The sequence below is a fragment of the Peromyscus maniculatus genome, chromosome 11, assembly GCF_049852395.1.
Source record: "Peromyscus maniculatus bairdii isolate BWxNUB_F1_BW_parent chromosome 11, HU_Pman_BW_mat_3.1, whole genome shotgun sequence".
Taxonomy (NCBI): Eukaryota; Metazoa; Chordata; class Mammalia; order Rodentia; family Cricetidae; genus Peromyscus; species Peromyscus maniculatus.
The window spans coordinates 14,342,561-14,414,649 of NC_134862.1; the positions used below are offsets into that span (position 1 = coordinate 14,342,561).

A 72,089-nucleotide genomic window follows, 5' to 3' on the forward strand; every position below is an offset into this window, starting at 1 on the left:
TTTGCCCTTTGTGCCATAACTGTGGCCTAGTGTGTGTCACCACTATGCTCTAATGTGCCATCATGATGACCTGTTATACTATCTCTGTGTCCTTTTGGGTCAACACTGTTCACTAGTTTTCTACCACTAAAGCCTATTGTGCTATCACTACTCTCTATTGAGTCTTGACAGTTGCCTTCTGTGTTATAGTTCATACTGTGCTATCTCTATGGCCTATTGTATTGCATATAGGCCCTGTTGTTCTAACTCTGTGCCCTAATGTGCCATAATATTTTCCTTTTGTGCTATGGCTATGCCCTATCATACCATCACCATGGCTTCTGTGATATCACTATGAAACATTGTGCTATAATTTGGCCATATTTTTCCTTATGTGTTGCCCCATATGCTGTCAATGAGCTCCACTGAGTAATAACAGTAACCTACTGTGCAATTGCAGTCCTTCTTGTATCATTAGTGTATCCTGTTGTGTTCTTATGTACAGTGTCATCACCATGTCTAATTGTCTCATAAAAATTGTGCCTTGTTTTGCCATCATATGTCTATTGTGCCATCACTATATCTTATTGTGCCCTCACAGTGTACTATTGTGCCATCACAGTGTCTTTTATGCCACCATCATGCTCTATTGAGCCATTATAGTTATGTATTGTGACTTTATAGTGTCATATCTTACCATCACATTATCCTATTTTGTTATATCTTTGTCCAATTGTGCTATCACTATGCCTTGTTGTGCCATCATTATAGCATATTGTGCCATCACAGTGCCAAATTATGTCATAACATTGTATCATTTTGCAGTTACTAGACACTATTATAACATGACAATGCCCTACTGTGTCATCACTGTGCTCTACTTGCCATGCATGTTCCTTATAAAGTTGTCGTAGTTACCTACTGAACAATCACTGTGCCCTTTTATGCCATTATTGTACCTGACATGACTGTCCTACTGTGTCATCAGTGTGCCCTACTCACATCACAGTTCCACCCATGTCATCACAGTGTAATCTTGAGCCTAGGTTGTGTTTTATTGTGCCATCTCTGTCATCACAGAACCCTATTGTGCCATCACATTAGGCTAGTGTGACATCATTGTGCCTTATTGAATAATTATAGTGCTATATCTTGTCATTTTTATGTTTTATTGTGTCATCACCATTTGGTATTTCACCACCACTGTGTCCTAATGTGCCACCACAGTGTCCTATTATGGTAGCACAGTATCGCAATGTGCTATCACATACCCTATTGTTAAATTACTATATCCGATTGTGTTATCACTGTGTCCTATTTGCTCTCACAAGTTCTTATTCTTCCATCAGGTTTATATTCTTTCATTGTTCTGATCTTTTGTTCTATCACTGTTTTCCATTCTTCTGTCATTCCATAATATTATGCTACCACCGTATCCTATTGAGACATCACAGTGACACACTCTGTCATTAAAGTGTTCTGTGGTTTGTTCCCATCGGCCTGTTGCTATCATTGTGCCCTATTATCCCATTACTGAATCCTACTATGCAACCCCAGTGCCATATTGAGTCATCACAGTTGCCTATTGTGCCACAAAGTCATTTTTGCCATCACATTGGTCTGCTGTGCTATCACAGTGTCCTAGTGTGTCATCATTTTTGCCCTATAAAGTAAACACTACACCCTATTTTGCAATCACTGAGTTACTACAATACACTAAGGAGTCATCATTGTCCCATATTGTGCCATATTCTGTACTTCCTATTGTGCCTTTGTTGTGTCCTACTGAGACCTCTCAGCTCACTAATGTGCAACCACTGCCATATTGTGTTATTACAGTGCTTTATTGTAAGTCACTGTCTTATTGTGCAATCATTGTGTTCTATTTTTTGCTCACAGTATCCTACAATGTCATCAGATTCACTGCTATGCTGTAACTATGTATGGTTGCACCATCACTGTGTCCAATTAAGTTTTCACTTTACCCTGTTGAGTCATGACATTGGCCCATTGCATAATAACTTTGGCTCATTGCACCATCATAATTGTGCCTTAGCCATCTCTATATACTCTATTATGCTATCACAGTGTCCTATTGTGACAACACAATGGCCTGTTTTGCTATCACTATGCCCTACTAACTCATCTCTCTTATGTAAGTCATCATAGTGTCCTGTGGTGTCATCAAGTTCATTCTTGTGTCATAACTTTATCCTGCCCTAAGTAAGCCATCAACTGAGCCCTATTATGTCATGAAGTTGGCCTATTGTGCCATCATTATGCACTAAGTCATTGTTGTGCTTACTGTGCTATCACTATGTCCTGTTGTGCCACTGTTATGCCTTTTGTATCCTACCGTGCCATCATTGTATCTTATTGACTCATAACATGTCTCTGTTTTGCTATTACCATGGCCTATTGTACTTTACCTGTGTCCTATTGAGTGAGTTATCACAGTGCCTTATTGTGTCATTATAGTCACATGTTGTGACAATTTTAATCTTTATTGTGCTATTTCTGTGTCCAATTGTGCCAATACAGTGTCCTCATGTAGCATCCAAGTTTCCTATTGTGTAATCAATCTGGTCTATTATGCTGTCATAGTTCCTAATAAAATCATTCCAGTGCCAATTTTTATTATATTTTTTTTAAATTTTATTTTACAATACCATTCAGTTCTACATATCAGCCACAGGTTCCCATATTCTCCCCCCTCCCACCCCCTCCCCTTTCCCCCAGCCTACCCCCCATTCCCACCTCCTCCAGGGCAAAGCCTCCCCCAGGGACTGCAATCAACCTGATAGGCTCAGTCCAGGCAGGTCCAGTCCCTTCCTCCCAGACTGAGCCAAGTGTCCCTGCATAAGCTCCAGGTTTCAAACAGCCAACTCATGCAATTAGCACAGGACTCGGTACCACTGCCTAGTTGCCTCCCACACTGATCAAGCCAATCAACTGCCTCACATATTCAGAGGGCCTGATCCAGTTGGGGGGCCCTCTGCCTTTGGTTCATAGTTCATGTGTTTCCATTCATTTGGCTATTTTTTTTTTCAATAATTGAGTAAAACCGAAATTTATTATAAGCCACAGTCTTCTTAGGGAACTCCATGCTATATATATAGCCTCTATGGTTCTATAGGTTGTGGTCTGATTGTTCTTTATTTTATATCTAGAATCCACTTATGAGTGAGTACATACCATGACTGTCTTTCTGGGTTTGGGTTACCTCACTCAGGATGATTTTTTCTAGTTCCATCCATTTGCCTGCAAATTTCATGCTTTCATTGTTTTTCTCTGCTGAGTAGTACTCCATTGTGTATATGTACCATATTTTTTCCATCCATTCTTCCATTGATGGGCATCTAGGTTGTTTCCAGGTTCTGGATATTACAAATAGTGCTGCTATGAACATTGCTGAGCATGTATCTTTATGGTATGAATCAGCATTCCTTGGGTATATGCCCAAGAGTGGGATGGCTGGGTCTTGAGGTAGTTCGATTCCTAATTTTCTAAGAAAATGCCATACTGATTTCCACAGTGGTTGTACAAGTTTACATTCCCACCAACAGTGGAGGAGTGTTCCCTTTGCTCCACATCCTCTCCAACATCGTCTGTCATTGGTGTTTTTGATCGTAGCCATTCTGACAGGTATAAGGTGGTATCTCAGAGTCATTTTGATTGCATTTATCTGATGATTAAGGATGTTGAGCATTTCTTTAAATGTCATTCAGGCATCTGTGATTCTTGTTTTGTGAATTCTCTGTTTAGCTCTTTAGCCCATTTTTTAATTGTACTGTTCAGTATTTTGATGTCTAGTTTCTTGAGTTCTTTATATATTGTGTAGATCAATCCTCTGTCAGATGTGGGGTTGGTGAAGATCTTTTCCCATTCTGTTGGCTGTCTTTTTGTCTTATTGACTGTGTCTTTTGCCCTGCAAAAGCTTCTCAATTTCAAGAGGTCCCATTTATTAATTGTTGTGCTCAGGGTCTGTGCTGTTGGTGTATTATTTAGGAAATTGTCTCCGGTGCCAATGTGTTCAAGAGTGCTTCCTACTTTCTTTTCTATTAAGTTTAGTGTAACTGGATTTATGTTCAGGTCTTTGATCCACTTGGACTTGAGTTTTGTGCATGGTGACAGATATGGATCTATTTGTAATCTTTTACATATTGACATCCAGTTATGCCAGCACCATTTGTTGAAGATACTTTCTTTTTTCCATTGTATAGTTTTGGCTCCTTTGTCAAAAACCAGGTGTTCATATGTGCATGGATTAATGTCAGGGCCTTCAATTCAATTCCATTGGTCCGTGGGTCTGTTTTTGTACCAGTACCAAGCTGTTTTTATTAATATAGCTCTATAGTAGAGTTTGAGGTCAGTGATGGTGATGCCTTCAAAGGTTGCTTTATTGTATAGGATTCTTTTAGCTATCCTGGGTCTTTTGTTTTTCCATATGAAGTTGAGTATTTTTCTTTCCAAGTCTGTGAAGAATTGTGTTGGGATTTTGATGGGAATTGCATTGAATTTGTAGATTGCTTTTGGTAAGATTGCCATTTTTACTGTTAATCCTACCAATCCATGAGCATGGTAGATCTTTCCATTTTCTGATATCTTCTTCAATTTCTTTCTTTAGAGATTTAAAGTTCTTATCAAAAAGGTCCTTCACTTGTTTAGTTAGTGTTATTCCAAGGTATTTTATATTATTTGTGGCTATTGTAAAGGGTGATGTTTCTCTGACTTCTTTCTCAGCCTTTTATCATTTGTGTATAGGAGGGCTACTGATTTTTTTGAATTGATCATGTATCCTGCCACTTTACTGAAGGAGTTTATCAGCTGTAGGTGTTCCCTGGTAGAGTTTTTGGGGTCACTTATGTATACTATCATATCATCTGCAAATAGTGAAAGTTTGACTTCTTCCTTGCCAATTTGTATCCCTTTGATATCCTTATGTTGTCTTATTGCTCTAGCTAGAACTTCTAGTACTATATTGAATAAATATGGGGAGAGTGGACAGCCTTGTCTTGTTCCTGAAATTAGTGGTATCACTTTGAGTTTCTCTCCATTTAATTTGATGTTTGCTGTTGGCTTGCTATAAATTGCTTTTATTATGTTTAGAAATGTTCCTTGTATTCCTGATCTTTCTAAGACCTTTATCATGAAGGGGTGTTGGATTTTGTCAAAGGCTTTTTTAGCATCTAAGGAGATGATCATGTGGTTTTTTTCTTTCAGTTTGTTTATATGGTGTATTACATTGACAGATTTTCATATGTTGAACCATCCTTGCATTCCTGGGATAAATCCTACTTGGTCATCATGGATGATTGTTTTGATGTATTCTTGGATTCGGTTTGCCAATATTTTTTTGAGTATTTTTGCATCAATGTTCATGAGGGAGATTGGTCTGTAGTTCTCTTTCTTTGTTGCATCTTTGTGTAGTTTGGGTATCAGGGTAATTGTAGCCTCATAAAAAGAGTTTGGTAGTGTTCCTTCTGTTTCTATTATGTGGAACACTTTGAAGAGTATTGGTATTAGTTCTTCTTTAAAAGTCTGGTAGAATTCTGCACTGAAACCATCTGGTCCTGGGCTTTTTTTGGTTGGGAGACTTTTGATGACTGTTTCTATTTCTTTAGGGGTTATTGGTCTATTTAAATGGTTTATCTGGTCTTGATTTAATTTTGGTATGTGGTATTTATCCAGAAAATTGTCCATTTCTTCCTGGCTTTACATTTTTGTGGAATACAGGTTTTTGAAGTATGATCTGATGATTCTCTGGATTTCCTTGTTGTCTGTTGTTATGTCTCCCTTTTCATTTCTGATTTTGTGAATTTGGGTGCTCTCTCTTTGCCTTTTGGTTAATTTGGCTAGGGGTTTGTCTATCTCGTTGATTTTGTCAAAGAACCAACTCTTTGTTTCATTGATTTTTTTGTATTGTTCTCTTGTTTTCTATTTCGTTGATTTCAGCTCGCAATTTGATTATTTCCTGGCATCTATTTCTCCTGGGTGAGTTTGCTTCTATTTGTTCTAGAGCTTTCAGATGTGCTGTTAATTCATTGGTATGGGATTGCTCCATCTTTTTTATGTGTGCATTTAGAGCTCTGAATTTTTCTCTTAGCACTGCTTTCATTGTGTCCCATAAGTTTGGGTATGTTGTACTTTCATTTTCATTGAATTCTAGGAACTCTTTAATTTCTTTCTTTAGTTCTTCCTTGACCCATTGATGTTTCAGGTGGGCATTATTCAGTTTCCAAGAGTTTGTGGGTTTTCTATAATTTTTGTTGTTGAGGTCTAACTTTAAGGCATGGTGGTCTGATAAGATACAGGAGGTTATTCCAATTTTTTTGTATCTGTTGAGATTTGTTTTGTGTCCAGCAGATGGATGGGTCCTGTTTTCTTATCCATTCTGTTAGCCTGTGTCTTTTTATAGGTGAGTTGAGACCATTGATATTGATAGATATTAATGACCAGTGATTGTTAATTCCTGTTATTTTTTGTGGTTGTGTTGTGTTGTCCTTCTGTGGTGTATGTTGGTGTGGGATTATCTATTGCTTGATTTTTCATGGATATGTTTAGCTTCTTTGGGTTGGATTTTCCATTCTAGTGCTTTCTGTAGGGCTGGGTTTGTAGACAGGTATTGATTAAATCTGGTTTTATCCTGGAATATTTTGTTTATTCTGCCTATGGTGATTGAGAGTTTTGCTGGGTATAATAGTCTGGGTTGGCATCCGTGGTCTCTTAGTGTCTGCATGAGATTTGTCCATGATCTTCTAGCTTTCATAGTCTCTATTGAGTAGTCTGGTGTTATTCTGATGGGTTTGCCTTTATATGTTACTTGGTCTTTTTCCTTTGCGGCTCTTAATATTTTTTTGTTGTTCTGTGTGTTTACTGTTTTGATTATTATGTGGCGAGGGTTTTTTTTTTTTTTTTTTTTTTTTTGATCCAGCCTATTTGGTGTTCTGTGAGCTTCTTGTATCTTCATAGGTATTTCTTTCTTTAGGTTAGGAAAGTTTTCTTCTATGATTTTGTTGAATATTTTCTGTGCCTTTGAGTTGGTATTCTTCTCCTTCTTCTACCCCTATTATTCTTAGGTTTGTTCTTTTCATGGTGTCCCAAATTTTCTAGACGTTTTGTGTTACGACTTTTTTGTCTTTAGTGTTTTCTTTGACCGACGAATCTATTTTCTCTATTGTATCTTCAGTGTCAGAGATTCTCTGTTCCATCCCTTGCAATCGGTTGGTTATGCTTGTTTCTGTAGTTCCTGTTTGTTTAGTCAGGATTTCTATTTCCAGCATTCCCTCAGCATGTGTCTTCTTTATTGTCTCAAATTCATTTTTCAGATCTTGGAATGTTTCTTTCATCTGTTTAATTGCTTTTTCTTGGCTTTCTTTGATTTCTTCCCATTTTTTGTTCGTTTTTTCTTCCATTTCTTTAAGGGAGTTTTTTATTTCCTCTTTAATGGAGTTTTTCATTTCCTCTTTAAGGGAAGTTTTTATTTCCTCTTTAAGGGAGTTTTTCATTTCCTCTTTAAGGAAAGTTTTTATTTCCTCTTTGAGGGAATGTTTTATTTCTTCTTTAAGGGCCTCTATCATCTTCTTAAAGTCATTTTTAGGGTTGATTTCTTCTTTTTCTTCTGTCTTGGTATGTTCAGGTCTTGCAGGTGTAGAATCACTAAGTTCTGATGTTGCCATATAGGTCTTTATGTTGTTGCCTATATTTTTGCACTGGTGTCTACTCATCTCTTCCTCTGTGCAGTGCAGGTGGTGTCTGTGTCTGAGAGTGCCTCTCTTGTTCTAATTTTTAGTCTTGGTTTAGTAGGAGTTCTTGGTTAAATTGGTGCTATTGGGCTATTTCTTTAGGGGCAGCTGATCTCAGTCAGTGAAGTATATACTTATGATTCTGGTAATCTGGTTTGGTGGCTGGGCAGTGCCTTCTTCTGTGTTCCCAGGTCACGATTTGTTCATTCGTCAACTCCTCAGCTGATCTTGTTTCTTCAGACTTCAAACTGTAGGCATCTGAATCCTCTCCCAGATGGGTTTCAGCTGAGCAGGGTAGTCTCACCAACACCTCCAAGTTGTTGGGTTTCACAGAATCAGCAGCTGGGCCCTGGGTTGTCCTCAGATGGAGTGTTCAGATTCGTTCTGGTTCCATCCCACAGAGATAGCTTCTTCCCTGGGTGTTGGGGTTAGAGGCATCCCTGTTCCAAGCTGCGTCTGCTTGTCTCCATCGCCAGGCCTGTCTACCTCTGTGGTCCACTGCTGGGCCTGTATGTCCCTGTCAGCTGCTGCTTGGTCTGTCTGCCTCTGTGGGCCACTGCCAGTCCTGTTTGTCTCTGTCAGCTGATGCCAGGCCTGTATGTCTCTGCTGGCTGCTGCTGCAGGCCTACCTACCTCTGCTTGTCACTGCCGCTGGCCTGTCTACCTCTACAGGCCGCCATCGGGCCTGTATGTCTCTGCTGGCTGCCACCGGGCCTGTATGTCCCTGTCGGCCACCGCTGCCGGGGACATACATACCTCTGTCGGCCGCTGCTGGGCCTGTATGTCTCTGTTGGCTGCTGCCGGGCCTGAATGTCCCTGTTGGCTGCCACCGCTGGGCCTGTCAACCTCTGCAGGCTGCCGCTGGGCCTGTATATCTCTGCTGGCTGCCACTGGGCCTGAATGTCCCTGTTGGCCGCCACCGCCAGGCCCGTCTACCTCTGCGGGCTGCCACCACAAGCCTACCTGCGTCTGCTTGTCTCCACCGCCGGCCCTGTCTACCTCTGGGGGCTGCCGCTGGGTCTGTATTATTATAAATTTTATGCTGATATCCTTGTGGGCCTAATCTGCCATCACTGTGACCTATTACACCTTCACTGTACCCTATTGAGTCTTCACTGTGTCTACTGTTCCATCACTGTGGCCTAATGTGTCACCACAGTGGCATACTATGTTATTATTGTCACCCTGCACCATCCTATTGACATATAGTGCCTTCTGTGTTCCCAATATCACACAGACATCTGTGCCATCTCTCTGCCCAATTGTGCCAACATAGTTTCCTAGTTGGGCAAGACAGTTTCATATTGTGCTATCATTGTGGCCTATTGTGCTATTTGTGTGACCTATTTGGGTCCTTACTGTGTTGAATCATTCCGACTCCTTATTTTTTCATTGTACTGCTCTACTGTGGTACCCATGGGTCTACTGGTCCAACACTGTGCCTTCATTTTGTCCTATAGTGCCATCCCTATGGTCTATTAAATATCATTGTTCCACTATAACTCTAACAGTGGACTTTTTTTTATAATCACACATCTTATTGCACTATTACAGTGTCCTCTTATACCATATCCACACTATTATGCCATTACTGTGTCCTAATGTAGTATTATTGTCTATTATTGACTTATTACAGAATCCTATTATGCCATCACAATGGCATCTTGTACCAGCAGTGTGTTCTATGGTGCAATAACGTGATTTTTTGAATAATCACAGTGCCTTATTGTCTTAGTTTCACATTTGCTATGATGAAACATCATGACCAAAAGCAAGTTGAGAAGTGAGAGGTTTATCTGGTTTACATTTTTCATATCAGAGTCCATCATTGAAGAAAGTCAGGACAATAACCCAAACAGGGTAGGAATCTGGAGACAGGAGCTGACACAGAGGCCAAGGAGAGGTGCTGTTTACTTGGTTGCTCATTCTGGCTTGCTCAGTCTGCTTTCTTATAGAACCCACGACTACCAGCTTAGGGATGGTGCCATCCACAATGGGTTGGAGCCTCTCCCATCAATCACTCATTAAGAAAACACCCTAGAAGATTGCATAACGTTGGATCTTATGGACATATTTTCTTAATTGAGGTTCTCTCTTCTCAGATGACATTAGTTTATATCAAGTTGACATAAAACTATCTAGCACACCTACCATGGCATCACATTATCGTATTTTGTTGTCACTGAGGAATATTGTGCCACCGCTGTGCCATATTTTGCCAACATTATCCTATCCTGTTTATCACAGTGTCCTATTTTGCCATCACTGTGCTCTATTGGTTCAGAACAATTCCCCCTATGCCATCACTGTGGCCTATTGTTCCATCACAAATTTATCTTGCACCTTCAGTATCCTATTGTGCCATCCCTATGTCATATTGTCTTGTGATTTTTCTCATACTGAATCATCAAAGTGACATCTTACATCATCACAAAAGCATCTTATGCTTTCACTGTGTCCTATTGTGTCACCATCATGTCTTATTTTGTCATCACAGTGCCCTATTGAGCCTTATCTAGTCATCACAGTGCTCTGTTGTCTCATCACAGTGTCATATTTTGCCATTACTTTGCAATATTGTACCATCACTGTGCCATATTGTGCCATCATTTTTCTCTATTGAGTCATCACAGTTTCCTCTTGTGCCCTTACTGTGCCACACTGTACTGTGATTTTTCTCATATTGTGCCATCACAGTGACCTGTTATGTCATCACAAAAACATTTTATTCCTTCAGTGTGTCGTATTGTGCCACCATTTTGTCTTACTGTATCACCACAATGCCCTATTATTGTGCATTTACCTTAGCCTTTGGGGTCATCTCTGTGTTCTATGAAATATCACAATGCCTTCTTATCACAGTATCCTATGGATGCTGTAGAATCACTCTGCTCACTCTGCTATGTTATCATTGTGCACTTATTTTCACTGTGACCTCTTGGACCATCACAGCAGCCTACTGTGCCCCCACAATGTCATATTGTACTAATGCAATTCTAGCACTGTGGCCAGTTGTGAAATCATGGTATCCTAGTTTGTGATCACCTGACCATATATCCTGCTTCCTGTTGTGCCATCTCTATTTCCTTTTCTGATGTCATTATGACCTATTAATTCATCACAGTCCTTGGCCCACCACTGTCTGCCACTGAGTTATCCCAGTACCCTATTGTGTCATCATAGTGACTTATTATACCATTACTGTAAACTATTGTGACATCGCACTGCCCTGTTGTACTATCAGTGAGTCCATTTGTGCCTCACATATCCTTTGTTACACCACTTTGCCTTATTGTGTCAGCACAGTTCTCCATCATCATTTCACAGTGTCTTATTGTGCCATCACTTGGCCTATTGTGATATCACTTTGCCATACTGGGTCATTCCAATGCCGAGTGACCTACTATGCCACCACAAATCCACAGAGTACCTCCACTGTGGCCCACTGTCCTATATATGTGCCCTAATGGGTCCTTACTGTGTCCTATTGTGTTATTATTGTGTCATAGTGACTCCTTCCAGCACCCTATTGTTTCATTATATAGTGTTCTATCATGCCATTCCTTGGGCCTATTTGGCCACCACTTTGAACAATTGTACCATCAATGTGTTCTATTGTGTTATCACTTTGGCCTATTGAGTGATCCCTGATTTCACTATTTCCTTAATAGTGGTTTCTTGTACAATTACAGTATCTTCTTGTGTCATCACTATGCACTATTGTGGGATCACAGTGTCCTGTTGTGCTATCACATAGTATATTGAGCTATCACTATGTGTTTTTATTCCATCACTGTGGTTCAATCACTATGTCCTATTGAGTCCCTACATCTCCCTATTGTGTAATTTTAGTGACCTACTGTGCTATTACAGTTCATTCTTGGGCTGTCATTTTGTCCTATTGTGCCATCACTGTGCCCTATCGTACCATCACAATGTTCTCTTGTGACATTATTTTGTCATATTTTGCCATATCTGTGTCCTATTCATCTTCACAGTGCCCTCCTTTGGCACCACAACCACCTACTATGTCATTCATGTGCTGTGTTGAGCCATCACAATGTTCTATGATGTCATGACAGTATTGTGAGGTGCCATTACTCTCCCTTATTGTACCATCAGTCTGCTGCATTGTGCCATCACAGTTCCTATTATATGATTACAGTATACTCTTGAGTCATCACAGTGTCCTATTATATGATTACTGTATACTCTTGAGTCATCACACTGCCCTATTGAGTCATCACAGTGCCTCACTTAGTCATAAACTTGACATTTTCGACTACTGTGCCTTATTGAGTCATTGTCGTATGCTGATGAGTCATAATATTGCCCCATTGCACCATCACTATGGCCTACGATGTCATTGCTGTGCTCTCTTTCAAAATCTCAGTTTCCTATTATGTCACCACTGTGTTCTATTGTGCCCTCAAAATTCCCTATGGTGCTATCATCACTGTGTTTTTATTTTCAGCATCTTAATGCCCTATTATGCCATCACCATGTTCTTTTGTGCCCTCACAGTTCCACAACATGCCATCCCTTTGTTCTGTTCTGCCATCCATCAGTGTGCCCTCTTGTACCATTTCAGGAACCTATCTGTCACAGACATAAAAATGGTCATAATCTGAAGTGTGATGCAGTAAAATAGCTGTATGTGAGAGACAGAATAAATTTAAAGTGGGAAGAAGGTAGAGAAGAAAAGAGGGACTTAGAGGAAAAGAGAAAAACAAGAGAGGTAGAGTTAGGCAATCTCAGGAGCACCTATCAATTTTCTGGAAAAAAAGAGTCTTGAAAGCTCAGCATGCAGAAGGCCACTGACAGTAGGGCAACAATAGGTCTGTAAGGGGGTAAGCCTAGAAGAGAGCTTCAGTATTACTTTAGTTTCCAAAGATAGATTTATTACCTATTGGGCCATCCAGGAAACCATTCAGAATACAGTATTGAATATCCTAGGGGAGGTCACAGTTCATGAGATAGTTTGTTCCAATGAAGTATTATTAAAATATAAATATTACTTTAGAAGTCCGGAATATGTCTGCTCCCTAACCACTACAGGTTATTTTGGGGAAGCAGCGTTCCAGGGCAATCCTTGCAGTCTTTTATTGCAAGAATGGAACTAAACTCAGGTCAAATATCAGACCCCTAAAGGGAAATAACCTAGGCCATTTACCTGATACGATCTGCACCTGACAGCTCACTGCTCTTCGGGGAAACCCAGTGCAGCTACTTCCTTAACATTCGCAGTTCAGCTCTTCTGGTGGAGCCACACTCTCTGCAGCTGCTCCTCTCTCACCTTCCCCAGTGGTTCTGTGAGATGAGTACTTTACTGGAAGCTGTGAATGACTTATGGACTTCTAAGACTCAGAAGGGAACTGTGTATAATATGTCTCCATGTTTTCACCAAGATCTTGGCAATGAATTGGAAGCATAACAGATCACAAAATGCATCAATGTGAAAATCAGTCCATAGTTCAAAATCTTGCTATGTCATTTGCAGTTAATCAATGAAGCACATTTCATAATCCTCTGAATTTGTTGTCTAAGACACAGTAAAAATAATATATATCTCAGAAAGATGTTGTAACTCCACAATGGCACTGAATTAAAGTTTCTTGTTTGGAGACGGGATATAGATACTTGATAAAGTTTAATAACAACAGCGACATACAGAGCACTTCCTAAGTGTCAGACACTGACCTTTAGACATGACATAAGAGATTGCAGACTTTCAAAATCACTTACTCTTCACAAAAATCAAATGATAAATTGTTATTTTCCCTTCATAAATGAGGAAACTGAGTTCAGACAGATAAAATGACTTGCTCTCTCAGTGTCTACAAGAAGCACTGAGAGGGAAATAAAACCCAACAAACTGGCCTCTAGATCTTTGCCTTTAGGCATTATAATATGCTGCTCTTATCCATGTGTCTTGCAATAGTAATCAGTGATAGTTGATGTGATGCTTAAAAGAGTTCAAATTACCCCAAGAGTCAGACAAGCCAAAAGTATCTATTATCTGCATTTTTGCACATGCTTTTAAGTTCCTCTAGTCAATACAAGATTACTAAACATAAGTAAAAAAATTATTTTTCTCAGGTGTTTTCTGTCTAATGTCAAACCTAAAGGTATGAAATCTAAAAAGAAAACCCACTTTTTAGTAAAGTGAAAGTTCAGTTCAAATTTCCTATGTAGAAGTTGTGCCAGGTAGGACTCCTGGGTGTTTGTGAGGGTTTGAACAGACATTTAGAATAGGTTGCTTCCTGTTGTCTAACAGCCAAGCAGAGCTTACCTACCTAAGCACCTGCCCATGTTGACTCCAACAAAGCAGTTTAATGACTAAGACATCACTCAGGTTTCCATACCACATTCTCTTAACCCTTCAGCAAGAACCTCCTTAAATGTCACCATGACTCCACTGAGTCCTCAGAGTGTTCCCCCAGCTTCTGCCCACTAACTCCTAAGTATAAAGCACATACTGCAGACGTGGGTTCTAATTAAGATAGCAGTCCTTTTCTGGTATCATTCTCTTCTACTCCCAGATAACTAATGGCCACACATGTCATTGTGCATAATAGATACTTTTCTTTGCCTTGTGAGGTTGTATGTCTGGGGTATAAGGAGGCCCCAGCAGAAAAGTCCTTAATTGTTTCCTCAGCAGGAAGGCGGTTACTGAAAGCCTTAATTGGCTGTGTATTTAAGAAATGTTATATACATGGCCAGGTGCCAGTTAGAGCTATCATGTCATCTGAACTTCCCAGGGTGACTTCTTTACCAGCTATCTCAATGTAACTGTACTTACAAAGTGGCTGCCTTTACCTGTAGTGGCTGTCCAAGTTAATCAGGAGGAGGCTGTATGACCATTTGCCAACTTCCCTATAGAAGACACAATATTGTTCCTCCCCTGTTTTTTGCTTTAAAGAAGTCAGAAGCCACTAAGATTTTAAGAAGCAAAGCAGCTTCTATGCCTTGGGCTTGTCAAGTAATTGAAGGACATGTTTGACTTTATTATTTAAATTTATTTGCTTTTATTTATTAATGTATATGAGTATGCCTACATGAATATGTGTGCATCACATGTGGGTAGGAGCCTAGATGATAACCTTAGAGACCCTGGAACTGGGGTTACAGGTGGTTGTGAACTGTCTGATCTGGAGCAGGATACCACATGCCAGTCCACTGCAAGACCAATATGTGCTCCTAAGCTCTGAGATGTCTCTCCAACCCCAGGATCATGCTTTAAATTGCCATAAGTCTTTGCTGTCTGTTGCTCTGACAAAACACTGGCCATATCCAACTTGGGGAGGAAACACCTCATTTGGTGTACATATCTGGATCACAGGTAGTCATTGTGGGAAGCCAAGGCAAAGACCTGGAGACTGAGACTGAAACAGAGAAGGTGGAGGGTACTGTTTGCTGATCTTCTCCCCTATTGTTTCCTCAGCCTGTTTTCTCACACCACCTAGGTCCACCTGCCCAGGGTCAGTACCACCCACAGTGGAAGTGAGGCCTTTGCACATCAATCATTAATGAAGAAAGTTCCCCACAGAGTTACCTACGGGACAATCCAATGGAGTCATTTTGTCAATTGAGGTTCTCTCTTCCCAGATGATCCTAGCTTATATCAAATTTAAAAAAACAGAAACAAAAACAAAAATCAATCGGACCAGATTGAATAAAGAAAACTGTCAACCTTGGGCTAATTTGTGAATGTTTTTTTGTCATCATCAGTATCATATAGGTTCAAAGTGTGGTGCTAACAAATAAATATTTAAATTAGAGAATATTGTCTTATAAAAAAATCATAATTTGTTAGACACAAGTACCTTTGGAGAATTTGGAAAGAAGAAAGTAAATGGATTCAGTGAAAAATAAAGGGAAAGATATTATATATTTATTATTAATGAAAGGAACACAGAGCAAATCAACAAATCTGAAGATTTTCTTTAAAAAATTAGCAAACTGATTGGCCACTAACAGTTTTGATAAAATAAAGTGACAGAGTGAGTCTACAGCTGTTACTAGAACTAGTGGTTTAGAAACTGGGTCCAGACAGATCCTCACAACCTAGGTACTGTCACCATCTCAACAGGCCAATTAAAGAAACAAGGAATAGTGAATAGAGAAAGAGATTCAATGGGACCACAGTGGAAAGGTAGACAGATGGGTCCAGTGATTCCCAAATCCATCTTTGTGTCCAAAAATGTGGTTTTAAGTTTAAATGAGATCAAGAGGTGTGTACAGTCTAGCAGTCCTGGTCAAGGTGTAGTCCTGCTCATCACCAACTGATCATTTTCTTATTTCCAGCTCTTCTACAAGGTGGTCTGACAGGTTGTCAACACTATGTGAAATCTCTTCCTGGGAGACAAACTCCTTCTAGCTGGCACTGGGGCCACAGCCTTTGCCTTCTCAAAGCATTAGACTGCAGGGGAAATTTCATTTGGGGGCGAATCAGTTTTTCAATAGTCTTACAGCCAAAAGAAGGAACAGGCATGCCTCTTTAGAATATCTTCACTGTTTCCTGGATGATTATAGAGAGAGGGTTTGTGACAGAGTTGAAAATAAAGGATGGCAGGATATGACAATAAAGATAATAAATTTAAACCCTCAAAGATAACTTTAGATATTTCACTTGCTCTTGCAGTTTCTTGTGCACTTTCTTTTTGAACAATGGCCTTCACTGACAAAGCCACCTTGGCCAAAGTCATGTCCCCTTCTTAAAAGGTACATCTAGCCGGGCGGTGGTGGTGCATGCCTTTAATCCCAGCACTCGGGAGGCAGAGCCAGGTGGATCTCTGTGAGTTTGAGGCCAGCCTGGGCTACCAAATGAGCTCCAGGAAAGGCGCAAAGCTATGCAGAGAAACCCTGTCTCGAAAAACCAAAAAAAAAAAAAGAAGGTACATCTAATAGCAGGTTGATGCAGAGTAAACACATTTGTCTCCTTTGTCCAGAATGAGAAATTTCTGAAGAATTCTCTGTCTCAGTGTCCAAAGGGTTGACTTTTCAAGATCTTTGCTATGGCTATTGTATTTTGGTTTCCGCTTCTGCTCAGGTCTATGTACTTTGATCTTTGAACTTGAAATCTGTCTTCAGCTCATTTTCCACACTCCTCTTGAGGCTGGTACCTAGGAAACTCAACCTATGACATAGACCTAGAGGTTCAGCATTCTGCTTAAATTTCTCTTATGCTTTCTGACAAGAGGTATTTTGAAAAAAGGAGTTACATATGATAGACAATTCCAATTTTTTTTGATTCCTCATGACTCTGTAGTATTGGAATTATTGTACACCAGAGGAGATGTGAAGAAGAACTGGTATGGGATGGGTAGTTGTTATAACACTGTCATGTGTGGCTGTTTCACCTAGAAGTTATTGATGGGATCTTTTTTTCTCATCACCTGCAAACCATCATCCTTTCCAACTTAAGATAAAACAGAATCTCTTTGTGGTGGTAGCAATGTAAGTGCTGATGTTAAAAGTTGGAGAGCTGGATAAAAAGATGATAGAGATGAATTGGAAGACAGATTTTCTACTGGTATCTATCTCTTTATTATCTGTATACCTATTTATCATCTATTATTTATATCTAATATCTATGTATATATATATATCACTTATTTTAATCTACTGTCTACCCAACCATCTATTGTCTATCTAGCATCTATCTTCTATCATTTATTATCTCTCTCTATAATCTGCCTATCTCTATTTATCCAACCAACTATATATAGTCTCTATCTCTAGCACATATCTCGACCATCATCTTATTATCTTTCTTTGTATCATATATCTACCAGTCTTGAATGACTCATTGAGAAGATGACTATGTATGCAAATGATATACATAAATAATAGCAACTGGCATGCAGATTGAACACTGTCAGGAATAGGAGGGATTCTTTTTCAGTGTTTACATATATCTGTGATGTAAAGCACCCCAAACTAGTGTTATTGTAACCCTGTTGAGCTTTAGTAGAGTAGGAGATCTTTATATCACTGTGGGCTTTGTGTTTAAGGGGATAATGGAAATGTTGCTATTTTCTGGCCATTTGCTTCTTGAGTCTGAGGTGAGCATTTTTTGGTAATCTTCATTTCCCTGCCATTGATATCACTCCTGATCCACACGTGCACAAGTAAAGGACTAAAAGCAATGAATCTACCAGATCACTTACTGGAAGTTCTAAAGGCCTTTTCTCTTTATAAATTGAGTACTTCTTATTTAATACAGTGATGGGAAACTGACTGACACACATTTGAATCCATGGGGATAGTTATTGATCAACTGTGCTTGGACCATACACTATCCAAATGGATGACAGTGTGGAAAGGAAAGTATAATATGATTGTTCAGGCATGAAGGGCTGTACTTCTTAAAGCTAGAAGGAGGGGTCATTAGCACAGTAAGTTAGTCTAGGACCAATGGTTGGTAGGAAGCAAATACAAGTGCTTTTCAGAAGTCTACATGGAAGAAATAGAAATGAAATGTTTCTCTCCCACTTTGTGCCTTCCAGTTTCCCCTCAGTGTTGCTGATGACTGTGCAGACTTCATTGATTTTCCTGGTGGAACAGTGGGATCTTTACCCTTGATCCTTGTCCTCCAGGACGCTCTTGGGGTACTGCTTCTGTGATTGTTTTTATGTAAATCAATACAGGGGAAATTATATGTAGAGATACCATTGTGATCCCTTTTGGAAAGCACATTGTATTAGCTACTTGTTCTGATGCTGAGGTAAAATATCAGTCAAAAGCAAGCAATTTAATAAAGGAAGAGTTTGTTTCAGCTGATATTTCATGAGTACTCAGTCCATTGTCGCAGAGAAGTCAGGGTGTTGGGACTATGAGGCAACTAGTCACATTTCATCTGCAGTCAGGAAACACAGATAAATAAATGCCAGTATTTAGCTAATTTTCACCTTTTCAATTAAGACCAGGACTTCAGGCTATCGAGTGGTACCATTAATATTTATGATAGGCCTTCTCACCTCAGTGAATCATATCTAGAAATGTCCTCATAGACGTGTCCAGAGTTTGCTCCCATGGTGATTCTAGATCTTGTCAAACTGGTAATATTAACCACCGTGCACATGTTCATTTTTGCCCTTGTGTAAGAACAACCTTCTGATGGCCAGGGTGAGATGTTGTCTCCCATCCTTGTCTGATGGCTTCTTGGCAAGAAGACTGAGAAGTGGACAAGCAATAGCTCCTACATGGGTTCAGTGGGATTCTTTATGGCAACCTGGTAGATTTATATTCCCTAGTAGATAAGCATCGGAATCTTCAAATCTGGAGCCAAGATATGCAGGTACCAGATCTGTAGGTTCATCAAGGGACTCAGAGACTTCAAACCTGTGGTCTAGAACCCAAAGATGTCATAATAGGAGACCTAGGTTCATAAAGGGAGCTCAGAATGACAGTGTGGAGTCCCTTTTCCACTCCCTGGTTCCATCCATATCTATACCATGACTCCTTTTTTTTTAGCTGTCTCTACAAATCCCATCTCTGTGGTCTTATCATAGACAACTCATTGATTATAATATTGTGGGAACCTAAGCAAGGACTCAGTTAATTTTAGCCTGACTCTTTCACTCAAATCATAGGAAAAGAAATGCAATGGCTAGTAGTTTAGACTTTGTGAAGTTCTTGCTTTCAGCACACCTGAGAGGATTCATTTTACAAGTTGGCTATGTCCATGGCTATGCCCACAATCATGCAGCCATTTATATCGCATAAGATATGCTGTGCAGGTATTTCATGAGCATGACTAAGGCCTATATTCAGCTAACTTTAGGGGAATAGTGCTAAATCATAAGGTGGTCTGACTGAAATCAGATGAGGGTCTTAAGAACAGATCTGAGTTTTTTTTTTTTTTTCTGAAGGAGAAAGAGAAGAACAACAAATATTTCCAATTGAGGAGAGAAGCTTTGAGTCTTTCCAAAGAATTTGCTTCTGGCAGCCTGCCTCAGGATTGCAGGCTTGCACTACATCCTCCACAGTTGTATAAGTTCATGGTAATAAACCGTGCCCATATTAACACATGCACAAATACATTCACCTATATGAATATGAGTGTGTCCTATTTGGAAACGCACATAAATACAATGGTGTATATGTGAATATCTTATTGGTCTGCTTTTCTTGACCATAATGGACCTTGTTGGAATTTAGTAGCTTTTAATTGTTTCATCCTCTGGCCTTGTCTGAGCGGATCTAATAAGGTAGGAAATTCAATCTCCTGTTGAGTTCTTTTACCATCATTGTTAAAGCTTGAGCTACAGACTCAGCTTTACTCCTGTATTATACCAACTGAGATTCTCCCTTGCTCGCTCTCTCTCTTTCTCTCTCTCTCTCTCTGTACCAAATTGTTCTCAAATTTATATTATATCTCAAATTTATATTATATTATATTATATTATATTATATCTCAAATTTATATTATATTATATTATATCTTCTTTAGCCTCTAAAGTGTTGGCATCACACATGTATACCACCATATCTAGCCAAAAATCTCTTTACATGTCTTAAAGAAGATTCTCTAGCTTTTGTCTTTGATATTAACCACCTTCAACATCTTCTCATGCATCTACAACTTGCACCCTCTTCACAACAGGATCCATCTAGTGCTGAAGTTCTCATACCTGCTGATATTCACATACTAAGAGTCATCTGATATGTTACATGCTTTCTCTTTCTCTGTGCTACCCCAGTCAATAGCTGCGATGTGTTGTAACAATTATCCTGTCACTGTGTGCCAATGGCTATACACGCTCTTCTCCTATCCATGTACAGGGTTCTCATTGTCTACCAGTCTGCAGGATGTAAACCAAATTCAGCTCTGAACTACTTTTGAAATTTTTTCTTCTGCTACTACCTGGCATAGGGCATGCTCCCTGAGAAGCAGACAGTGAGGTAGATCAGTGGGAGATAGCTTTCAGCATCTGCAGCTGTGGTTGAAGCCATTCAGTGGGTGGACAGAGATGCAGCAACATTAAATGCCTCAGTTGTTCACATGTGGAATATGAAGCAGAGTTAGCCCTTGAGAATTCTTGGAGATGAAGCAAATGGGCCCAGCACATTGCTGTGCCTGTAAACCCAAGGGATGGACAAAACATAGCATAAGAAACCCTCTTCTGATGAGGTTAATTTTCTGAGAGTAACCCTGGCTGTTAACACTACCATCTGTCCTAAGTCTCCTTGGAAGTACGTCATTATATTAACTCCAGACTAGCACCAAAGCTTATTGCTATGGAAGTGATTTCTTGAGGTTAAAGTCAGTGTACCATCACAAGGGTACTAAGTAAAGTGTACCATCATAAGGGTACTAAGTAAAGTGTACCATCACAAGGGTAAAAAGTAAAGTGTACAATCACAAGGGTAACAAGTAAAGTGTACAATCACAAGGGTAACAAGTAAAGTGTACAATCACAAGGATAACAAGTAAAGTGTATAATCACAAGGGTAATAAGTAAAGTGTGCAATCACAAGGGTAACAAGTAAAGTGTACCATCACAAGGGTAACAAGTAAAGTGTCCAATCACAAGGGTAACAAGTAAAGTGTACCATCACAAGAGCAGGCTGCATGCAGCAAAAACATGTTTTTCCATAGTGGTATATGAGTAAATAACAATAGCCAGTTATAATGAATAATCTGAAGTAAAATCACTCCTATCCACCACACCTGGGAGGGACATGAAAGCCTAGTCCAAGAACAATTCCATGTTTTTGAAGAAACTCAGATAATAAGACTTTTGTTTTGGTTTCTTAGAGTTTTCTCACAAGAACTCAGAAATCTTGTCACACAGCTCCATTCTTGGACCATCTTCCAACACAGGGACGGGGGTTCTGGATGAAGATCAGGCTGACTTCAAGAGCTCCAGTGTTGCACGAATATTAAAGGGTCTTATTAATAAAAACAAACCTGGAGCCAGGTATTGGGGTGAATGCTGGAAGATCAGAGAAGCAGAACAAGCCAAAGCCACCTCACCTTGCCATCATCCAAATGAATCTCAGCTGAACTGCTGCTCAAAATTCTAAAAGCTTAACTGAGCCCTAGTGCCTGGGCCTCATACCTTATATACCTTTGTGCTTCCTGCCATCACTCCCTGGGATTAAAGGCTCACTTCCTGGGATTAAAGGTGTGTGTCACCATGCCTGGCAGTGTGGCTTTGAACTCACAGAGATCCAGATGGAACTCTGCCTCCAGAATGCTAGGATTAAAGGTGTGTATGCCACCATTTTCTGGTCTCTATATCTTGTAGCTGTTCTGTTCTCTGACCCCAGATAAGTTTATTAGGGTGAACAATATATTGGGCAACACAATATCACCACACTCCAGGTTCAGTGAGAGAATCAGTCTCAAAAAATAAGATAGAGATCAGCTAAAAAGAAAACTAACATGGACCTCTGGCCTCCACATATATGAACACACACACACACACACACACACACACACACACACACACACACACTGTTTCGTTCCTTTCTTGTTACTGTGATTAAAATATCTGATTAAAACAACTTAAGGGGAAGAGTTCATTTGTCTTGAAGTTGCAGAGGGAGATAATCTATCATGGCAGACAAGATGGCAGCATGTAGGGCAGGCATGGTGGCTGGAGCAGAAGGCCGCCTGTCAACTTGCATCTACATACAGGAAGCAGAGAATGAAGGGGGAGGAAGGCAAGGAAAATGTCTAGTGAGGTTCCAAAACCTTCCCAAACAGTGGCACCAGCTGGAACAAAGTGTTCAAACACATGAAGCTATGGGGAACTATATAACACACATGCTTACACATACATGTGCACAAGAGTGCACACACAGTTCATGAGAATATAATACCCTTAAACTTGAAGCTGACTGGTGTTCTAAAGTAGTGGTAGTTACAAAGAAACATAACCTTTCTTCATGGAAATATGTTTTCTAAAGAAATCCAAAGATCACCATGATTGTGTCTCCAGAAAATGAGCCCCCAATGTGGTAGATATTTGGGTATATCAAATGACCAAGACACTGTTTCCCTGTAAAGTAGAGAGATGATATCATTCTTGGCAGGACTGTATGCACATGCTATATGTCAAGAATATCCTAAGCTGGGCAGTGGAGGTGCACGCCTTTAATCCCAGCACTCGGGAGGCAGAGCCAGGCGTATCTCTGTGAGTTCGAGGCCAGCCTGGGCTACCAAGTGAGTTCCAGGGAAGGCACAAAGCTACACAGAGAAACCCTGTCTCAAAAAAAACCAAAAAAAAAAAAAGAATATCCTATATGTTTTTCCTCCTAAACTCAAGAATTTGGCACTCGTACTATTTTCCACTTTTCAACCTGTATTTTTTAGATGGTGAAATTGATCATTTATTCTATTCACAGACTGAAGAAGTTTTTCAACAAGCACAGAGGTTCAAGTCCATTTGTCTTAAGGATGAAAGGTACTCATGATATGAAATCATCATGTAGCTTCTGCTACTGACTTTGGGCTATGGCTCACCAGGGAGTGTTGAGCATAATTGTAATTATGTATGAATACTCATAACTTGTGATGTGAAATCCAACACCCAAGAAGGGGATATACTGGTTATGTGCCTCACTGCTTAAAAAAATATTAGGCAAAGGTCACACAAGGAAGGGTTTATTTTAGCTGAGGTTTAAGGGTGCACTCCATAATGGTCTGCATTCAGAGCATCTGGTCACATTGAATCCACAGTGAATAAGCAGAGGTGAGAGTTGGTACTCAGACTTTCTCATTTTTATTCAGTCCAGAACTCCAGGTATTGGGATAATGCTGCACATATTTAGGATGAGTCTTTGTACCTCAGCAAACCTAATCTAGATAATTGCTAAGAAATATGGCTTGAGATTTATTTCTGTGGTGATTCTAAATCCCATCAAACTGACAAGGCAGATTAGCATAACAAATTGTATGTGGATTTGGGGGTCATCAAAAATGACTCAGGCTGTTTTTATGTATTTAATTTTTTAGTCATTCTTCCTATTATATATTATCTTCCCTCCAAGAAGCTCTGTTTTTGTACCCCACCATCAGTGAGTTCTTCAAACCCCTTTGTAGCTTTTCAGATATAGGATTCAATTATAAGTCAAATCTAGACAATCATGCTAACTGGCTTCTTGTGTCAAGGTTAATATCATAGTTAGCATTAACTGTCACCTTGCCATAGCCTAGAGCCATCTGAGAATGGAGTCTAAGTTGAAGGATTGACCAGGTCAGACTGGCCTGAAGGCATATCTGTGAAGGATTGTCTTGATCTGTAATTGATGTGGAAGGGCTCAGCCTGCTGTAGGTAGCACCATCCCTTGGGCAGGTGGTTCTGGGCTCTGTGAGAAGCCTAGCTAAGTGTTAATCTGAGAGCAAACTGATAGGCAGTGTTCCTTCACTGTGTCAGCCTCAGAGTTCCTGCCCTGACTTCCCTCAGTGATGGATTGTGACCTGGAAGTCTTTGCCAAATAAACCCTTCCCTCTTCCAACTTGCTTTTGGAGACTGGAACAGTTTATGTTCTAAACAACAAATCAATGCTCTTCCCTGGAATTGTTGTTTGAGCTCTGGATGGCAGGCATGATTTTTACTGAAGTTGGCAAAGCTGAACTGGGATGACATGAATGTAGGGATATGGGTGGTCTTCCTACTTGTGTCATGGATGGGACTACATGCCACAGAGGGGAGACCAGCAAAGGGAGCTGAAGTTAGAGCTAGAGCAAAAGCACTGGCTGCCATTTGGACAGCAGTTACATTCCACTTGAAATCACTCCTAAGTCCAGGTGTTTTAGTCCCATGAACAGTTAGTTCAAGCTACCTTTAAACTGTTTGTGTATGTTTTAAAATTAATAAAGGAACTGAAAAGACCATCAATAGGTCTTTGTTCGTGTGTGCATGTGCATGTGTGCACCCATATGCACGTGTGTGTGTGTGTGTGTGTGTGTGTGTGTGTGTGTGTGTGTGTGTATGTGTGTATGCATGTATACAGAGACAAGAAGTTGATGTCAGGTGTCTTTCTCAATTATTCACCACTTATTGTTTGATACAGAGTCTCTCAACTGAACCTAGAGCTCACCAATTTGGCTACATCAGCTGGTCAGTAAAGTCTAAGAACCATCAGATCAAGACAATCCTCCACAGATATGCCTTCAGGCCAGTCTGACCTGGTCAATCCTTCAACTTAGACTCCCTTCTCCAATAGCTCTAGGCCATGGCAAGGTGACAGTTAACACTGATTGTGGTATTAACCTTGACACAAGAAGCCACTAAGAATCCTAGTGCCTGCCTCTCCAGCACTGGGATTGCAAGTGCATGCCAGCACACCTGGATTTCTTGTGTTGTTGTTGTTGTTTGTTTGTTTAATACAGGTTCTGGGGGTACACTCAGGCCCTTATGCTTGAGCAAAAGGCACATTACTAACTGAGCCATCACCCAGCCCTAGTAGATATTCCTACTCCTGCCAATAACGTTTTATCAATGGTCGTTTTGCCCAGTTCTTCTTGACACACCCCTACAAAAGGTGATCCCTAGTTCTTGAAGTCCTTTCTGACTTGATGTGTGTTGATGTCCCTCTACTCTCTCCTTTCTGGACATACAAGAATGAGAACAACCATAAGTTAACTATACATTCACAGGCAAGTCACTTTGCTTCAAATATAATTTGTGTGTGCATGTGTATGTATGTATATGTGTGTGTGTGTCTGTGTTTTTGTGTATCTGAATCTGGGGGGTCAAGTATGTGTATATTTGCATGCACTTGCATATGCATGTGGATTCATGCAAGCCATGGCCCATGAAAGGACAATTTGCAGTAGTCTGTCCCTCCATTTTCCATACGGTGCCTGGAGGTTGAATTCAGGTTGTCAGACTTGTTGGCAAGCACCTTTATCTGCTGAGTCATCCTGCCAGCCACCGTTTTACTTTATTATATTTTTATTTCCCCATCCACAAAATGAAAATTGGATACAATGTTACCCGTAAAACACACCCCTCAACTGGAAAATCTTGTGATTTTATAAGAAGAGGGAATGGTGAGGAGAAACTGCAGTCAGAAGTTGCACAGACGTTAGCACATGCTTGATTCAAAGGCAAATGCGTTCAGGTGAGATAATTTTTAATTTCCCCCTTTTTTCTTGGGTAAAGTCATGATGCTCCACAGTAAGTGAGGTTTTATTTTCCAGAAAGGAGACCTTTTTCTTAAGAAGCATTCAGTAATCCCCTGTTATTGTCGCCTGGATTCAATGACTGGGAAGCACTCCCTGCTTTCCCGCACTTCGCATTCTGACGTGCCCTCTTCTCTCAGTGGAACCAATTGTCTTAAAGCCATGGCAAGGCCATAGTTATCCTCGTCCCATCGCCGAAAAGTATAATCATAAAAGTGTTAAGTACATATATTTTTTTTCCTGTCTTTCAACCAAGCAAGCACACCTCATCAGCGCTCAATGATGAAGTGATGATTTGGTCTCTGTTGTGAAAGTCTTAATGGAAAAATTAGACATACAACACACTCTTCAGAAGCAAAACATTTGATCCCATTTTTTTCATCCAACACTGAAATACTCTGTAGCTTTATTATTTTCTTCCTTTCTCTTTTCTACTGAGGACTCTGAGACAGCACATTAGAAAAGGAAGGGCATTATTGTTCAGATACTCTGACTAAAACCACCAAATACTTTAATTTGCACAAAAGTTTTATTCTATATCGAAAATATTTTTTGTTTCTTTCTTTATTCCAAGTTAAATTAAAACTGACTCCAAGCTATTTGTCGAGAAACTAATTCCTTCCATGTTGGAGAAGTCTCACCCTCTTAGGACTCACTTCACAATTCCTAAAGGCTACCATGTGTGCAGCTTCCAGCTCAGGTCTTCTCATCTTCTGCCCACAGTGGTCAGCAGGAGGAGATCTGTCTAAATTAGATGTTTCTTTCTTTTTTTTTTTTAAAGAATTATTTATTTGTTATGTATATAGAAGAGGGTTCGAGATCTCATTACAGATGGTTGTGATCCACCATGTGGGTGCTGGGAATTGAACTCAGGACCTTTGGATGAGCAGTCAGTGCTCTTAACCTCTGAGCCACCTCTCCAGCCCTAGATGTTTCTTGAGATGAACAACACTGTTATTTCTGCATCAAACTCGCACAGTACAATTATCAGTAAAGTTGGGAGACACACAGGCTCATGTAGCCCTGCTGTATGAATGCTTGCCACTTCTCTGAGGTGTAGAATTGGGAGAAGAACAATTGGCCTTCTCACATGTGGGGTCCGCTGTTCCATTGAGCAGTTTTTAAAGTCTTGATATCAATGATCTGTATCTATGTATTGATCTACGTATTTTTATATGTATATATTATACATGCTTTTATATATATGTATATCCACGTATTTATATGTCTATAAGTTTATCAGTCTACACAGTTATCTAAATATATATATATATATATCTTTATCACCTATATATCTATCCATATCTATCTAGCTGTCTATCATCTATCTACTCTCTAATTATATCCATCTATGTATCTATCGATCATCTATCTTCTATCTATGTATCTATCATTTTCTTATCTGTCTGTCTATCATCTATCTATGTATCTATCTATCTATCTATCTATCTATATCTACCTATCAACCTATCATCTATCTATTTTCTATCATCCATCTATCTATATCTGTCTATCCATCTATTATCTATCTATCTATCATCTATTTTCCCCCCATTTATCATTTTTATTTCTGTCTTTCACATCTCTCTCATCTCCATTTATCTATGTAACTTTGTCCACACCTAAGCTTTTAAGATTTCCTTCTCTAGAATTTGAGAGCAAAGAGCAGGAATGAATGAGTTAGAAAATTTCAGACTTGAGTCAGAATGTAAAAATCAGTGACATCTTCACACAAAGGCCTGTCCATTCTATGGGGGAAAAACCTGTGACCTAATATCATCTCATACTATTTAATGCAGTATAGCAGGCAAGGAACAAAGACCTCCACAGACTTCAGACTCTCACACCTCCTTTGTTTATTTGTGAACTCGGGGCTAATTGCTTACTTATATTTTTTATGCATGTGTCCTTACTTGCAAACAAATGATGTATTAGCAACTATTAGTTGCTATGAAGGGCTAAATGAGTTATCATCTGGAGGGGCTAAGAAAGTTGCCAGCTGTCAGTCATGCTCTGTAGTAATGCTTCATATGTATTAGTCATACTCTAAACCTACCTTCAGAACTCAGCTCTTTGTCTTATGGAGAATCGAGCAACAAGGTCATCAGAATAAGAGGTTCCGATCTTGACTCTGTCAACTGTTGTACCATGAAGGAAGTCATATAACCTTTCAGCTTTGGTGTCTTCATCTGAGGAACAGGAGGTTGGATTGCAGGTGTTATAAGGAACAATGTTTTTGAATTCCTTAGGAAATTCTTAGAAGATCTTAATCTTGAGCGACAGTGTAGGGTCTACTTCCTTCTCTCATTTCATGCAGTCTGATTCTATTGTCACACTCTTGCCAAAGGGAACCTTGTTTCTTCATTGTTCTGAATCTCTGATGGCTCATTTTCCTTATCTCAAGATATATGAGTTATTTCTCTAGTTGCCAAGACAAAATACCCAACAAAATAAACTTAATAAATGATGGAGCTTAATTTTGGCCCACAGTCTGAGGGTACAGTCCATCTTGGTGGAGAAGTCGTGGCAGCAGGTGAGTGAAATGTCTGATCACAAGTATCCACAGTCAAGAAGCAGAGAGGCAAATGCTGCAGGGCAGTTGACTTTCTTCTTTTTATTTAGTCTGGGTCCTCAGTCCATGGGATGAAACCACTCTCAGTTAGCGTGGAAATTCCCACTTTAGGGAGCACAGTCTAGAAACTGAATGTTTGTTTTCCTGGTGATTCTAAATCTCTTCGAGTTAATAATCAAGATCAACCACCCCACAACACTAGAAACAAGGTGGACATACGACTATGTACAAAACCTTGTTGAATTTAGTTAACTCAGAAGCTGGTCTAGATTACCCTTCAAATAGCTTCCCCTATCATTAGAAGAAGTACACCATCTGTAGTCCAGATCTGGCTACAGGACTCAGCCCCCAGCTACATCCATTTTTCATGAAATGAAGCCTCCCTAGGACATAGTACTTGCCATGATGCTCTGTTTCTAGCCAAGTAGTGAGGCTGTTTGAATAGAAGCAGATGCACTATTCTTGGCCTAGAGGAATCATTAGAAAGCCTCCAGGTTGCCTGGGAGGATGCATCTGGTGGCATTGTTGGGCCAAATTTAACACATGGGCCCGTTAACAATATTAATGACTGTCCTCAAATGGGCTCAGCCAAATGTCATTTCTATTCAGAGGTCTTCCCACTCACTCTGTGTGGCCAGGCTGAGTGGGACAAGTGAGTGATGTGCTCTTGATAGACAAATGTAGATGCTGTGATGACACATAAGGGGCTCAGCTCTCATCCAAGGTGGTTGAAATCTATCCATATATGTATTTATCATATATTTATTTATCATTTATCCATCTGTCATCTACCCATATATATGCTTCTATCAAACTACATGATAGGTTATGTATCTATCAACATATTTTTGTATCATCTATTTATCTATCATCTATCTATCTATCTATCTATCTGTCTATCTTTTATGCATTGTCTATCAATCATCTCTTATTAGTCGATCTATAAATCACCTATATATCATTTATCAATCTATCATCTGTCATCTACCTGCCTATCATCTATCTGTCTATCAGTTTTAAGCCAGTGCTCAGCTGTCAAAGACTTATAGACTGTGTGCTGTGTGTCCTGCCTTGGTCTAGCCACTTTCTGGACCACCATAGAGGAGAATGGCTTAATTGGGATCACAGGTTTAACAACATTATTTAACATAGAGTTAATAAAGAGTGTATTGAGTAGCTATTTCTTCTAGTTAAAACAGGAGGGAGCCACCTGGGAAAACTCTGGAAGCCAAGGGAACTTCAGAAGTTGAGGGAGTTCAGAGAGCTACAGGAGTCACAAGATTCCCTGCCACATTTGGGGCTCACTGGGTAGAGCTGCCTACGTGTTATTAAGGGAATTCCAGGGATGCAGCTTCAGTCAGTTGCTCTCGTGCTGAGGTGGGCTTTCTGCAGATGCTGTGCCTTTCTACCTGTGCTCTTGTTAGTAACTCCAATAAACTCATTGGTTCACTAAATAGACTATGTCTATATTAATAGTATAGAATTATAGAATTAAATAGAATTTATATAGACTATGTATATTAATAGAATAGACAAGCATTTGTTCATATTTCCCCAGGAAAAGTCACACCAGAGTAAATATGTTCTTAACATTGACCTGTCAGCAGAATAGCCTGATCACCAGAAATAGTTGCATGACATTTCCCAGATGAGGGCACGTTGCAAAAGCTAAGGCCTTTTCTGATTTGATGCCTTTATGTTCACAGTCCATAATTACAAACATCCATAAGCATCTTGCTGTATCCAGAGGCTCTTGGAATCCACTTTTTGGTTCAGTACTTTTCAGAATGTCTAAAACTCCAATTTAAGTATAAAAATTCTGTTTTCCAAATGTGTTACTGTTTGGAGTTGTGGTGTTATTTCTTCTCCATTTGACATGACAGCTGACTATGTGTCTAACATTGACAAATGATATTTTATTAGAAGTATATTGTGCGATCTCTAGATGGAAGCTTGAAATCCAGTGTTTGATTCCCTATGAGTCCTTCTATTCCACAAGCTAAGTTCCATTAACCTAAAGGACTGCTCCTGGCTGATCCGTGATGGCATTTGTGTGAGGGAGAAATGTATGTTTCATGGAGAAACTTATTGAATCTTAGGGGATGCTTGTCACAGAAGCATAAACTGACCCACTCTGCCTGAATTTGGAAATGTAATACAAATATTAGATATGATAAGGACCAGTGTAATGAGGGAGAAAAAGAATGGATACTAACCACTGTGTTTGAGAGAGTCTCAGAATTCACATTCACAAAGACTCTGTAATTCCCTCTTCTGTATATCTTTAAAATTACGCCCTGTCAGATTGCAAATTGATCTCTTCCAGGTGCTCATTAGGTAGCCTCACCGGCTGCACTTGTGATCTGTGTCTTTCTAGTCCAGTGACTTCCTGCTAAAGTCATAGACAATGCGACTCAACCTTTCCCCACCCTCAGCTCTCAATGTAAAGATGTGGAAGGGAGCAATTAAAATTTTCCTTCATGAATCGTATTTAAATCATTCACCTGTTTTTAATTATTATTGATAAAATGACAAATTCCATATACAATTATTTTATTGTCTTATCATGTGTATGATGTGCTTTGGGATAATGCTTTTGTACATTGATTTAATAAAATGCTGATTGGCCATTAACCAGGCAGGAAGTATAGGTGGGATAAGCAGACAAGGAGAATTCTGGGGAGAGGAAGGCTGAGTCAGGAGATTCCAGACTGCCATCCAGGGAGTAGCATGTAACAACACACAGGTAAAGCCATGGAACATGTCGCAACATGGAGATTAACAGAAATAGGCTGAGTTTAAATGTAAGAACTAGTCAGTGGTAGGCCTGCTCAGCTAATGGCCATGTAGTTTTAATTAATATAAGCTTCTGAGTGATTATTTTATAAGCAGCTGTGGGGGCCGTGGTGCTGGGCAGGACCAGAGAAAACCTCAGCTACAATGATGTGTATGTATGTGTGTCAGTGCAGGTGTATTCATGCCACGTCGTGAGTGTGGAGGTCAGAAGACAACCTTGGATGTGACCCTCACTTCCACCTTGTTTGAAAGGACCTTCTTGGTGTTTGCTTTTGCATGTACCAGGTTAGCTGGATTTCGAGTTTCCTGTGACAGGAACTTTCCTGTCTTTGCTGCATATCATGCTGCAAGAACATACTTCCATGTTGAGCTTTTATGTCCATACTGGGAATTTTCATTCAGGTCCCTTTGCTTGATCGGCAAACACTATATCCACTGGGTCATCTGCCCAGACTCTATATGTAATTGTTTTAAACACAGCTATTTACATCTGATCATTCTCATAGTGTCACAGGAAGAACAGGGGCATATTTAGGCTTCCTGTGATTTGATTTAAGTGTGAGACATTTGTGATTAGTCTTATTTCTGTTCCCTGACTTGGATATTTGCAAACTTTGCCATGTAAGTGCCCTGGGAAGTGAAGTTAGACATGTAGGATTCAAATAGGGAATAAATCACCCTAGGAAACTTCAGCACAAACAGATTAGAAAGAGCCCACATCAAATCTTCAAGAGCCTGAGGATTCACTCCTGCAGTTGCAAGACATAAAATGAGAATATAAGAGGGGATAGAAAGGATATGGGCATTCAAAGATTAAAGCAGAGCTCAAGACCTGGGTAAAGAGAAGTCAGAGTGTGGTACAAAGAAAAAAGGGCTTGACTCTGTGTCAGGTGAGAATGAGGATGCCCACCTGTGCCCACAGACTTCCTTTTCCTGATGGAGGATGAAGACTGTCTACATCCATCCAACTTCACCATTTGTCCCAGGAATTTCAAAAAGAGAGCGATGTACCCTAGTAAACGACACTCTTGCTGTTCAGGCAATTTATGTAAACCACTATGCAGGCCCATGGTGGTAAAGTTGGATTGTAAAATTTTCCTCATCAGCTCATGTTGTTGAGCCTTAGGGACCCAGCTGGTGGTACTGTTTCAGAAAGCTGGTGAACCTTTAAGAGGTGGCACCTCGCTGGAAAAGATGAGTCACTGGGAGTGGAGCATTTGGTTAGGTTATGTAGCCCAACCCCATCCTTGTTAATATACACCTTCCTGACTACAGATATAATGTGAACAGCTGCCTCAGGCCCCTGCTGCTTGGTTCTTTCTGCTGGGCTATAGCCCCTATGAAACTCTGAGCTAGAATAAACTCTTCCTTCTCTGAGTTTCTTCTGGTCAGGGGTTTGATCATAACAAGAAGGAATCCCTAGGGTCTGAACCCCAACTTTGTGTACATATCCTCTCAATTTTCTATGTCGTACCACTATTCTTGTCTGGTTTCTATTGTTAGGACAAATCACACAAAAGAGGAAAGAGTTTTTTGGCTTCCTCTTCATGTTACTGTCCATCAACACAACAAAGTTAAGGCAGTACCTCAGGCAGCTACTCACATCATATCTACATTCAAGAGCAGAGAGACGGGAATGCATCAATGCCACCACTTGCTTGCTTGCAGAGAATTTTCTTCACTCTTCCTCATCCCACGACCAGCTGCTCATGCAATAGTGCTGCCCAACGTGGGCTGGGTCTTCCTTCATCAATTACCAATCAAGATAATCTCCTCACAGATATACCTACATTTTGCCCTGGTAATTCTAGGTTGTGTAAAGTTGACAGGTAAAATAAAACCTCACACCTACTAAGTGTGAAGTTGATAGTACCCTTTATCCCCTTTACACTTGGAGATATATATTATATATGGATTGTATATCATTCAAATCATGTATCACCCCTTTCTTACTTAGAAATGGAAAAATTTATTTTACTAAATATTTGCCTCAAACTGACAAAATTATTCTAAACAGCAAATTTATTTTCTTTTTTTATATTTATCTGTGCTTGCTAATTAACTAGTCCAGTAGCAAGTGCACAGAGATTCTGATTGTGTTGATGATGCATTTGAACAAATTACAAGAAAACAAATGTGTATGTTTGGGCCAAGTTTGCCAAGTTTCAAATCTAGTCTGCATTGTGTAAGTTTCCCAGGGGAGGTTGAAACAGCTCTGTGAACAGTGTCATGTGACTAGTGGGAACTCTACAGTATTGTGTGCTGAGGCATTTGCTTAAGTGTCAGTTTCCAGATTCATCCATGTTGAAGACATTTTGCCTCACATGACAATCCCATTGTCGCAAAATATAAAAATGAGTTGGGGAAATCTGGATTTTATTGTTGTTAAAGCATTGGCTGTAACACAATTGTTTGCAAATGAAGATTCTGCTTTTCTGGACTTTGTCCATTCTCAAATTAATTAGCCCTGTATGATAACCGTAGCTGGCACATCTTGTATTCTAACAGACGGTAAGGACACATTTCTGCTAACACCCACGTTGGGATGGTATCTGCAGATCACATCCTTTTCCAAGAGGCTGGGCACCAGTTTGGACATTCTGCCATACAAACACATGAAGGAAGAAAATAAACCTCCCTCCCAACTTAGCTCACAACAAAAATTGGAAGCTGAGAATCCACTTTGGAGATAGGATTTACTTCATAATGCCTCACAATAGCTCTATGAATTAGACCTTATAGATGAATCTCTATGAGTTCCAGGCCAGCCAGGCTATATATGTAAGACTTTATACACATACCCACAAAAAGAAGGAGGAGGAGGAAGAGGAGGAGGAGGAGGAGGAGGAGGAGGAGGAGAAAGATGTGGAAATGGACAAACAAATTGATAGGTTTGGGGCTAGGGGCAGTTGAGGTCATGTTCACCTGCAGTAGCCTCTACTGTCGTTGCTATAAAGGAGACACCAGGCCTCCCACCAAAAGCCTGACTGTGACTCTTTTGCTATTATTGAAACTCTCTAATGGATTAATTCAGGGGTCTGAATTCCAGGAGAATGATAAAGCACCCTAATTCCAGTTCCCCAAGGAAGTTTACAAGCCCAGCCTTCTGGTGGCACAGTCCCTATGCATATAATACCAAATGTGCCGCTTCTACCCACTTTCTCCCATCTTCTAACTCACATAAAACAAAATTATTTATTCTCTTCTTCAAAATGCAAATATTCCAATCCTCTACCCAGCGCCTGAGACTTAGGGATAGCCTGATCACCAACGGGCACTATAAATTTCAAGCAGGTAGGGTAAAACCCCACCTTTCCCTGAGACCTATAAGAAAGTACCCAATATTCTGCCTCATGAGCTCTTTCTTAGAGATCTGATCATGCTGTCTGTCTCTAGTTCTGGGGCCTGAATTCTTCTCAGAGTCCTCCTCCTAATGTTGTTTTTCTATAGTATTAATAATTATTCTATTAACTCACTTACCAAAAAGGAATTCTCCCCTGAAATCCCTCTCAAGCTCCAAACAGAGATCTTTAGCAAATGGTCTTTGCTTTATTTTATATGATACAAAGGATGATTCCTTTCAAATTAAGAGCTGTATGTCAAGAAAATAATGGAAGTCTCTGAACAAACTGATGACATGAGCACCCCATGGTTGGTTAAGTTGGTTTTTTTTTAATGTAGATATGGGGGAGAGAACAGCCAGAGACATTTGGAAGAATACAGAGCACAGAGAGAAAGTTGACTGAACATGGCCAGCTGACTGAACTGGGTCATGAGAAGAGAGATGGAGAGGAAGAGTGAGGGATGAAGACAAAGAGAAAGGGAGGGCAGACAAGAAAGAGAAGACTGAGAAAGAGCAGAGCTGAAATAGCAGGATTATAAGGAGAATGTGAAGATGGGGGGGAGGGAAGCTCCTGAGCTGGACAAAGTTTAAACTACGGGGGAGGGGAGAAGAGCTGAGGAGAAGAGCCAGCATGGATTCTGAAATGTGTAACAGGCACCTGTGATACTGAGGGAGCCTGGAGGCCAGCATGTGCTTTGCTATGATAACAGGCACCACAGACAACCATTGGCCCCTTCTGACAGTGATAAGGGAAATGGCTCTTTTGGTAGAGGGGCACTAGCTTCACAAATTCCAGAGGATTTCTGACTTTTTTCTAACTGCCATACCTTGGGGAAATGGAGTTTCTTTGGACCTGACAACTTCTACAAGAAAGACCGGTATATTGACTTCTACACAACTCCTTGTAAACACAAGAACAAAGATGAACTGCACCTTTAACCTCTTGGTTCCTGAAGTCACCAATGAACATGTCATGTTCTCCTCAGGACTGCTTGTTATCTGGTCTTTGACCAGGCCTTCTCTCAGGTCTTTGTGCACTGCAAATTTGCCATCTGCTGTCACACTGTGGAATGTTCTTTCCTTCCTTCCTTCCTTCCTTCCTTCCTTCCTTCCTTCCTTCCTTCCTTCCTTCCTTCCTTCCTTCCTCCTTCCCTCCCTCCCTCCCTCCCTCCCTCCCTCCCTCCCTTCCTTTCTTCTTTTGAATGTGCACATGGATACAGTGTAGGCTAGTGTTCATGAAGATATATCGCATGTGTGTGCATATGGAGGCCAGAGGTAGATATCTAAACCTTCCTCCATCATTCTTCACCATTTGTTTTGACATAGGCATCTCACTGAAGCTAGCTCTCATAGACTGGGCTAGGCCAGCCAGCCACTCAGCTCTAGGATCTGCCTGTTCCAACCCTTCATCCTTACTAGAGTGCTTCCACATCTGGCTTTTTAACATCATTTCTGTTGACTTGAACTCAGGTTCTCATGCTGTGCAGCTGTGCTTTGCCCACTGAACCACCTCCCCAGGCTCATCTCTTTCTATGGCACCCTTCCACAAGAAACACTTCTCTCTCTTTCTCCCTCCCAATTTCACCATTGTACAATTACTGGTTTTATTCACATTTACAATCCAGCTACCTCTGCATACAGTACAAGATTAATATGCCCCTTTTATGTATATTAGAGCAGTTGTCCTCTGATAAAATAAAAGTAAAGAAAGAGGAAATTAATTAGCCTTACAAGTGAGTTTGTTATGAAGAAGAAAACAGAAAGATTCTGGTGTTTTGTAAGTGAAGTTGGCTTCTACCTGAATCAGGTGCACCAGGCAGTCGGGGAGGTTGTTTAATATGGACGTATTCAAGTTTCCCAATACATCACCATACATTTCATTCCCAAACTTCACTCCCATCCCAAGTTAATTTGCAAAATGAAAAGATGCATGTTTCCTCTGTGGATGAGTGGATCTGTTTAATTGGCAAGTTGTCATGATTTTTTGTAATGATGTTTTTTTAACTATGTGGAAAAAAAGACAAATGGTAAATTATAGGAACATCATTTGTCATTGTGTAATGATGGCCTCTGAATTCTGAGTGCTGTGCACAATAATGCATCTGTTATTCTCTGTGACAAATAGGATGATCAAACCGGCTAATAGATTATATTGTTTTGTTTTCTCACTGACAGGCTTATTTATCCCTTCTTCTGTGTTTAGGAAACCCACTCCTACTCATCAGCCTTGACTGGTACCCAAGGCAGAGGTAGGACAGGGTACAAGTCAAACCTTGCTCTAAAACAGGACAACTGCAGTTGTAATTAGAACATGGGGTGTCTTTGCCAAAAATTGAAGCTGCTCATGAGGTAGCAGCAACTCCTCACTGGAAATGTTTCATTTCTCCTTGTCATCCCAGAGAGAAGATGGCTTTTGCAGGAGGGTACCATGAGAGTGGGATTCAAACAAGGCTGTTGAACAGTCTACAGACACACTCTCTTTCATCTGGGTTAATGTAGATGTAACAGTCTTATTAAATAAGAAACACAGAGCCAAATGCAGAGGTAAAAGACCAAGAGGTCAGAGTAGTAGCAAAGAGCTGATACTAAAAACCCTTTCTTACCCTTCACTGCCACTCAGTCCTTCCCCTCACAAAGAGGCCTACTTCCTGTGTATCTGTCTTTTTATTAACTTTCTGTTCTGCCTTCTCATTGGTTGTAAACCCAACCACATAACCTCCTCGTCACTGCCTGTCTATACAGACCTCCAGGTCTTCTATGGTTGGTATTGAGATTAAAGGCATGTGTCTCCATACTGGCTGTATCCTTGAACACACAGAGATCTGCCTGTCATGTGATTGAGATTAAAGGTGTGTGCCACCACCGCCTGGCTCATGCTATGGCTTGCTACTAGCTCTGACCCCCAGGCAACTTTATTTATTAAAATACAAATAAAATCACATTTCAGTACAAATAAAATATCACCATAGGTTAATGTAATTATTTGAGCCAATTGAGGGTTTTTGAGTATGTGTGTGTGTGTGTGTGTGTGTGTGTGTGTGTACTACATTGACAGGCCTTATTTATTTACGAAAGTATAAAACTGAGTAAAAGACTAGATGGTCTCAGATCGTCAACTCACCTGTTTCTGATTACAATGAAGGACACTTGAATTTACTATGTCCTGAATGTACTTTTAAAAAAGGGAGCTGGGAGGATAGCTCACAGGGTAAAGTGCTTGGTACTTAAGCATAAGGATCTGATTTCAGATCCCCAAGTACCCATGTAGACACTGGGAATCACAACACAAGTCTTTAACTCAGGGCTGGGTCGGACAGAACCAAGTGGATCCCTGGAACTTGCTGCTGGCCACTCTAGCCAAAGGAGTGAGCTCAAGCTTCAGTGAGAGAGAGGGGAGACTGATAGAGAGGAAGATGCTCAACTCTGACCTCTGGCTTTGATTTTAAGTATCTGCACATAACACACACACACACACACACACACATACACACACACACACACACACACACCTGCATACACTATCCATATATACATACACCGGAACACCCCCCCACACACAACTTCCATATACCACACAAACACCTGCATACACTGCATACACAAAACCTGCATATACTACCCATACACACACATCTGCATACACCATATGCATACCTTCATACATCACACATATACACACACATGCATATACCACACACACACACACACACACACACACACACACACACACACATTCAGACACAATGTACACACATGTGCATACACACACACCTGCATACACCACACACATACACACACACACACACACACACACACCTGAATACACCCCCCCACAATTTCCATATTCCACACACACACCTGCATACACTACATACACACACCTGCATACACTACCCATATACACACACATCTGCATATGCAATACACACCTTCATACATCACACATACACACACCTGCATATACCACACACACACACACCTGCAGACACCACACACACACCTGTAGAAACAACATACACACACACACACACACACACACACACACACACACCTGCAGACACCACACACACACACACCTGCAGACACCACACACACACACACCTGCAGACACCACACACACACACCTGCAGACACCACACACACACCTGTAGAAACAACACAAACACACACACACACTCTCTCTCTCTCTCTCTCTCTCTCTCTCTCTCACACACACACACACACACAAATAAATAAATGTAATAAAAACAACTTTTAAAAAGAATGTTCTGGATCCTGCCCCAGACTTCCCTTCTGGACCAGAGAGAGAGAGAGAGAGAGAGAGAGAGAGAGAGAGAGAGAGACAGAGAGAGCTCCCATCCTGCCCTGGACTTCCCTTCTGGACCAGAGAGGGCTCCCATTCTGCCCCGGACTTCCCTGCTGGACAAGAGCTCCAATCCTGCCCTGGACTTCCCTTCTGGACCAGAGAGAGCTCCCATCCTGCCCTGGACTTCCCTTCTGGACCAGAGAGGGCTCTCATTCTGCCCTGGACATCCCTTCTGGACAAGAGCTCCCATCCTGCCCTGACTTCCCTTCTGGACAAGAATGCCCACCCGGCCCCAGACTTCTTGTCTGGACAAGAGCTCCCATTCTGCCCCAGACTTCCCGTCTAGATAAGAGCTTCCATCCTGAGCCAGAGTTCAAATTTGGAGAAGAGAGCTCCCATTTGGACAAGAGAGAAGACTTCCTGAATCTGTCAGCTTCCTGAATCAGTGCACTGATAAGACCAAGAACAAACCACAAGGAGATGGGCAGATGTCAAGGCAGAAGCACATACAACAAAATGTAGAGCAATACAGCATCACCAGAACCTAGCCCATCTCCAACATCTAGACCTGAACATCAAAAATTGGAAGAAGCAGAAGAAAACATCTTTATGAATAACATCATGAAGGAGGTAGAGGCTTGTGTAGAGGAAAAGACAAAAAAATGGGAAGAACACTATAAACAACTAGAGGAAAGGGCAAACAAATTAGAAGAAAGCAATAAAATCCTGGAAGAAAACAATAAAGTACTAAAAGAAGATCATGAAAAAGCAATGAAACAAATAAAGGAAACAGTCCAAGACCTGAAAGGGGAAAAAGAAAAAATGGAGAAGACACAAACAGAGGGAATGCTGGAAATAGAAAACATGAGTAAACGATCGGGAACTTCAGATGCAAGTATAACCAACAGAATGCAAGAGATGGAAGAGAGGATCTCTGGTGTTGAAGATACAGTAGAAGAAATAGATTCATCAGTCAAAGAAAACACTAAAGCCAACATAGTCATGAACAAAAATGTCCAATAAATTTGGGACACCATGAAAAGACCAAACCTACAAATAATAGGGATAGAAGAAGGAGAATACCAACTCAAAGGCACAGAAAATATATTCGACAAAATCATAGAAGAAAACTTTCCCAACTTAAAGAAGGAAATGCCTATGAAGATACAAGAAGCCTATAGAACACCAAACAGACTAGTCCCCTCAAAAAAGTTCCCTCACTACATAATAATTAAACAACTAAACGTACAGAATAAAGAAAGAATATTAATAGCAGCAAAGGAAAAAGACCAAGTGACCTATAAATGCAAACCCATCAGAATAACACCCAATTTCTCAATGGAGACTTTGAAAGCCTGAAGGACCTAGACAGATGTAATGCAGACACTAAGAGACCATGGATGTCAGCCCAGACTAATACACCCAGCAAAACTTCAATCATCGTAGACAGAATGAACAAGACATTCCAAGACAAAGACAGATTTAAACAATACTTATCCACAAACCCAGCCCTACAGAAAGCACTAGAAGGAAAACTCCAACCTAAGGAAGTCAGATTGACCCTCGAAAACACAGGCAATAGATAAAGCCACAGCAGTAAACCCCAAAGAAGAGAAGTACACACACACTACCACCAAAAAATAAAAGGGATGAACAATCACTGGTCATTAATATCCCTTAATATCAATGGACTTAATTCACCTATAAAAAGACATAGGCTTACAGAATGGATACGAAAGTAGAACCCATCGTTCCGCTGCATAAAGGAAACACATGTCAAATTCAAAGACAGACACTACCTAAGAATAAAAGGCTGGGAAAAGACTTTCCAATCAAATGGTCTTAAGAAACAAGTGGGGGTAGCCATCCTGATATCCAACAAAATAGTCTTCAAACTAAAATCAATCAAAAGAGATCAAGAAGGGCATTACATACTCATCACAGAAATGATCCACCAAGATGAAGTTTCAATTCTGAACATTTATGCGCCAAACACAAGGGCACCCACATATGTAAAAGAAACATTACTAAAGTTTAAACCACATATAAAACCTCACACATTAATAGTGGGAGATCTCAAGACCCCACTTTCACCATTGGACAGATCTCCCAAATCGAAACTTAACAGAGAAATAAATGACTTAACTGATGTCATGACCCAAATGGACCTAATAAATATCTACAAAACATTCCATCCTAACAAAAAAGAATATACCTTCTTCTCAGCACTCCATGGAACTTTCCCTAAAATCAACCACATACTTGACCACAAAGCAAATCTCAACAGATACAAAACAATTGGAATAACCTCCTGTGTTCTATCAGACCACCATGGTTTAGTTAGATTTCAACAACAACAAAAATTACAGAAAACCTACAATCTCATGGAAACTGAATAATGCTCAAGTGAATCAGCAATGGGTTAAGGAAGAAATAAAGAAAGAAATTAAAGACTTCCTAGAGATCAACGAAAATGAAGACACCACATATCCAAACTTATGGGACACTATGAAAGCAGTGCTAAGAGGGAAATTCATAGCACTAAATGCCCACATAAAGAAGTTGGAGAAGTCTCACACTAGTGACTTAACAGTACACCTGAAAGCTCTAGAACAAGAAGAAGTAAAGTCTCCCAGGAAGAATAGATGCCAGGAAATTATCAAAGTGAGAGGTGAAATTAATAAAATAGAAACTAAGAGAACAATACAAAAAAATTAATGAAACAAAGAGTTGGTTCATTGAGAAAAATCAACAAGATAGACAAGCCCTTTTCCAAACTAACCAAAAGACAGAGAGAGAGCATCCAAATCAACAAATTCAGAAATGAAAAGGGGGATATGACAACAGACATTGAGGAAATCCAGAGAATTATCAGGTCATATTTCAAAAACCTCAACTCCACAAAACTGGAAAACCTAAAAGAAATGGACAATTTTCTGGATAGATACCACATACCTAAGTTAAATCAAGACCAGATAAACTATTTAAATAGTCCAATAACCCCTAAGGAAATAGAAACTGTCATTAAAAGTCTCCCAACCAAAAAAAAAAAAAAACCCTCGGGACCAGATGGTTTCAGGGCAGAATTCTACCAGATCTTCAAAGAAGAGTTAACACCAATACTCTCTAAATTGTTCCACACAATAGAAACAGAAGGAACATTACCAAACTCCTTCTATGAGGCTACAATTACCCTGATTCCTAAACCAAACAAGGATACAACAAAGAAAGAGAACTACAGACCGATCTCCCTCATGAACATTGATGCAAAAATACTCAATAAAATACTGGCAAACAGACTCCAAAAACACATCAGAACAATTATCCACCATGATCAAGTAGGCTTCATCCCAGAGATGCAAGGGTGGTTCAACATACAGAAGTCTGTCAATGTAATACACCATATAAACAAACTCAAAGAAAAAAACCGCATGATCATCTCACTAGATACAGAAAAGGCATTTGACAAAATCCAACACCCCTTCATGATAAGGGTCTTGGAGCGATCAGGAATCCAGGGAATATACTTAAAAATAATAAAGGCAATTTACAGCAAGCCAACAGCCAACATCAAATTAAATGGAGAGAAACTCAAAGCAATTCCACTAAAATCAGGAATGAGGCAAGGCTGTCTGCTCTCCCCATACTTATTCAATATAGTACTTGAAGTTCTAGCCAGAGTAATAAGACAACATAAGGAGATTAAGGTGATACAAATTGGAACGGAAGAAGTCAAGCTTTCCCTATTTGCAGATAACATGATAGTATACTTGAGTGACCCCAAAGATTCAACCAAGGAACTGATAAAGCTTATAAACACCTCCCTCCTATATACAATGGACAAAGAAGCTAAGAAGAAAATCAGAGATACATCACCCTTTACAATAGCTGCAAATGACTTAAAATACCTTGGGGTAACAATAACCAAGCAAGTGAAGGAACTATATGACAAGAACTTTAAGTCCCTGAAAATAGAAATTGAATAATATGTCAGAAAATGGAAAGATCTCCCATGCTCATGGATAGGCAGGATTAACATAGTAAAAATGGCAATTTTACCAAAAGCAATCTACAGATTCAATGCAATCCCCATCAAAATACCAACACAATTCTTCACAGACCTGGAAAGAATAATATTCAACTTCATATGGAAAAACAAAAAACCCAGGACAGCCAAAAGAATCCTCTACAATACAACCACCTCTGGAGGCATCATGATCCCTGACTTCAAGCTCTACTATAGAGCTACAGTAATAAAAACAGCTTGGTACTGGCATAAAAACCAACATGTGGACCAATGGAATCGAATTGAAGACCCTGACATTAACCCTCACACCTATGAACATATAATTTTTGACAAAGAAGCCAAAAGTGTACAATGGAAAAAAGAAAGCATCTTCAACAAATGGTTCTGCCATAACTGGATATCAACATGTAGATGGCTGCAAATAGATCCAAATCTGTCACCATTCACAAAACTTAAGTCCAAGTGGATCAAGGACCTCAACATAAATCCAGCTTCTCTGAACCTGCTAGAAGAGAAAGTAGGAAGTAGTCTTGCACGCTGAAGACACTTTATGCTGGAGAGGATGTGGAACTAGGGGAACTCTCCTCCACTGCTGGTGGGAATGCAAGCTTGTACAACCACTTTGGAAATCAATATAGCGCTTTCTTAGAAAATTGGGAATCAATCTCCCCCAAGTTCCAGCTATACCACTCTTGGGCATATACCCAAGAAATGCTCAATCATACCACAAGAACACTTGCTCAGCTATGTTCATATCAGCATTGTTTGTAATAGCTAAAACCTGGAAACATCCTAGATGCCCTTCAACTGAAGAATGGATAAATAAATTGTGGCACATATACACAATGGAATACTACTCAGCAGAGAAAAACAATGACATCATGAGGTTTGCAGGCAAATGGATGGATCTAGAAAAAATCATCCTGAGTGAGGTAACCCAGACTCAGAAAGACAAATATGGTATGTACTCACTCATAGGAGAATACTAGAGGTGGAACAAGCATGACTGGACTGCTGCTCACATCACCTCAGAGGCTAGCTGGAAAACATGACCTCAAGAAAAACACGAGGATCACCCAATGATGGAGAAATGGCTGAGATCTACATGAACAACCTGGATATGAGTGGGAGTAATGAAGGGCGAGGATCGAGGGAAAGAGAGCCTGTGGTAGTGGGAAATCCCAGCTGGATCAAGAACACAGAGGGAGAACAAGGAATAGGAGACAATGGTAGATGAAGACCACATGAGAAAACAAAGAAACAAAGTGCTAGAGAGGCCCACAGAAATCCATAAAGATACCCCCACAAAAGACTGCTGGCAATGGTTGAGAGACAGCCGGGACTGACCTACTCTAGTGATAGGATGACCAAACACCCTAATAGTCGTGCCAGAAACCCCATCCAACGACTGAGGAATCTGGATGCAGAGATCCATGGCTAGGCCCCAGGTGGAGCTCCGGGAGCCTAATTAGCAAGAAAGAGGAAGGTTTATATGAGCAAGAATTGTAGAAACCAAGGTTGGATAAAGCACAGGGACAAATAGCCAAATAAATGGAAACACATGAACTATGAACCAAAGGCTGAGGGGCCCCCAACTGGATCAGGCCCTCTGAATAGGTGAGACAGTTGATTGGCTTGATCTGTTTGAGAGGCATCTAGGCAGTGGTACCCGGTCCTGTGCTCATTGCATGAGTTGGCTGTTTGAAACCTGGGACTTATGCAGGGACACTTGGCTCAGTCTGGGAGGAGGGGACTGGACCTGCCTGGACTGAGTCTACCAGGTTGATCTCCTCGATGGAGGCTTTGCCCTGGAGGAGGTGGGAATGGGGGGTAGGCTGGGGAAAAGGGAGGGGGGTAGGAGGGGGGAGAACAAGGGAATCCGTGGCTGATATGTAGAACTGAATGGTATTGTAAAATAAAATAAAAGGGGGAAAAAAGAATGTTCTTCTGGAACAGATGAGAAATATCAATAACCAGCCCCAGTAAAAGCTCTGTTTGACCCTTTCTCTACACTCTTCATTGTTTCTTCTCCTTTTCAGGAAATCTGGCATGATAGGAAGCATCTCCTTTAGTGATCTGACACTCACTAAAGTATTCTGACCTTATACATGAAAACCTCCTGGGATTTAACACAAGGACAGCTCCATTCAAGAAGAGAACGCCTTTGTTCCTGCAAGCAGCCCATCTAAGGACTGGCCCTGGAAGAGGGATCGCATGTCTGAGACTCAAACTTAGTTGTGAGAAGTTCAAGGAGGGAAAGTAGACTGACAAATTTACTTTTAGGTTCAAAATGATATTAGACATTTGCCATGGAGAGTTTCCATCTGATGAACTGGCTTGGTGTGTGGATAGCTATTCTTCAATGTCAGCTTGATTTAATATGGAATCAATGAAGCAATGTGGGGCTGTGGGGGCATTTTCAGGGAGGACTGACTATCTCTTTCCCATACCTTGGAATGATTTACTTTCACAGACATAATTATATTTAAGGTATTCAATTTGCATTTTCAGAGAGATAAAGGGTTAGAGAATTAAGTGACTAGATAAACTAATAGATTACTAATGAACTTGAAGCTTAGTAGAAAGGTAATGAAGAATTTATTCTGTGTAAGACCCTATTCAGGATAGGCGCCCAGTGTGGGGCATGTACTCAGCCCATGATCATGAGCAGAACCGTCTCTGAAGTCTCCCTCCTTCTGGATACCAGAAAATACAGAGTGGAGCCACTGTCAGAGCACCTAGTCTCAGGGGAAGGTTGTTTTTAAGTCTGTCTTGCTGTATTTATACCCATGTGTCAAAGGAAAACTGATATAACCTGTGGATTATTTCAGTCATATGCTTCAGTTAAAACATAGCCTCCAGGAAGAAGTCTGGATGCTAAGATCTATCAAAGTGTCAGCACACTGGCCACACCTTTCCATTTGTCTGCAACATGACAAATGCACCTCTGAGATCAGAAGACTTGTTTGGAATAGATGGGTCAGGCATGAAATACTCACAGGATTGTTCTTTCTTTGAACTGTGCAACTAGGACTGCACAAAGAAAAGTTATTTTAATATGTGAGAGTAGTAACTTGCCCAGCAAGACCAAGATAAATATATGGTGTATGAAAAGACCTTTGTCTAGGTAGAAGTTGCTGTGATAGGATGTGAAAAGGAGCTGCTGTGTGCATTCAGGGACGCCAAGATGGATCAAAGACTTGACAATGAGGGACAGACATTGGGAGATGATAGGACTGTCAGGTGATGATCAAAAGGAGTAACAGATGTGGAGTGGAGCTGGCCTGAGATTATGAGACAAGGTATGTGCTGTGAATGGGGGAGCCAGAGAAATGGAGTTGCCCAAACCCTTTTTAGCCCAGTAGATCATGAGTGAGTCCTGGACATTGTGCTACAGGATTTGATTCACCATTGGAATTTTGTTTCGCTTTGATCCAACTGTAACTGTACCATGGCTTTTCCCTTTTGGAACAAGAGAGTGTGTAATTTATTTTGGATTTTTAGGAGCCCACATTTAAGAGATCTTTGGATATTTTAAAGAGATTAAAATTTTAGCATATTTTAACTATTTTTTGAAAGAAAGCTTGTACTTTAAAAATTAGTCTGTTTTGTATTATACTTTTAACATGAGATCTTGGGGATAAACCAGAAAGGACAGTTAGGATTTAATCATAATGTGTCCATGTGTCAAATTGACAGGGGGTCAGTGGTACTGGTTAAGTTTTGTCAACTTGACACAAATTATAATCATGTGTGAAGATGAAATCTCAGTTGAAGAATAGCTTCCATCAGATTGACATGTGGGCTTGTCTATGGGACACTTTCTTGATTAACAATTTAGGTGGGGAGACTCAGCCTATTGTGGGCAGTGCCCACCCTGGGCAGATGGTCCCAGACTGTATAAGTAGGCTCAGGTTCTCAGGAACTCCCTAGCTCTTATATATTACCCACAATTCCTTTTTCTTTCCCTCTCCTATAGCATGGCAAGATATCCGGAGGAAAGAAGTCCAAGGGGAAGAAGGTGACCCTTAACTCCCCCATCCTGAAGAAACAGGAGGCCAAAAACGTGGTGAATTATCTCTTTGTTTGTAAAAAGTCCTCACAAGTTTAGCATTGGATGGGACATCAGCCCAAAAAGAACCTCACTTGCTTTGTCAAATGATCCCACCCTATAAGGCTGCAGTGGCAATGAATCATCCTCTGTAAGTGGCTCCAAGTACCTGCTGCCATTAACCAATTCCTCCAGGCCCTGGAATAACAAACAGCTACCCAGATGCCTAAGCTTGGCCACAAGTACGGGCCAGAGATGAAGATAAGAAGCAAAGGCTGCTGGTCCATGCTGAGAAGAGGGCTGGTGGCAAAGGGGGCATCCTCAGTAAGAGACCACCTAACCTTGGAGCGGGAGTCAAGATGGTCACTACTCTAGTCGAGAACAAGAAAGCTCAGCCAGCGGAAATCACCCATACAGAAGACCCCATTGAGCAAGTGGTCTTGCTCTCTGCCATGTGTCTCAAGCTGGGATTGCCCCCCTGCATCATCAAGGGAAGGCCAGGCTGGTCCAGAGTAAGACATGCACCACTCTTGTCTTCGGAAGACAAAGGTGCTCTGGCTAAGCTGGTGGAAGCAATCAGGACCAACTACAATGACAGAATCAATGAGATCTGCTGCCACTGGAGAGGCAATGTCCTGGGTCAAAAATCTTAGGCTCGAATTGACAACCATGAAAAGGCAAAAGGCAAAGAACTGGGTCAAAGCACACTGCTAAGTTTTCTGTACAGCAATGTAATTTTAAAGACATAATTTAAAATTTAAAATTACAGGAAGGAAGGAAGGAAGGAAGGGAGGGAGGGAGGGAGGGAGGGAGGGAGGGAGGGAGGGAGGGAGGAAGGAAGGAAGGAAGGAAGGAAGGAAGGAAGGAAGGAAGGAAGGAAGGAAGGAAGGAAGGAAGGAAGGAAAGCTGAGGAGTAAGCCTGTAAACAGCTTTTCTCCATGGTCCTGCCTCTGATCTTTCTTGAATTCTTGCCCTATCTTCCTTCAATGCTGGGTTCTTATTGGAACGTACAAACCAAATCAATCTTCTCCCCTGGTTGTTTTGGTTGGTGTTTTATCACAACAATAGACAGTGAATGAAGTGTGAGGATTCTCTCTGGCCATGAGCCGCAATGCTCAGGTCATTCATGTCCCTCTTCCTTCCTGTCTTCTTCCTCCCTGCAGTTTTGAGGTATCTTATCATTCCCTCGGTGCTCTTCCAAGCTCTTCCTCTCTTCGGAATCAACTTGATTATCCTTGGTAACTTGAATGAGAAGTGTTTCCCACAGGCTCGGGTAGTTGATCACTTGGTCCCTGGTTGGTAGCACTGTTTGGGAGGTTGTGGAATCTTTAGAAGGTGGAGCCCTCCTGCAGGAGGAAGTTAGTCATTAATGGCAGGATTTGAGAGCTTTTAGACTCTTCTCACTTGCACTTTGCTCTCTGCTTTGTGTTTGCAGTTGAAATTGCGATCTTTCAGCTGCCTGTTCCAGCCACTGTGCTGGCTGTTTGAGCCTGTGTCTCTGCCGTGATGGACTCTTAGTCCTCTGGAACAGTAAGCCCAAATCAAGTTTCTGTAAATTACTTTTGGACATGGTGTTTTATCACAAAATAATAATTAAGAGTAACAAATAGATCCTTTAACAGCTAACACAGAGGCGAGGTCTAGCTTGTCTTCTTACCCGGAAGTGCTCTTGTCTTTTTAATAACACTTTTTCTATCTACCCTCTATTGCTTTCTTCACTTCTGATTGGAAGCTAGTGCTTCTTTTTAAAGATCTATTTTATTTTTTAGTTACACATATGTATGTGTAAAAGGGTAAGTGCCTAAGAGTGCGGTTCCTGAAGGGTCAAGAAGAGGGCATCCACTCTGCTGGAACAGGAGTTGCAGGAGGTTGTGAGCCCCCTAAAGTGTGGGGGAATGAACCCCGGTCCTCTGCAAGAGCAGGACTTGTTCTAAACTGTGGGGCTGTCTCTCCAGCTCTGGATTCCTTTCTGCATGTCAATTTTAGTAGCTAATATTTCTTGATCTTATATGTTGACCAATGTTTAAAGGCTTCTTGGTGTACAGTCTGTTTATTTCTAAAATACTTTACAAATATTTTTAATCATTGAATTATGATCTATAAGGTTTTTTAATTATTGTTTTATCTCTGTGTGTCTCCATGTCTTCACATATCTGTCTCTTTGTCTTTCTCTTTTAGTGTCTTCTGAGTTGGTAATCTTTCTCTCCCTCTCTCTTCCTCCCTCCCTCTCCTCGGCTTTCTGTCTCTTTCCCCCTCTCTCACTGCCCCTCCCTCTTTTTCCACTCTTACTGTTGCTGGTGTCTTTTGAGCTGTGGATTTAGCCCTGTCTCTCACAGGTATTGTAGCCATGCTGTTTTATTCTCTAATTTAAGGATTTGTGATATCTTTCTTAATTTATTTTCTAATTTCTTTAAATCCTTGTTTGAGGTTTATCAAGTTCCTTGAGACAAACACCTCTTCACCTAGTCATCCCCATGCTTTCTGACGAACATATTTAGCACTGCTGTTCCCCCTCAGTGTACATTCTGACATTGTAAATCCAACTGCTATTATTATATCCAACTTTGTACATTTTCTTGATTCCACCATTAACTCTGGGCTTAAGTGGCAGCATGCTTTCACATTTTATAAACTTGAGAATATTTTAAGCTACCTTGAATTATTTTTAAATTAGGGATACTATAAATTATTTTCAAATTTTATCAATTTGGGAATATTTGTAGTTCTGCTATAGGTTAATTTCAAATTTCATTAGCTTGTGGCCAGAGATAAAACTTATTTTGCTAAAAGTATATTGAAACAACCTCTGTGGTGTAGTACACTGTTTCATATACTTTTGGCAAAAAATATGACTTTTTAAAATTGAAAATAGATTCTTTTTCACATAATATTCTGATTACAGTTTCCCCTCCTCAACTCCTCCCAGATTCTCCCCACCTTCCCACCTACCCAGATCTACACTCTTACTTGCTTTCTTTCATTAGAAAACAAACAGCGATTAATAATAATAGTTATTATAATAACAGCAAACAAACATGGATAGGAGAAAACAAATGAACAAAAATAGAAACGCCAAAGAAAAAGCACAGGAAACAGAGAATTATATACATAAATCCCATAAACACTCAGAAAACATAATCTGTAAAAAAAGAAATCAGAAAACATAATATACAAGCAAAAGACCCATGGGGGAAAAACAAACAAACAAACAAAACAAAGCATTATGAGGTATCCTCCCTCCTCCCACTGCCACCAAATAAAAACCTCCAAAGTGTACTATTGACTTGGTTTTGTGTTGGCCATCTACTGCTGAGTATGGGGCCTGCGATAAAACTTAGTTTGTATACCTAGTGAGATTCCACTGGAGAAAACTAATTTTTCCTTTGTGGACAGTTATCAGTTGGTAGTAGTTGGAGACGACTTCTAGGTTAGGAATGGGGACTTGTATCCACTTCCCTTCTCAATGCTGGGACCCCATCTGGCTTAGGCCTGTGTAGACCCTGTGCATGCTGTTGCCATCTCTGTGAGTTCATATGTACATCAGCTCTGTTATGTCTAGAAGGCCTTGTTTCCTTGGTATCTCCCATCCTTAGTAGGTCTCCCAATCTCTCCGTCTCCTATTCTGCATTCTCCTGAGCCCTAAGGGGAGGGGTTTGAAGGAAACACTCCATTTAGGACTGAGTGCTGCAAGGTCCCTAATTCTCTGTCCTTGTCTAGTAGTGGGTCTCTGTATTTGTTTCAATGTACTTCAGGCTCCTAGTGACACTGTGCTGCGACCTGCGCAGCTGGAGCATGAAATCTGGCAAGGGACGCCAAGGTTAAACAGCACCCTAGACACCCAGTTTCAGTTCATCAGGGAAGCAGCTCTCTTTATTCGTACCAACATGGGCTTATATACCCCTCCAACAGCAGGGGTCAAGGAATGGTTACTCTGTATCTGGAGACAAGCCGGACACTGTTTTCCAAACAGGAAAAACCACAGGGGAACTGATCCCAGCACCCTCAGGAACGCAACTGCACATTTTCACACAAACAACTTAACTGGGACAGGACAAAAAAAAAGGCATTTAAAATTAAGGCAGCAAACTTAGTGCTGCTGACAATTCTGCTATACTTGTAGACCAGAGTCTTCCTCAGCCATCATCAGAAAAATAGAAGGTGGTTTTGTTTTTTTGTTTGTTTGTTTGTTTTTTCTTTTTTTGTTTTTTGTTTTTTTGTTGTTGTTGTTGTTTTTCGAGACAAGGTTTCTACGTGTAGTTTTAGTACCTCTGCTGGATCTTGTTTTGTAGACCAGGTTGGCCTCTAACTCACAGAGATCTGCCTGGTTCTGCCTCCAGAGTGTTGGATTAACAGCATGCACCACTGCAGCACAGCAGAAAAAATAGCGTTTTAATAAATAGTACAAAAGCTATAAAGATATTCACTAGATAGTACTTGCGGAGCTACTTAAATCATGTATTCTGGCATAATGTTGAAGTCAAGATATTTTGTGGTGTGTGTATATATGAATGTGTGGAAATTCCCATTGTTTCTGTGAATTACATATTGTCTCAATCACATTGTCCTTGGATACATTACAGAATTTAGGTCTACATAATCACATAGCACATAGTCTATGTTATTATGTCTGCTTGCTGTTGATTTTTCCTCAGTCAATATTATTTCTCTGTTATACTTCCTTTTCATTTTCCAGTGTTGAGGACGGAATGTAGGGTCTCATACATCAGGAACATGATTTACCACTGACATTTGTCTCAACCCCACCGAGTTTCATTAAAAAACTCTTTTTTCATAATAAGTATTAGATGGTATTATTTTAATATTTGTGTTCACATTTTCTCCATTTCTCTGCTTTGGAATTATAATATTAATTCTGATATGTTAAAGTATAAGACTATATCTACCTTTTAATCAGTTAATTCATTTAATATTATATCAAATAAAAATACACTTTTTCTGACATTTCTTACATACTTGATAATCACATTTTATTTTTTTACTTCATTTCCTTTCTAGTCATTATTTTATAATTATTATTAGATTTTTATTTTTCTTATAGAAAAGTATTTTGTTCCTTGCAAGTTTCATATATGCAATGTATTTTGATCATATCCTTCTTGCATTATTCCCTCTACCTCCTGTTCCTCCTCCTACACATTTTCCTCTCCAATTCATCTTGTTTTATTATGTTTTTTCATCCGTAGTTGTAGTTGTTACAGTCCACTGAGTCCCATTAGTACTGCCCAGATGTGCAAGGTATGGGGCCCAAAGCAGAGTGGCATTCCCTCCTCCAGCAGTCATCAAGAGTCAAAAGGTCCTCACCTAGGATGAGGCCCTGGTAGCCTCCCCCTTTGTATGTTCTATTTTTTAACTGACTTGATCTTGAGCAGTTCTTGTGCAGGTAACCACAGCTGCTGGGAGTTTGTGTGCAACAGCCATGTAATATCCAGAAGACAGCATCTCACAAAACATCACAGAATTCCTCCCTAGGCGTTCGCTTTTATGTTCTTTCTGTCTGTCTTTTGTGATATTCCCAGAGTCTTGAGGTAGGGGGAAGACTGACATATGCCACTGGTTTGGAAGTTATGTGATTGACTGTTTTTTAATAGTAATACATAGTTCTTAAGCCCAAATCTATGTATATTTTCAATTAGTAAAAATTATTAATAACTTAAATACTTTTTTCTCAACAGTAAAGCCATTGTTTTTTATCATTGTTCATCACTCGCACTCATAGTACCAATTTCTGTTCTCTTTGCTTTCCATTGTTGTGATAAACACATGACCAAAAGCAACTTAGAAAAAAAGGGTTCGTTTAAGTGGACAGATAATAGTTCATCACCACAGTAAGCGAGAGCAATAGCTCAGGGCAGGAATCTGGAGTCAGAAACTGAACCCATGGCCATGAGGGAAAGCTGCTCACTGGCTTGATTGCCCTGGCTTGCTAGGCTATCTATAGCGTATGCCCACTTGCCTAGGCATTGCAATGTCCACAGTGGATCAATTTTTCCTACATCAGCCTGCAATTAAGAAAAGGCACACTAGGCAGCCAGTAGGCTCATCTGATGGAGGCAGTTCCTTGAGGTTCCTTCTTCCCAGAAGAATCAAGTGGACAAAAAAGGTTGGCCACTGTCCTCCATCTTTTACATATCTTATCCATTAGGATGAATTGAGCTCCTACTGTTATGGGAATTCATGATAAGTTGCTTTTTACTATCAAAAACATGTTTTAAATTATATTTCATTGGTTATAAAACATTTTTATAAAACATTTCTATTCATGAAATTACTGTTCATCTGAATAACAATGTTGTGGGGCTCATAATTTTAAAAACATTTTAGATTGATTTATTCATTGCTATGGTTGTGAGTATTTTGTTTGTGTGAATGTTGCTGTGCCCTTTGAGTGTCTGGTGCCTGCAGAAGTCATAGACATCAGATACCCACAAATGGAGTTACAAATGGTTTGGAGCTGCACCATGTGGGTGCTGGGAACCAATTCTTCTGCAAGAACAAATTGCAAAGAAAACTCTCTGACATGTGCAGCTGCCTGGCAGAAGCAAAGACCAGCCAAACTGCCTAGAAAGCTCTCAGTCCACCCTGACTGTATACAAGAGGCTTAGACAACAGAGCCCCCAGAAGAAGGTACCCTCTGACCTTTTTGTGTGAGCTGTCACCCATGCTGGGGTGGCCTTTGGTGGCTTTCACCCTTTACTGATCTTGAAAGTAAATGCTCACCTATATTCCTGTCAATAACCCCAACAAAACTCTTTGGTTCACTGAGTTACACTTTGTTATGTTGTAAGTTTCTTATCTGGGGTGAGTAGACATTTGTTTACATCTCCCCAGGAAAAGTGTCACACAACAACATCTCAACTTATTATTACCAGTATTAGTATTGTATTTTGAAAATATAAGAAAACTCAGTTTCATCTTAAAGATGAAAAGGAGGTTAACAGTATCTGTAAGCAAAGTTTTAGTTATAGCATGCACATGGCCTGATTTCATTCTTCATTGACAAACTTATGTTCAGACATTGTAGTAGAATAGTGGTTTTAAGCTTCACATTTCATCATCTGGAGTGATTTGGAAATATTTTTGTTCCACAAATACTCAAAGAAATCTTAGCATTGTAGGTTCCATGCCTACACAATGTTTCCAGATTTATTCTGAGCATTGTAGGTTACATGCCTACATAGATCAATCAGTGTGGCCAGGGATAGACACACATTCATTGGTTCTCAAGGGCTATGTGCGAATTATGCAAGTTTCAATAGAAATCACAAGAACTGGGGATTTGTGATATGTTAGGATGTGGCCAGTCAGTACTCAAATGTTCTTTTGAAAATGTTATCTTTCATGTCTAAAATTTTCCCACTGTTTTTAATCAGAACAATTGTTTCTCCATGTTTACAGGTGCTTTGTTTGTATTTCTTACCATTATTTATTTACTAATTAGTTTGTGTGGGTTCATGCACATGCATGTAGAAATACATATGCTACGACATGAATGGGAACATCAGAGGATAACTTTTGGATGTTGAAGTGTGGGTTCTGGGGTTTGAGTTTAGGAAATAGGCTTTTGTGCAAGCTCCTTTACACACTGAGAAGTCTCACAGCCCCTTATGTGCACTTCGGTTATGTTTCTTTCTTGAATTACTATGCGGATAACCCAGGACTTTGCACAGACACCACAAATGTAGCTCCTGAGCTACAGCCAATACTGAAACTTCTGAAGTATAATAATAGTTCAGAATGTGTAGTTCTGACTGCCTAGAACTTGTAATGTAGACCAGGCTGGCCTCAAATTCAGAAATCTGTCTTCCTCTGCCTCCTGAGTACTGTGGTTGAAGACATGCACCAAACAGGCCCAGTCAATAATACTTGCTTTAAATTCTCCCTCAGACTGCTGTACTGTACTCAGGAGATGGAGATAGCAGGGTCAGAAGTTCAAAATCATCTTGGGCTAAATAGTGAGCTTGAGACCAGCCTGGGCTATGAATCTTGTCTCAAAATAGGTGAAACAAAAAGATGAAACCAACAAAATCATTGGAGTGGTATGTGTAGCTTTGAAATTGGGACCTAGAGGCAGGGGTTTGAGTAATTCCGTTAAACAAGCTTACAATAGCCAGATGCATTCTAGCTTGGATGAATAACTGTGTTAGAAACTATGTTAAGGTTTAAGATAGGCATCTTGTGAGAGATTTATAAACTATCAGTCATTTTATTGAAAATATGAAATACCTAAAAAAATTAGAGTACCAATAAATCATAGGAAAACAGTGGTAGAAAAAATATATAACTTAAGCAATTTCAATGCTCAGGAAGGTTCCACATACTTTTCACATGTATTTATAAATTCATGTTCATTAAAAACAAAACAAACAAACAAACAAACAGGAAAAAAATGTTTCAAAGAATAGAAAGTAAAAAAAAATCATAGTTACATTATTCACATGAAAATACTATTGTGTTTATATTCATAAATATAGAAAAGAACTGGCCAGTGGTGGTGCAGTCCTTTAATCCCAGCACTTGGGAGGCAGAGGCAGGTGGATCTCTGTGAGTTTGAGGCCAGCCTGGTCTACAAATCGAGTTCCAAGAAAAGCACAAACTTACACAGAGAAACCCTGTCTTGAAAAAACCAAATAAATAAATAAATATAGAAAAGAAACGTAAATGAGGCATTTACAAACTGGAGAACAAGTTGCTCTAAGAAATAGTTTCAAAACTTTAGACATGAATAATAACATCTTCAAAAGAACAAGTGAGTAGCAGTTGGACACCTCCCAGCATGCTATATCCAAATTTCTGGGGGCCTATGACTTCCACTGGGGCATGTATAATCTTGGAGGACTAATGAATATTTGTCATTTATCATGCATATATCCACTATTATCTGTCTATTCATCCATCTACCCATACTTACGTGTGTCTACTCATTATCTATCACATCTATCTATCATCTATCTATCTATCTATCTATCTATCTATCTATCTATCTATCATCAACTATCTATCATCTATTTATGTATCTATAATTTATCTATCTATCTATTTATCTATCTATCTATCTATCTATCACCTATCTATCTATCTATTTATCTATCTATCATCTACCATCTGTCATACCTAATATCTTGGTTATTTATTTGATACTGTGATAAAACCACATGAACTTACAGGAAAGTTCATTTTAATTTATGTTTCCATAAACATAAATGTCCATAATGGTAGAGGAGGCATGGCAGCAAGTGGCTGGAGCAGGATGCTGAGAGATCACGAATCCTCACAAACCACAAGAAGTAAACTGGAAGTGAAGCGAGGCTATAAACTTTCCAAGCCTGCCCCAGTCCTATACTTCCTCTAACAAGGCTCTCCTTCTTAAAGGTTTCATAATCTCGCAAACATCACCACCAACTGTACACCAAGTGTTAAAATATGTTAGCCCGTAAGGGACATTTGTCATTCAAACCAATACACCTAATCTGTTCCAAACCATTCCACATGTTCAGAAAGGTAGAAGTGAAGGACTAGGATTTAATTTACAATTCAAATGAACAGATGCAGATATAAATGCAAGAGGGAGTTTGCAGAAGTTTAAATCTTTTATATTCCTAGAGAGGATTAACCAGTCCCTCCCACTGTACTTGCTAATTCTTTTTTCCCCTTCTATTCAAAAATATCCAAAATCTCTTAACTGATTTGTTAGTGAGACCTGAGCCCACATGAACTAATTTGGAAGCAAATACGATCTGAGCAGATGTGAAGCTATTTATTGACTCTAACACAGTATTGTGAATATTCATATACTCCCTCAAGAAACATCATTGTGTTTGAGTTTTTGATGCAGTCTTACACTAAGAACTTGACACTTCACACACTCATTACCTTTTCTTACAACTGGGAAGTCCTGGCCAGAGAAGATGGATGAGTTGGCAAAGTGCTGGCTGAACAAACATGAGGACCTAAGATGAGGCACACTGTAAAGCGGGGTGTGGCGTGCACCTGCAATGCCAGCACTGGGAGGGAGAGGTAGGCACATCTTTGGGACCCCCTGGACAGCCAATCTAAACAAATTGGTGAGCTCCCAAGACAGTGAGAAGGTGGGGTGAGGAGATGGCCCAGTGGGTAAGTGTTCCTGCTGAGTGGACATGAGGACCTGAGGTAAAATTCCTAGCACCCACTTAAAAATAGAAGTGACTCCATCCCTAACTGTATCACAGAGCTGGGCAGGGAGGGTAGAGACAGGAAGATCACTGAGGCTTGCTGGCTGCCAGGCTAATTCCAGGTTCAGTGAGAGATCCTGCCTGAAGGACAGGAAACCAGAAATAGTTGGACAGGACAATCAATGTTCTCCTCTACCCTCAGCACACAGACTTAGTCATAGACATCACACACACACACACACACACACACACACACACACACACACACACGTACATGTACCACATATACACAGATGTACAGTGCATACTCACACATTTGCGTTGATATAATATTGAGAACAATTGAAGACATCTAAAACATATGCACACATTTGCATGTGCACTGGCATGTGGACTCCCTCTCTCTGTCTTGCTCTGCCTCTCTCTGTCTCTGTCTCCGTCTCTGTCTCTCTGTCTCTGTCTGTCTGTCTGTCTGTCTGTCTCTCTCTCTCTCTCTCTCACACACACACACACACACACACACACACACAGTTCTGAGTTCCAAAATCAACCAAACTTAAAGGTTCAAATCTAAGGCTATGGCCTACACTAGTCTGTTTTGACCCCATTTCCGGCCAACAGGCTTTCAGGACAAGAACCTGTACCTGCTAAGCCATCCTGCAGGTTCCTCATTTTGTGTTGTCTTTCTTCTTAGTTCTTAGTTCTGGTTAGCGATGTTTCCAGTTTTGTCCTCCTGACTAACTTTTCTAAGTCATGCAAATCTACATTTGTTTGAGATCTATCCTTTACTCAACGCTATCTATTTAATAGATACTTTGTATTATGTTCCTTGGGCTAAATATGCTGATTTGTCTTTGTCTTTTCCTCATCATGCTATCTGGGTGAAACTAGTCTGAATGAACTGTGCCTTTACCATTAGTGAAGGCCATTATGGCACCTTGAGATTTCATTTCAAACTCTAAGTGCTAGCAAATTGATTTGTTCTGATTTCACTGAACTATTACTGATCCACTGGAGTCATAATATCGATTACTGCTGCTAACTCATCTGCACTGGGTAGTAAGCAGTGTGGCTGGGAGGCAGAGGGGGAACTCCCTAACTTCTCAACCCAAACTAAGTCAGAAGAGTAGTGCCAGGAGACAGAAGCACCTGATTATCATGTGAAAGAAACATTTTGACTGAGGCTTGGAGACTCCTCCCAGCCTGAGCTACAAGTAGGACAGAACTTGAATGAGAAAATCCCTTGATCTTCCGACAGAGAGAAGGTGAGTGTGGAAATGACCCGCAGAGGTTATCACCATTCTCCCGGTTGAATGGTATTATGACTTCTAACCTTTCTCAGCTCTCTGGCCACTTCCACACTTCAGAGTTCTTTCCCTCTTAACAAACTCTCTAATTTTTATCACTCTCCATGTGGCCCTGGGCTAATTCTTTGTTCTAGGATCAAAGAACCTAGACTATGTATATAGAAAAGATAACACATAAATTTGACAGAGGGACTTAGATGTTGGAGAATCTTGAAGAATTGGTGGGAGGAATGGGAAGTAACTTTGACTGCATTTATTTATTTCACTATATACAAATATGAAATTCTCAATAATATACACATATTTATATATGTGTGTATGCACACTGTTTTATATATAAATATATATATATATATATATATATATGTATAAAACAGTCAACCTGTTTCACTATTAAAACTTAAAGGTATTCTAGCCTTTTTTTCTAACGTTCTATAAATTCTGAGATGCCCACAGATAGGGTTTGGTCCAAGTGTAAATAAATCCATTTTCATTCACCAATTTCTGTTTCCCAATGTCTTTTGGAATACAAGGAAATCAAGGCAGTGTGTTTATGGACATAAGTGCTCTGTAGTTCTTTGGCGGCTGGGGTGTGGGTGGGCCGGAGGAAGGGCATGGCAACTGGGAAGTAGGTGGGCAGTAAGAAGGGGGGTTGCTTGTTGGGATCCATACCTCTTTACAGGCTGCTTTGGTTCAGTGGGAGCTGTTATGTACAGCTTCATGCTCCAGATGCCAATGACTGAAGGAAACAGCTTCTGCTCAGGTCCATCTTTAAACTCTGGTTCTAAAACACAAGAATCATTAGCAGAATGTGTAGAAATTTTTCCTGAAAGAAAATGTAAGAGCTCTGTTGGGCTCTGGAATTATTCAGTTAAAATGTATAAAGGCAGGGTACCATCACTAGCAGCAAATTAACCAGGTCTGGGGGACACACCTGTGCTTCTATCACAAGGGAGGTGGAGGCAGAAGGACCAGGAAGTCAAGGTCATCCTCTGCTTCCAAGGGGGTCTAAGCTCAGTATTGGTTACATGAGATCATGTCTAAAAATCAAACAAAATAATAAAAAACTTTAGACAAGTACTTGTTATTTAAGACATTTTTATTTAGCTATATCCAGGCCTTGGACAATTTCAAATTTAGCCACTATGATTTAATACTATTGTAGTACTTATTTTTCAAATGTTTTAATTTTTATTTTTGTTCTTTTTAATGGTGTTTTCCTGCATGTATGCCTGTGTGAGGGTGTCAGATCTCTAGAACTGAAGTTACAGAAGCTGTGAGCTGCCATGTGTGTGCTGAGAATTGAACCTGGGTCCTCTGGAAGAGCATCCAGTGCTCCTAACCACTGAGCCTTCTCTTCATCCCAATAAGACTTAAATGTTAATCACTCTGATCAATACAATGCCTATTTTTCCAGTTAAGTCATTTCCTGCTTTGGTTACACAGGATCAGTACCTGAGCAACCTATTTTAATACATCATCCATATGACACCAAAGTCAAAGTTTAGGTTTAATTATTGGTGTCTAACTTTGTTTCTCTTGCTTGACAGTGAGGATGTGGAACTCCTGTGTTTCCTTTGCTTTGAATTGCTGTTGACAAGCATAGTAATGGTATAGAAAGGGCCTCAGTTTAGGCCTGCCTTAAATTATTTTTTGCCTGACTTTGTTTCATTTGGCTAGATATAAATAAATCTTTGATCCTTTTGAATAAAACCAAAATGGGCTTGCTTTTCAAGGTAGGCACTTGTTTTGTGGTTTGAGTGTGAATTGTCCCCTAACGGTTCATATATTTTAATTCCTGGATGTGGAATCTTTTGGAGGTAGAGTTTTGCTGGAGGAAGTTGTGTGTGTGTGAGTGTGTGTGTGTGTGAGTGTGTGTGTGAGTGTGTGTGTGTGAGTGTGTGTGTGTGTCTGTGTGTGTGTGTGATGTGTGTGTGTGAGTGTGTGTGTGTGTGTGTGTGTGTGTGTGTGTGTGTGTGTGTGTGTGTAATGTGTGTGTCCTGGATGTGGATATAATGTGAGCAGCTGCTGCATGCTCATACTGTAATGTTTTCCCCCCACAATGGGATGTATTCCCTGACACTGTGGGCCACTATAGATAAACCCTTTCTCCTTTAATTTTTTCATTGTCAGGTAATTTTCACAGCAATAAGAAAAATAATGAATTCACTTGCCAGCTTTCCTGCAATTAGTTAACTTCTCTGGTTCTCTGTCTCTTTATTAGAAAAGAGAGACAAGCACAGTACCAACCCCTGGAGTGATGGTGAAAGTGAATAAGAGCGTTATAGAGAGTGCTAAGTGCAGAACCTGAAAATGGATCCACAGCAGCCATTATTGCTTTTATGAGTCACGCCCCAGATTATTTTTAAAAGTCATTTCATTAGTTTTTAATGTTTGTCTGTGTGTGGGTCAGTACACTTGAAAGCAGTGCTGGTTGGGGGCCAGAAAATGGCATTGGAGCTAGAGTTCCAGGTGGTTGGGAGGTGCCAGAGGTAGGTGTAGAACAGAACTCAGGTCTTTTGAAAGAGCATCATGTGCTCCTAACCACTGAGCCATCTCTCCAGTCAGCCACACCCATGATTCTTCTGTTTAGTATACTTTTCTGTAATCATTGATACAAATACAGATATGTTGGAGTTTAAGATTTTCTCCTAGACTTCCTTGCTTGTGTCTATTCCTCCTCTTGTCTTTCTCAACTGTACCATCACCCATCACACCCCCCCCCCTTGTTGCCTCACTCTTCCAGGATGCTGCTATACAGATGTGAAAGTCAACAGAAATTCTTCAGGATATTTTTCTTACAATATGCAAAGGGGATCTTTGTTATACACTGTTTAGAAACACATTTTATAGAGGAATAAGGACAGTGTTTTTCAATAACTGAAAGTGAGTAGAGTCTATTTTTTCACATATCGGCTTCTGGACAACTAACCTGTTGGGAACACTTGCTATTAGATGGTTTGTGTTCTGCAACGTGACCAGAGGTAATGACTCAAATTCAATAGAGGTCACAAGTTATGAGAAGCTATGGTTCCTTGGCAGCTGCTCACTCAATATTAAGCTGCTATTGTAAACCACTCCTTTACTCTTGTGGCCAGATGCCACAAAGCATGGGGAAAAAATAAAACATAATGAAACAAAAACACCCCTCTTCTTCACACCTGCCACCTTGCTATCCAGCCTAATTGCAAGTCACAAAGAAAGAGATTTAAATGAGCTGAGGGGTCTCCTCGCTGAGCTCTCCTGGGTTGGAGGTAGGGTGCTTTGGCTTACCTACTGAGCTTGCTTTACTGAGTGCCAGGATCATAAATTACCCCAGAGGAAATCCATTCATTATTCAAGACTTAAATGCTCCTGTTACAAAATGGTGATCTATGTCATGTACTGTTGCATTACTGATTCAATTATTCTTTTGTTATGCAAAATCCCTGATCTGTGGCAAGAGATGGATGGGACAAGTTCTTTGAAGCTGGCAGTCTGGAAGGTGGTCCAGGAACCCTTTGCTCTTGATGTCATGCCTTGGGAATTTTATGGAATATCCATTAGGAAAGATGTCTGCCAAGGACAGCAATTGATGAGCACATTGTAAACATTAAGCAGTCTTTCACCAGTTGTAATGTATCTTTAACCTAGCTGACAGCATTACATGTATTTTGAAGTAACTTTGGAACTATAAGAGAGAATAAAGCCTGATTCTCAGAATCTATCACAGTAATGCCCATTTTCCACTAGTTTTATTTATATTATCATAGGGCACAGATACCAACTATGCATAAACCAATAGCAATGTTTTTTGTTTTCTTAGCTATGAAAACATAATGGCAGGTTCACAGAGAAAAAGCTGATAAAAAATGCCCTTCAGAAGAGTATTATTTAGGACAGTTATAGGTTCATGGCCACATGCAACCATGATTAATCCCCAACAAGGGAAAATATTAGGGTTCTGCAGGCTCAGGGCTATAGGCAACCATGATAAGGTTTTGAAGAGTTAGCACTTCAAACTGTAGAGAGTAAAGTAGGGTCTTGAAGACAGGGGGAACTTTCAGTTCCACAGGACAAAGGGAGTTTCTGATTAATATAGATTTTCAGGGGCAAGGCAAACTCCATCCTGTGTTAGAAGTTCTAAGGCCTGGATAAGATTAAAGTTATAATTCAAGGTTGTTTTCAGTTGTTCACAGCTATGTGTGTGAAGTCTCAGAGCTCTGGAATGCTTTATCAATCCTCTGTCCAGGGAGGGATGGCAGGTGTGTGTTGGTGGGGGCGTGGCTCAAAGACAGAGAAGAGCAGCTAGAGGCTCATGATAATACATTTTTCAGGATTTTTTTCTTTGGATATAAGGAAAATACTTTGAGGTTGATGGTCAGCTTGAGAGCAAAAACAAAAGCATGGCTGACCAGAGTACCCTCAGTCATTTCGACCTCATGGTGGCAAGAACCCACTGATGATGATATCGTAGATTATTTCAGTTTAGGCACTTTATTCAATGGTGCATTGCTGCATCATTCAGATAACAGATTATCTTAAGTCTCCAGCTTCACAATGCTTCTACATATCTGTGAATCAGAAAACTAGGGTTCATCTGAAAATATCTCTTCCCCACACCTACTTTCCTTTTCCTTTCTGTCCTCCCTGATGATTTTTGCTAAAGGGATACCCTTCCTTAGCTTCTGTGACAGGCATTTAGTTCATCCTTGCTCAAATCTGGAGGTACAAAGATAAGTCACTGCCTGTACCTGCAGTGACTATAACTTCACGTGTGTGCTGTGTTAATGTTCATGTGTGTGCACACTTTTGAACATGGAGGCCATAGGCTGACTTTAGACATCTTCCACCTAACATTGCCCCCCTTACTATTGAGACATGTCTCATGTGGAACATTGTGGATCTCATCAGCTTGACTATACTGGCTTATAAGATGCCCTGGATATCCTCCTGTCTCTGTCTCCCCCAACTCAGATTAGAGTATTATGCCCAGCTTCATACACGAGTCTAGGGATCCAAACTTAGGACTCCATGCTTACTTTACAAACTGAGCCATCTTCTCAGCCTTCGTGAGTACTTATTTTGTATTTATCAGTTATCTCATTAATTACAATGTCAGTAACAAATTCTCTGGGCCAGCTTGTAGAACCATGATGGAGACAAGTTTCAATCTGATCACTCTTCACCAGAAGTGTTTAATTACCATACCTCATGCCACTGGCTCTGATCACTCCTCAACTTAAAGCTAAAGCTCATATTAGTTCCCTAGAGATGAACTAAGGTCACTGAGCCCATTTATCTGCTCCTCTTCCTAATGCACATTGATTAAATCCTTTCCCTGCTTTTGGCCAGGGCTTGTCTTGTTAACCAGCGTATTGGAACAGTAACCCAGAATATTGGGGCCAGCTGAGCTGGGACTTTAAGTCTTAAATCTCCAGTTACAGTTCTAGTTAACCAGCTGAAGGAGATGGGAGTCCATTGTACAGTTCCCACCTATAATATACAGATTGGTAACATGTTGTGTGTTGTTTAATTTTATTAAAAGGGGACTTTAGGGGCTAGAAGGCCACTCTTGTTCCAGGTTCCAGAATCCAGAATGCATATATATACATATATATATTCTCTCATATATTACATCCTGACTATAGTTTTCCCCCTCCTCTCCTCTCAGTCCCCTGAACCTGAATACTTATTTTGAATGTTCTCCAAAATTCCCTTTTCTGGAATAAGATGCCTCCCTAACTCTTCCAGGGAGCTAGGAAAACAGCAAAAAAAGACCAAGCAGTTTCGGGGTCCTTGAGAAGTTCTAGACTGTAAACTTTTTAGAGCAGATGTTGCTATTGCTTAGTCTGTGATATTAAAAAAAAAAAATGCCTGCCAGAGAACAGGAATTCAAGAGCTCATCCATTGAGGGAAACCTTAATTAGGAACTCCAGTTGACTGCCTCAACCTCCCAGTCAATTCCTGTAGATGTTTGTAAGATCCAGATTTGAAGATGCCTTTGCAAGCTTTCAATAAGGCTGCTCCATTTGTCTCTGCTGCATGTTTTAACTCCTGATTTGATGGTGGATTATTATCTGTTGATTCAATCTATCTGCTACTTTCTTTGTTCTTTTACTTCTGATATAGTTAATAAACCCACTCATTGGAAACTGAAATTATGGCTATCCTAGACCATTCTCTGGATCATGCATTAAGAACACCACCAGTTAAGAGGGACAGAGGCATGCCTCTAGATGAAAAAGACCTCACCCAGAACCTGGACATCCTACACAGTTCTCTGTACTATTCCACCTCCATTTTTCTTTCTTTTTTTCTTTAATAGAAGCTCCATGTGTCCTGAGGATGTTCTTGGAATAAAGACTAAGGACAAAGAGTCTCCTCCAACGTCTCAGGAGGCTTTAAATGAACCTATTTCCCCCCACTAACATCTATATAACAGGCTTTAATGTAGACTGGTAAGGTATAGAGAGTTTGAGTCTGACAACAACAGAAAGACGGTATCGAGGGACTGATGGTGATGGTGGTGGTGGTAGTGGTATGTGTTAATGATAATTGTTAATTTCATAGAATGTAGAATGTAAGAGACATGAGGGATTATCTTGATTACATTAGTTGATGTGACATGATCCATGTTAATTTTGGCTGGGCACCATCCTCTGGGCAAAGGATCCTGGAGAGTATAAAACATAGAATTCCAGTTGCACACTAGCCTGCTGACTGTGGATATGATGTGATCAGCTCCCTCAAGCTCCTAATGCTATGATTCTATGTCATAAAAACTGCATCCATGAACTGGGAGCTGAAAATGCTTTTCTCCATTAAGTTGCTTTTACAGGTTATTTTATCACAACAACAGAAGATACACCAAGTCAGCATGATTCCTGTACTTTTCATCTCCTAGAGTGTCCCGCTCCCAAATATCCTTTTTAATGGAGCTAAGACCTTTGGCAGGAGGAAGCTAAAGAAGAGTAAGTCAACTTAGTTCTACAGAGGACTGACCTCTTTTTGATGTTGGATCATGTTTGTGTAAGGTAATTCCCCAAATCATCCCATAAATAATTATTTCTATTTTCTGCTTGAGGAAACAGTCAGCAATATCAGTGACTTGTTAAAGATCTATGTGTTTGCAAAAGACCTTCCTAACAATCCAAGCAATTTCTAATTCTACATACTGTTGTTCTTTCAAATAAGTGTCCAGCCTATAATTAATAAAGGGATGAATCTGGATTTTTGAGACTTGATTTATAAGATTTTTCAAATATATGACCTTTTGAAAAACATATACAAAGATTAGAGACTGAAATTAAGTTTACTATTAGGTTTTTCTGGAGTTGTAAGAGAGAGGCTGGACTCTGGGTTCCAATAGACCACATCAGTCAGCTATTTTCCAAAAGATAAACAATAATGGCTGTGGTAAATTGTGAAAGGAGTTTAGTCAGTATACCTCTACTGGGAAAGAAGCAAGGAACCACCATCCTCAGCCTTGTCTTCCAGGTGCTCCCAGGTAGATTGCACTCAAGCAGCCCTGAACAGCTCGAGTCATTTTTTATGTGGTGATGTTTTGTTTATGCTCTAACAAACAAAGCTTGCCTGGAGATCAGAGGGAGGAGCTAGCCACTAGATAACAACTAGAGGCCAGGCAGTGGTGGCCCACACCTTTAATCCCAGCACTTGGGAGGAGGAAACAAAAAGTGGCATGCCTCAGCAGGAAAAGTGATAAAGCAGGGTGGAGACAGAAGCTTGGCCCTTTCAGGCTGAGGATTCCTAGAGGTAAGAAGTCCTTCTAGTGGCTGGCTGCTCTGCTTCCCTGATTTTTCAGCTTTTACCCTGATATCTGACTCTGGGTTTTTATTTTTAAGACCAGTTAGAATTCATGCTACATCTTTGCTTGTACATTTTTTTGTTTGTTTGTTTTTCAAGACAGGGTTTCCCCGTGTAATTTTCATGCCTATCCTGGATCTCGCTGTGTAGAGCAGGCCGTCCTTGAACTCACAAAGATCCACCTGGCTCAGCCTCCTGAGTACTGGGATTAAAGGCATGTGCCATCACCAAAGGGCTCCTTTATTATTGGCTCCTATTTTTAACTTTTAAGAAGTACATCATATTTTAAGAATGCATTGTAGTCATTATCAAAGCCCCCATTGTTCCCCTTTATGCTTCCCCAAATACTCTTTCCCACCCCCTACATAACCTTATTCTAGACATAGAGTTTAACATTTCTGCAAGCTTAACTAAATATCGAGTTAGGTACATCCTGATCTTGCAGCACTTATGTCAGCTGGCAGCTACTTTCATAGTTAAAAAGTAATAGACATGGGTAGATTGCTTTAAGGATAAGAATATTCAAACCCAAACAATTCTTTCATGTCTGCAAGATACACTTTTATACAGTTCCCTTTTCTACAAGAGGGTCCTATGTCTCAATCTCTCTATAAAAGGCAGATTTTGATAAGGCACTCTTCTTCCATCCCACCATACCATACTTCTCTCACCAATATAAGATCCTGGGTATGGTAAAGGTGTATCTACCCATTCCATATTTTCCATTGCATTTTTTCCCCATTGGATCATACCAAATCCCACCATTGATTCTATGTGCGTGGTGTCCAGGGAAGTTAATCTCAACAGTTAGCACTATGCATACTCCTGAGGCTTTTTGCCTATTCTCTCTATGCATTTATTACTTTACTTTCTAGAACATGTTTAATGCTCCAAGTGTTGTTTTGTCATATGTACCTATTACTTTGTGCCACTACCATTCTACGAGTCTCTTTCTCTACAAGATAGTTCTATCTACCTTTTCCTTAGGACAATTATGAATGCAAGACTCATTAATTTTAACAGCCTCTGGTGAGTCAGAAAAGTTCCAAGGATTAGTAGTTTTAGTTAGTAATTCCAGATAAGAAATTTGAAAAGTGTCAGCCCCCTGCTGATTCTAGGGGGGAAATATTCAAGAAAGAATAGAATTTCCAGGTAAAATTACAGCTGTTGCATGAGTGATTGACAAAGTAAAACTAAAAACCACCAAAGGAATCAACACTAAAATGAGAGAGAAAAGAGCCTGTAATGAATTCAGCAAAGTCCTGCACTGCCCAGTGGTCCACTGGTCCTTGCCAAGTGAGAGACCATCTCCACGTTCTTTGGGTCACAGAGACCTGTTGCACAGGCATTTAGATGCTGATCCAAGACTAGGCTGCATGGCTCCTGACACTCCTAGTAGTTCCAGGTTATACCAGGAAGAAAGGAAAACTAGGGCTCGGACTTGCAGAACAGACCCTGCTGCACATGTGGTCTGGCCCATCATTACCTCATAGTGATTTTTGCAAATCTTATAACACACTTTGCAAAACATTTTTGAGGGTCTGGATAGATGGCTTAGCAACTGAAAGGATGTGTTGTACAATCTTGAGTACTGGGAGTTGGATTCCAGGGCTCATATAAAAAGCCAGGTGTCCAGCATATACTTTTAACCCTTGTTTCTAGGGAAAACAGTCAAGAAGATTTCTAGAGCTCATTGGTTTCTAGTTCAGCTTAAGAAACTCTAGTTCCAGGTTCATGGAAACATTCTGCCTCAAAAGGAATAAATAGCTGGAGAAGAAGACATCTGTCACCCTCTGTGGTCTCTGCATGCATGAATAGGCACAGGCAACAGCACAATGTATGCACACATACAGACAAATTTAATAAACAATTTATAAAATTGTTTGTTTTATAAACATGTAGAAAAATTACCACTTTTTAGGATTAATATTTGTTCTTGTCCCAGAATGTTTACTGGTCAGGCCTACTGCTCAAGGAATCCAAGGTGACCACACAATAAAATGACTCAGGGAAAGAAGGATTTATGAAGAGATAATTAGGTCAACATCTGGGTTTTCCATCAGGTTGAAGGAAATGACTAGAGACATCTATGTGCCACTCATGGGGTCTGGAACATGATGTTGTAAAAGTTAGCAGTTGATAATTTGTTGACTATGATCTCTGTAAATTTTGAAGACTCTTACTTACTTGCTTACTTACTTAATTATTTTAGTATCTTTGGCCTTAAAGGGGGTGGTTTGTCAGTTTTATAAGGACACCTCTTTAGTGGTTTGAATGAGACATGTCCCCCATAGTTCCTGTCAATCAGATACTTGGTCCTCAGTAGTGCTTTTGGTGGGAGGCTTAAGCAGGTAACCTCACTGGAGAAAGTACATCACTGAGAGTGAGTTTGATATTAAAAAAAAACTCACCTACTTCCAGTTTGATTTCTATGTTTCATGCTTGCATTTGAAGATGTGAGCTCTCAGCTTCCTGATACTGCCACCTCAGCTTCCTGATACTGCCACCATGTCTGCTTCTTACTGCCATGATGGCCCCCCTATCCATCTGGAACTGTGAGTCCAAATCGACTATATCTTCTGAGTTGCTTTGGTTATGTTATTTTACCACAACAACAAAAAGGTGACTAATACAACTCTTTAAATAGTTAACATGTCTACACAGGTAGTTGAACAGGACTCTCATTCAAAGTATGAGGCAGCAAAGGAGACAGATTTAAAATGAAGACAAAAATTCCAAACTTTTGTTCTGTTTTAACTATCCAACAAACACCCGCAGTTCCAAGTGAAGAGTGAACACATTTAGTAAAATCAATCACTCAGTTGCTACTATGGAAGGATCCTATTTAAATGATGTTTACAGAAGATTAAGTTCACTATCCATCTTTCAGTTACAAGCAAGGAATAAAAATTTGTCTTATATATGAACTCACATAATGTCTTCAGTCAACATAAGAGAATAAGGCTGGAAATGTAGCTCAGTTGAGTGCTTGCTTGGCATGCACAAACACATGTATTTCACCCCAGACCACATAAATTGGGAGTGGTGGTCTATACCTATAATCCCAACACTTGGGTTCAGGCAGGAAGATTGGAAATTCATGGTCATCCTCAGCTACACTGTGAATCCAAGGCCATCCTTGGATATATAATTTTCTGTTTGAAAAACAAAAACCACAAAACCAGTAACTATAACTTTCTTCCCCCTTCAACAGTTCTTATGCCCCCTTCTTCTCAAATTCATGACTTCTTTTTCAATTATTGTTGTTACACATGTGCACACACACACACTCACACACACACACACACACACACACATACACACACACACACACACACACACACACACACACACCTTTCTGAGTACCTTCAATGTTGCTTGTGTGTATATGTGTTTACGGTTGATCACTTGGGATTAGAAAATGTATCTTTCCTGGAGAAAACTTATTCTCCCTCTCTTGGTGCCCATTAATTGCCTACAGCTATTTATCTAAGGGTAGGGTGTGGGGGGATATTAAATCACACTGTGAACCCTGAGTTTGCATCTGTGTTAATTAAATAAATTTAACCTTGAGTCAGGAGGATGAATTAGCAACTAGTTGTCAGAAAGTAATCATAGAGCATCAGAGGGCATTGGGAAGAGATAGAGAGATGCGCCAAAAGTAGTGGGGAGGGGTCTGGAGTGGCATGGCTTTGGCTTTTTTCTTTTCTTTTCTCTTTTTTTGTTTTTTTGCTTGGCAGCACAGAAGGGCTCGCTTTTTTTGGGAGATGCCAGGAAGGAGAGGTAAGCTAGTTGCCACTCAACCTCTCTGAGCTAGCAGGTTCTACTCCAGCCTTTGAATCTCAAGTCTTATTTACTATTATTTATAATTAGAATGATAGATTGAGTTAAAGATACCTTTAGCTGCAGCAGCAGACCCTCTGCTTGCGGAAACAGAATTCCTGTCAGGCTGTGGCCTGAGCAGCTGTGCCGCTGCCAGAGAAGCAGGCTGGTAATTGTGGAGTCACAGTTGCTGGCTGAAATAGCAGTAGATTAAGGTGCAGCCACTGTACAGAAGACACAACAGTAGGGTCTTGTGAGGTTTTCCCTGTCCATATTGGGATCAGCAGGCATTGTCATTGCATAGGTCCTATTTAGGTGATCAAATTGTTAAGGTTTCATGGTGCAGCTCCCCGTCACACACAGCAGAGACTATCTCACCACGGATGTGCTGGTCCTTTGGAACTTAGAATCCACCTCCCTCCCTTGATATTCCTGAGCCTTAGGAATAGAATTTGTGTTGCAGATGTATCCGTTGTGAGTGGGCACTCCATGTCAGTTGTTCTCTTCATTTTGATCTGTTGTGGATTTCTGTAATGTTTTCCATCTGCTGCAAAAATAAACTTCTTTGCTGAGAGTTTAGAGCTACACTTATCTGTGGGAATAAGGATTTATATGTAGAATACAGCTGGAAATTATACTGGTTTAAGAATGTGGCAGTAGTGGGCTCTTCCATAGTGTCCATGACCTTACTAGCCACAATTCTTTGGCTAGATTTATAGTATCAGGCAGGAATTTCTGGCATGGACCTTAAGAACAAGTAGATGGTTGTTATTGTCCCCAGGATATAAATCTCACTATTGGGCCCTTGAAGATACCTTGCTATTCTGGACATTGGTTCAATTCATAAATGTTATAGCTCAGTAAGAGTATTGGTTGATTTTCTCCCCTGGCAGCTTCCATATTATCTAGAAGTAGTCTGGCTTTGGGAAATGAGTTAATAATATATCCTAAAGGGCTGTGTTCAACAGTTATTTGTGCTATGAGAAAGTGATAGCACTGGATGAGCATATGGTTCAGCAGGCAGAGTGCAAATATGAGGACCTGACTTTTGATCCCCACATCTATGAAAACTGAGATATAGCTGTGAATGCCTGTAACCTCAGCACTGGGGGTGCAGGGAAGCAGAGACAGGCATATCCCTGTATCTTGCAAGTCATCCAGGCTAGCTGAATCTGGGAACTCCAGAACCTATTTTAAACACACTTGATACATACGTGCATGAACTGCACACTCAAAGGCACACATACAAACATTTATACACATATATACCACATATGTATATATACTATGTACACATGCACAGAGAAGAAAGTGATAGTCATACCCATATATATTAAAGTATTAATTAATATTATAACACATGGGTACTTCAGATATAACTAATGCATGGATAAGAGGAAGATTGTCTCAGGAGTTATTTAGGCACGATAGAGTTGAACTAAAAGATTAACTTAAAAAATTTGAAATTGAAATGTATCTTTTCTGATGTAGGAGCCATTTACATGAGCAGGTTAATTGGATTTTAAGAAACACCCTTTCCCCCAATCAAAACAAAAAAAAATTCACTTAATTTTAAGCACCTGGAACATTTGTCCTACTAATGGATTGTTTGGTCCAGGAGATTAAAGAAGAATGAAGAGAGGACGGGGAGAGGCGCCAAAGTGGGAAGAGAAATAAATAGAGAAGAGACGTCAAGAGTGAAAAGTCCCCGGATACTTGAATTAGAGCAACAAAAAAAGACAGAAAAGGATGTTGAAAAACAACAAATGACGGGTAAATTATTGCATTTTAACCTTCTACTTTATACAGGTCAAAAGGCAATAATGAAAGCATATAATAAAATGTGAAATGTTTCAATTTATATATTAGGTAATAATTTATGAGATGTTTGTCAGCTTCTGAGTGCTCTGCTAGATACTGACAATTCTAAGTCTCAATCCCTGGTCTGGGATCCCATACAGTTTATCATCTCGTTAGGAGATGGCTAAGAAAATAAGCTACTGGAGTGCAATGTGCTTAGT

At 40.2% G+C, this 72,089-nt stretch overlaps 1 long non-coding RNA gene across 1 annotated transcript; it reads left to right on the plus strand.

Moving 5' to 3' along the window:
- The first annotated feature begins 20,167 nt into the window (after positions 1 to 20,167).
- On the plus strand, positions 20,168 to 38,609 carry LOC143267758 (uncharacterized). Its single transcript, XR_013043182.1, has 3 exons — positions 20,168 to 21,943; positions 23,085 to 23,143; positions 34,919 to 38,609. It is a non-coding gene; the product is annotated as an uncharacterized LOC143267758 (long non-coding RNA).
- The last annotated feature ends 33,480 nt before the right edge of the window (positions 38,610 to 72,089 follow it).